The sequence below is a fragment of the Zingiber officinale genome, chromosome 9A (assembly GCF_018446385.1).
Source record: "Zingiber officinale cultivar Zhangliang chromosome 9A, Zo_v1.1, whole genome shotgun sequence".
In the NCBI taxonomy this organism is placed as follows: Eukaryota; Viridiplantae; Streptophyta; class Magnoliopsida; order Zingiberales; family Zingiberaceae; genus Zingiber; species Zingiber officinale.
Genome location: NC_056002.1, coordinates 99625565 through 99697653, shown reverse-complemented (window position 1 = coordinate 99697653; position 72089 = coordinate 99625565). Strand labels below are relative to the sequence as shown.

Here is a 72089-nt window from a genome sequence, read left to right as displayed (position 1 = left end):
TGTCTTTGTGAGTTCCAAACCTTTAGAAATCTACAAAACCCAACTTCCAGCTGAAATTTCAGACCAACAGCTGAAAATCAGAAACTGGCACGCTCTGATCGGTCCCCAGACCGATCAGAAACCCCATGGATCGGTCCCCAGACCGATCAGGCCTTCACCAGATCGCACCTGTGCTACTGGAACCTACTGGATCGGTCTGCAGACCGATCCATGCTTCACTGGATCGGTCCGCAGACCGATCAGGACTTACCTGGATCGGTCCCCAGACCGATCCAGACTCTGATAGGCAGATTTCTGAAATTTCCTTCCCGAAATTCAGAAACTCCTAGAAAATTTCAGAAAATTTGAAAAATTGTGAAATTTTGAGGATACATTCCTCATAACATATACTATCATGGAAAAATAGTTTTCTATGAAAATAACTTCCATTTTTCAATCTTGATACAAAGTTCAAAAACTTTGAAATAGTTCAAGTTTAACTCAACTTTGTATCACAATGTTCAATGATGAATGTTATCACTAGGAAAGCTTCATCAAGGTTTTTTAAATCAATTTTAAAATGCTTTTAAAACCATTTGAATTTGGGACCATAATCTTAGGGCTAGATGTACATGACTTGTACACAAGCTTTCCCTATGATCCTTAATTTCTTGAATTAGGGTCATCTAGGTACAAGGACAATGCACCTTGATCCTAACTCATGATCCTAATATCTCACACACATCTAAGGTGTATCAAACCACATTCAAGTCAATTTGATGTGAGATATGGGTTAAGATCAACTTAGGCTAAGTTCTCATGCATTTTCTAAACACCAATTTGATCTCAATATCAAATTATATGTTTGTCCTCAAATCAATTTCATTGATTATAATGCAAGAGATGATGACATGACATATAATGATATCATAAGTAAAAACATGTGCCAATGTCATGATGTCATGGCATAAAGTTTGAAAACTTAAATAAAGCATGACATATAAACTAGCCTAAGCATTATCATGACATTTCAAATGATAATAAAATAAATATGATGTCATGGCATGGAATATGGCAACCAATCATGGCAAGTTAGCACAAATAAAATACCTAAATTCCCTATCTAAGTATCCTTAGCCTTAGCTAACTTAAAATCTAACCCTAGATTGTCCATATATTCCTAAGAGAAAACCAAAATCCCAATTATGGTATTTCTCTTAAATTGTGCCAAATAATATTAAAATCGATATTTTTCAAATATGACACAATTTACTCTTCAAGGAATAAATAATAATTCTTTTTCATTTTCAAAGGTTATCAAAACCTTAAAAATGCTCCTTGAGTGTCAATTTCCTCAAAGTTGGGTTAACTACTCTTCTAATTGGAGTTGACACTCTCTAACCCATCTATGGGATAGAGAAGATGCTCCTAGGAACCCAATATCTATGTGAGCTCATTGGGTTCACTAAATATTCACTAGGGATGACTTCCCTAGCAACCCTCCTAATGACCCTCCTAGGCTTTGAAGCCTTGGTCATTTGGGACTCATCAAGATCAACTCTAGGGGTGACTCCCCTTGTGACCTTGGTGGTCTTCCTAGCCCTAGGTTTTGTTCCATAATCGAATGGAACATCATGATAGGTGGGCTTAACCACTTGGGACTTAGGTTTGTGACCCATACCTTTCTTGTCATTGGACATTGGTTTTTGACCCTTAAACCCTAGGGATGACTTCTCCATGTTCTTAAGAGTCTTTTCCAAAGTATCAAGTCTTGACTTCAAGACTTGATTCTCCTTCTCTAATACCTCAATTTTTGATTTATCACTCTTCCTTGAGGTATTCTTAGACATATGTCTAGTTGATTTAGGATTCCTACCTAGGTTATCCTTAGCCTTAGATGGGTTGATCCTAGGGTTAGCCTTTCTAGAATTATCCTTATCTAGACTCACATGTTTAGCTCCTAAGCACATGTATTGATTCCTAAGGTTATCATGCTTGTTATTATCGACAAGTGCAATAAAATTCCTAGCATGCATTTTATTAGAATTGCAAAAATGAACCTTAGAGGTTACCTTAGGGTTTGCCTTAGCTCCCCCTATCGATGTGCCCGGTCTCTTGCCCTTGTGAGGTTGCCTCCCCCTCGGACAATGACTCCTATAGTGTCCCCTTTGCTTGCATTGGAAGCACACGATGTGCTCCTTGCCCTTGCGTTTCGGGACTCCGGCTTCCTTGACCATTGGCGCCGGTGGAGTCTTTCTTACCCTCTTTGGACACTTACTCTTGTAATGTCCATGTTCCCTACACTCAAAGCACATAATGTGTAATTTAATTGAACTTAAATTGCTTGAGTTACCTAGGGTTGAGGGTGGATGCGAGCTCTCTTCTTCATCCCTTTCGGAGGTAGAAGCTTCTTCTTCTTGCTCCGAACTTGAAGAAGAACTCTCCTCCTCTTCGTCCTTAGATGTTGAGTAACCCTCAACTTCTAATTCCTATCCTCCATGATGTGAGCTACTTGATGACTCACTTATCTCCTCTTCATGATTTGAAGTGGAGCTCTCCTCATGGTACTTGGCCAAGTTATCCCATAATTCCTTGGCATTGTTGTAACCTATCTTACACAAGATGTTAGTAGGCAATGAAAATTCAATTATTCTCGTTACCTCTTCGTTGATTTCGGATTTGTGAATTTGTTCTCTGGTCCACTCCTTCTTCTCAAGAGGTTTTCCTTCCTTATCCACCGGAGGCTTGAAACCTAATTGTACACAACTCCAATTTTCAATGTTAGTCATAAGGAAATATTTCATCCTTACCTTCCAATACGCGAAGTCGTCGCGATCGTAGAAGGGTGGAATTGTGATGTCTTCTCCGAGTTGATCCATCCTCTAGCTCGTGCTCCCCGGGTGTTAATCCGATGAAGAGCAAACCTCGCTCTGATACCACTTGTTAGGATCTCTTCGTACGGCTAGAGAGGGGGGGGGTGTGAATAGCCGACCCCAATTGCTCGCGTTTCTTTCTACGATTAGGTTAGTGCAGCGGAAATACAACGTAGAAAGAAAACAGGAGAAAAGAGACAAACCATATAACGAGGTTCGGAGATGAACTCCTACTCCTCGGCGTGTCCGTGAGGTGGACGAAGCCTACCAATCCGTCGGTGGATGAGTCCCCGGAAACCCGGCTAATAGATACTCCTTGTGGGTGGAGAAACCTCGCCACAATAACTCGCAACAGCAAGATAGAATACAAGGAATACAAGAAGTAAATACAATGAATGTAACAATACAAGCTTGTCTTCTTGTCGTCGACTGAAGTCCTGGAAGCAACAACTTCACGGACGAATGCCAACAAGCAGCTCAGCCGAAAGAAGCTCACGCGGGGCTTCGGAAGTGAGCTCAACAAAGCTCAGTCGAAGCTGAAACTTCAGCAGCAGAACAGAAGTTCTAAAGAGGAAAAAGAAAGAGTAACACTGCACAGAAGATGCCCTCGTCTCCTTATACCTGCGAAGAAGAAACAGCGAAGAAACTAGCCGTTGCGTCACAACGGCTAGAACCCTGATCGGTCTGTGGACCGATCAGGCAACATCCTGATCGGTCTGCAGACCGATCAGGGAAGAAGCCTTCGCTTCTGTTCCGTCCCTGATCGGTCCATGGACCGATCAGGAAACATCCTGATCGGTCCACAGACCGATCAGGGAACCTTCTGATCGGTCCGTAGACCGATCAGGCTTCTCTTCTCTGCTCGTTTGCCACTGGTCTCCTTCTGATCGGTCTCCAGACCGATCAGATAACCATCAGTAGCATACTGATCGGTCACTGATCGGTCACCAGACCGATCAGATGAGCCATGTATCATTGGATCGGTCTGCAGCCCGATCCAAACTTCTCAGCCCTAAACCTAAGGCTTCCACACCAACATCCAGTCAACCTTGACTTGTTGGTACATCATGCCTAGCATCCGGTCACTCCCTTGACCTGCTAGCACTCCCCGCTAAGTGTCCGGTCAATCCCTTTGACCCACTTAGACTTTTCCACACCAAATGTCCGATCATCCCTGATCCATCTGGATTTTCCTCTTCGTGCCAAGTATCCGATCACTCCCTTGACCTACTTGGACTTTCCAGTGCCAAATCTCCATACTTGGACTTTTCCAGTGCCAAGTCTCCATACTTGGACTTTTCCCGTGCCAAGTCTCCATACTTGGACTTTTCGTGTGCCAAGCTCCCTGCTTGGACTTTTCCAGTGCCAAGTCTCCATACTTGGACTTTTCCAGTGCCAAGCTCCCTGCTTGGACTTTTCCGTTGCCAAGTCTCCATACTTGGACTTTTTCCCGAATCAGGTCAACCAGATCAACCTTGACCTACGGTTGCACCAATAATCTCCCAAACATCTATTCTTGTCCCATATCAAGAATACAACTCTTCCACGAGTGTCAAACATCAAAATACAACTCAACTAGGTCAACCTTAACCTAAGGTTGTACCAACAATCTTCCTAAGTCAAACATCAAAATACAACTCGAGTCAGGTCAACTCGAGTCAGGTCAACCAGGTCAACCTTGACCTAAGGTTGCACCAACAGTCCGCTTCCCTCGGCTCCACTCCATTGCTCCTCGTCCGGCGGTCCCTCGGATGTCTTTCCACACCATTCTTCACCGACTCATGGATCCGAACCCTTGGATGAGTTTCCCACACTTGGTCGCACCAAGTTCCACATGTATTTCTCCAAGTCCTGTAAGACTCAAAAACATATCAAATACATACGAAAGCCTAACTTAAACTCTTTGACACACACATCAAAACCTAGGTCGATTGCACCAACAATCTCCCCCTTTTTGATATGTGGCAATATGTTTAAGTTAGGTATAAATAACAACTTTGAAAATTTGAAGCAATATGTAAACATGAAGCATAAAACCCAAGCTCCCCCTTAACACATGCTCTCAACCTTAATTTTCAAAGATTTGCACACAAGTAAACCAAGTAGATTACTAACTTAACCTTCCCTTTTTCTCCCCCTTTGACACCATCAAAAATATTGTACCAGACACGTACACATACTATGATATCAATTCCATCCAATTTTAGACCAAAAACTTGATTTCAGAAACCCTCAGAGTGCTGAAAGGCTGGTACAAGTTGACTGGTATCTGTCACAGTCGACTAGTACATGCCGAACCCAAATTTCAGCCTTTTGAGGTCAACTTCAGAAATGCATAAAAAATTCCAAAAAATTCGAAAAATCATGAAATTTTGACAGTATATTTCTTAACATGTTCTTTAACAAGGAGAAATATATTTTCATGAAAAGTCAAAGTATTTTTGAAATGCTGACCAAATCTCAAAAATCTCAAAATCATGCAAGTTTGTATCAAGTTAAACCTTAGTTTTGCAATCATATGTTTCATCATAGCTATTCCATAGTAAATAAAACATATAATTGGTTTCAAAACATTTAAAATATCCTACAATGATCTTTGGGCAAGATGTCCATTAATTAATCATTTGCTTTCCCCATAGTTGGTATATGATTACTAACCATATGATACAATTCATAATTCATCAAAATGCCATAAGCATAAGTGAATTATTTATATCATCCTAATATCTCACATTCATGGTTAGAAAATAATGTAAATCATTGTGAGATAAAGGTAACCTCTACTTAGCCCTCTTGATCATGAATCTCTATCAAGGCTAAGTCCTCCCCCTTAAGGTTCCAAGTCAACCATTTTTCAAAAATTTGAGTTATGATTTCATTGGTTGACTAAACTCAAAATCCTCTAACCCTTGAGGATTGATTTTGGCACCCAATAGAAGTTCTTTCTAATTAGGTTAACCAAATATTCCTTGGGGATCCATTTTCTATTTATGGTCTTGGTTTTTGATTGCCCCCTAGAAAGTAAACAATGACAGGTCTTTTCATTATTTTGTTCATTGTATCATATCTCATTTTTCTTAAAACTTGCCCTTTGACTCCCAATGATCATGTTTAGGGTTTTAGAGCCAATTTCAAATTTCCTAAGGGCATTGGTAAGGTATTCTACCTTTTCCCTTAATTCCCTATTTTCTTCTTCTAAACATGAATCATTTGAAGAATTAGAAGAAGCATGCATATTGTTGCCCTTAGAGCACATAGATTCTAATTTCTCTTCAAGCATGCTAATATCATGTTTCAAAGACTTGTTTTTCCTTTTTGCCTTGAACAAGTCATCATTTGTGCTTGAAATAATTTTAATTAAAATATGAGGAGGAAGATTATGTACCTCACTTATCGAGAAGTCCGAATCCGAAGTTTGACCTCCCCCTTCACTTGAGCTCCCTTCTTCGTCTTCACTTGAGCTCCTTCCTTCTTCTTGTTCGAATGAGGTGGAAGCTACATCATCAATTCCCATTAGAGCAAAATTTACTACATGGTGTTCTTCTTCCTCCGATGATGATGATGGATCATCCCATGTCGCCTTTAGATTTTTGACTTTCTTCCCCTTTTCTTTTGTCTTTTTCTTTTCTTCCTTCTTCTTCAATAGGGTGCATTCATCTCTTATGTGTCCCTCTCCTTGGCAATTGTAGCAAATGATCTTCCTTATCCTACTTTTACTTCTTGAGCTTTTCCTAGCATGGGATTTGTTAAATGAAAATTTTTTAAAATCTCTTCTCATTTTTCTTACCATATACGCCTCTTGGTCGCTATTCATTGAGGCGCTTGATTCTTCGGAGTCGGATGATGGTGGGGATGAAGACTTCTTCTTCTTACCCTTTCCCTTGTTTGCCACAAGAGCTACTCCTCTTGATTTATCTGCTTCTCCTTCTAATCCTTCAACCCTTGTTTCGTAAAGCTCCATTGTTGAGAAGAATTTATCTAGAGAGCTCTTCTCTAGAACCTTTGAAATGTAGAATGAATCAACAATGGAGCTCCATGTTGAGGTTCTTGGGAAAGCATTGATGGCTTTCATTATGATGTCTCGGTTGGAGAGTTTCTCACCTACACTTGTTAGTCCACTTAAAATTTCTTTAATTTTAGCATGAAGTGTAGATACCTTATCTCCCTTCTCAAGCTTTACATTGTTGAGTTGAGTTCGGAGAAGATCTCTTCTTGCCAATTTAGCCTCCGATGTGCCTTCATGAAGCTCCACTAGCTTTTCCCATAACTCCTTGGCGCTTGAGTAGGTTCCCACCCGTGTTACTTCTTGTTGGGGAAGAACATTTAGTAGATGATGGATGGCTTTCGAATTCGCTAAATGTTCTTCCCTTTGCTTCTTGCTCCACCTTGTTTTCTCAAGTATCTTATTGTCTTGATCCTTAGACACTTCGAAACCATTTTCCATGATTAGCATAATATCAAAATCAATTTCGAAGAATATCTCCATTAAGAAGTCCCCTTCGAATTTGGGTGGATGAATGTTTGAGCCGGCCATTTGATGATGTGCTCTTCTCGGCGATTAGTCCATTGAAGGGCAACCTTACTCTGATACCACTTGTTGGATAATCGGTGGTCGGCTTGAAGGGGGGTTGGATAGCTAGGCCACCCCCAAATCGATTTCTTCTCTACAAAAGGTTAGTGCGTAGCGGAAATACAAAAACTAAAGCAATTAGAAACAACTAAGAATACAAACTCTAAGATGCTCGATGTAACGTGGTTCGGAGATGATATTCCTACTCCATGACGTGTCCTTGAGGTGGACGAGCCCTTGATCCTTCGGTGGATTAGTCCCCGGCAATCTCCGGCTAAAGTTTCTCCTTCTCGGTGGAGCAAACCTCTCACAAAATGGTCTCTTCCTCTTTACAAGATGGAGTTTAGATTGGGAGGAAGAGAATTGACTTGGGAGCTTTGGGCACAGAATAGGAGTTAATCTATATGCATCAGTAACCTCCTTAATGCCCCAAAGCTCCCCTTAAATAAGAGGAGAGAGTTAATCACAAATCAACTCAAACCCCGACACCAGTCGACTTGTACAAGCACCAGTCGACTGGTGTGCCGTTAGAGCCAGCCAATGGCTCTCTGCAGAAATTTAATTTCCGCCAACGGCTATATACCAGTAGACTGGTCTCAGGACCAGTCGACTGGTCCTCGTAGCCGACAAGCACAGAAGCATTCTGTGCATTCTGTGAATTTGGATCAGTCGACTGGTCCCAGTACATTCACTCCTCTCATCCTTTCCGGAGTTGCCTTTGAAGCCCTCTTCCTCGGCCTTCATCCCTCAGATGCACTCGAGCCCGCGGCTCCTCTCCGTGCCATCCTTCACGTTGCCTTGAAGTCCGCTTCCCTCGGCTCCACTCCATTTCTCCTCGTCCGACGGTCCCTCGGATGTCTTTCCACACCATCCTTCACTGACTCAAGGATCCGAGCCCATGGATGAGTTTCCCACACTTGGCCGCACCAAGTTCCACATGTATTTCTCCAAGTCCTGCAAGACTCAAAAACATATCAAATACATATGAAAGCCTAACTTAAACTCTTTGATACACACATCAAAACCTAGGTCGATTGCACCAATAATTTTTTTAATTTATCAATGGGTGAGATTTAGTTCGATAAATGAATAAGCCCGATAAGTTGGGAAATGATATTACTTATAGTGTGTGTTATTGATTATAGAAGGAAACTGTGTCCTAGTAATCTAGGTTGAGAATGACCCTAAGAGGAGCTCATAAGGATTGTCATGTTAAACCCTGCAGGTGGACTTAGTCCGACTTGATGATAAGGTTGAGTGGTACTACTCTTGGACTAAGATATTAATTAAGTGAGTTGTCAGTAACTCATTTAATTAGTGGTCATTCATTATCTTAAACACAGGGAGACTAACACACTCATAATAAGAATGAGCCCAAAATATAATTTGGGATTGGTGCGGTAGTTCAATAATAATTCTTTAGTGGTATGAATTATTATTGATGAAGTTAAGTTATATGTTCAGGGTGAACACGGGAAGCTTAATTTCATCGGGAGATCAAAATCAATTCCTCCTCTCGGTCCCTATTGTAGCCTCTTGTATATAGAGATTTATACCCACCTATACCCACCTTTCTATCCACCTTAAGGTGGTCGGTCAAGCTAGCTTGGAGCCCAAGCTAGGGCCACCAAAGCTATTGGTGGAGCCAATTATAGGTGACCGGCCAAAGCTTGGGTCCCAAGCTTAGGTGGTCGGCCACTAGAAAACAAAAAAGGATTTTTGTTAAAATTATTTCTTATGTGGATATCATGGTTTTAAAGAGAGTTTGAAATTTAAATCTTTCCTTTTATAGCTTTCTACAAATGTTTAAGAAAAGATTTGAAATCTTTCATTATTTATAGATTAAAAGGTGGATTTTAAATTTTAAGAAAACTTTCCTTTTTAACCATGTTCATGATTTAAAAGAGAGTTTAAAAAATTAAATATTCTCTTTTATAAGTTTCTACAAAAGATTAAGAAAAGATTTGATATCTTTCCTTATTTGTAGATTGAAAGAGATTTTAATTTTTAGAGATAACTTTCTTTTTATCCACATGTTTAAAAGAAAGTTTTAATTTATAAAATTTCCTTTTTATAATCCACCATGAAGGGAAAAATTATTGGAGAAATTTTTTATAAATTTCGGAGACAAATTAGGAAGTTTTAATTAATTAAAACTCTCCTTGTTTATAGCTTTAATGTGGTCGGATGTAATGTGAGAAGAGAAAATTATTTTTAATTAAATAAATTTTCCTTTTCATGGCAAAAGAATTAAGAAAGTTTTTTATTTAAATTTCCTTATTTGCCAAGACCCAAGATTATAAAAGAGCGGGTAGAGGTGCCTTCATGGCTAACGACTCTATTCTATTCTTCCTCTCTTTTCCTCCTTGGTGGTCAGCCCTAGCTTCTCCCTCTTCTCTTCTTCTTGTGGTCGGCGGCAACTTCTCTAGGAGCTTGGTTGGTGGCTGGATTTTACTTGAAGAAGAAGAAGAAGGTGGAGGCTTTGTTTCCTAGCATCCCTTGGAGCTTGGTGGTGGCCGAACCTCATCCTTTCATGGAGATATTGTGGTGGCCGAATATTGCTTGGAGAAGAAGGTGGCTTAGGTGGATTCTCATCTCGGTAGATCGTTGCCCACACAACGTTCGGGGTAAGAAGAGGAATATGATAGAAGATCAAGAGATTATTTGCTTACAAAGAAAGGTATAACTAGTAATTGTTTTCCGCATCATACTAGTTTTCTTTGTATAAGTTATTTTTGGAAATACCAAACACAAGAGGCATATGATTCTAGAGTTTTCGGATTTGTTTCGAAGTTATGTTTCTTTTCTTTTATTTTTTCGAATTTATGATTTGATTGTTCTTTTTGGTTAAACCTAGAGTTATTTAAGGAAATTAAATATTAGCTTTCCTTAAAAGGCTTTGTCTAGGCGGTGGTGCTTGCTCCCATATCCAAGAAGGCCATGTGCCTCGCCATGCAGTCCTGGAAGTCAATTTTGGAAATTAATATTTAATGGAATTAATAACATAGGTGGATTTGGATCAATAGTGTTAAGTTCCGCTTGCGATCCAAATCTAAACTATCAAGAACAGATAAGTTAAATTTGGAATCAATGATGTTAAGTTCCGTCTGCGATTCCTAATTTAACTTCTAAAGAACATAATAGTTTATTTAAGGAAAGGTTCGACACTTGTACAAAAATTTTTATACAGTGGAACTGGTACGTTTTCCTAGGACTAACCAACAGCTGGTACTACATAAAAGCGAGTAGATCAGGAAATGAAGCAAGTTTATTACAATGAGTTTTTGGTATGTAATTTTAATTATCATAATTTTTATATTTTTTATAATAATTTGTGAATATATTATTACAAAAAAGATATACTTGGGAGACAGGGCACGAGGTGAAATTTTATGCCACCTAGAACGCAGCTTATGTCAAACTCTACAAAGACATGCTATACAAAGCAAGACAAAAGGGATTAAAATCATCCTATGTACCTGAGGATATTTGGGATGCATGGCTAGCCATTTGGGCTATAGAAAGATGGCAGGAAAATGCAATGATAGCTTGAGCCAATAGAAAGAGTGAACTAGCTGGCGCTAGTATTGGATGCACAAAGCATAGCGCTGGATCCCAATCGATCGTCGAGCATGCCTTAGACTTAGTGAGTTTACAATTAATAAATTATATAAGAATTTTGTACTTGGATTATAAATAAATTCTAATATTTGGAAATAAATGTATTCTTTAATATTTAGGAACAAGAGTTAAACCACCTCATACTTGTTGGGAGATATTACCCAAGACACACAAGTCAAAAGATTACAACTTTATAGATCATCCATCGTCGGCATTAGACCTAAGAATATATACTTGAATATATTTAACTATTACCAATGATTACCTATCATTTTAATAAATATTTGATAAAAATATTTTTTTATGTAAATAGGAATAAATTGCTGCTTGGGTTACACAAGCGTCTCAGCTTAGTATAGAAGGAGGTGAGGAGCAGACTTTATCCACTGACCAAATACATGATATTTATTATGATGTGGTTGGTGGAAGGAAAAAAGACCTCCACCCTCTACGATCTTGGGCCTAGGCGAGAGTCGTATATGATCAGACGATGGCTCCTAGGGCCAGCGGTCGTCTTAGTACATCATTGAGTGCATCATGATCATCTGCTAGAGTAGATACCCTAAGCAAGAAAATGTAAATTTGAAGACCCAACTCTTAATCTTGGAGAGAGAATTTCGAGTGGAGCGACAATCCTAAATGGTTCTTGAGTGAATTAGGTCGAATATGCGAAACTTCTTGGCTCAGATGAGTGCAACATCGTATCATTTTGCCTCTCAGGAGACTCAGGACCCTAATAACCCCTTGATCAATAGATTGTCATAAGTGTCTTGACCTTTTTATTTTTTTTTTGTTCACTAATGAAACTATCTCTAACATTATATTATGTCTTTTCAGGAACTTTGATATCTATTCTATACAATATCATCATTAAATATCCAAACTAGCATTCAGATATGTAAAATAATTTCAGATTATTAAATTCAATATGTTATTCATAATTATATATTAATTTGTTCTTTGTTTTATTAATAATCTATTGTATTAAAATTTTTACAAGATTGATTACTACTCGCTAGTTTTGGATTAGATTTTCTTTGCTAGGAGGTGTTGTATTGTATTTTTAAAATTTAGATGTTATAGTACTATACATTTAGATGTTGTTGGAAATGTTTGGATATTTAATTTTAGTTTTGTGCTTGGATTATTGTTGTTGGAGATATTGTAGTATTATATTTAGTTTTATTTTGTATTGTATTTGTTTAATTATGAATGTATTGTGTTGTTTGAAAATCATAGTATGTGATGGTTTAGATTGATATGAAATATAAATAGGGATCCATGCATAAACATATTTTAGATGTCAAAATTTTCAGCATTTAGTGAGGGAAATTTTCGTCGCTAACCTTAGCACCAAAAATTGCCTGCAATGCGATATATTGCGATGGAAATTAAATATTCCTCGATAATTAGTGACGGAGTTCTAATATGCCGTCATTGTGTAGTGATAGAATATTAGAATTTCATCACTAATTATCGATGGATATTTAATTTATGTCGCTAAGTCCATCAGTGAATATATCTTGAATCACGATGCATTGCAACGGAATGTTAATATTTGTCATTATTTAGCGACAGAATATTAAAATTCCGTTGCTAAATAGCAACAGATATTAAAATTCCGTCTCTAATCTTAACACTAGAAAAACTTAGAATCGCCATAGTTTGCGACCAAATATTCGAAAGTCATCTCTAGTTAACGACGAAATTTTAATATTCTGTCACTAATGTCAACTAACACCGTTTACATATATAGCGACTGTTATAATATTCTGTCTTCAATTTTAGAGACAGAATTTATATTCTATAGATAATTAGCGACAAAAATTAAAATTCTGTCTCCAAATATATGTAGTGATAAAACACGTATCGATGTGATTTTTCTGTCTCTATTCCATCGCTAAGCTTGTCTAGCGACAAAATAGCGACGGGAAATTCTGTCTCTAATGCTATATTTTTTTGTAATGTATATCAACCATGTTGCTCCATGTGCTATGATATAAGTGTTATCCCACATGATGTTGGACCATATGAGACAGAGCTAAGTCATAGGGTTTAGAATATTAAGTGAAAGAGTGTCGGTTGAAAGGAGACTAATTGAAAATGAGCAGGGGCTCGGCTCGGCTCGGCTCGAACTAAAAGAGTGACGACTTAGCTCAATTGAAAAGAGATGATCTTCCTATTAACTTCCCTTAACTTTAATCCAACTCAGAGTGACATTCGCTGTATCCGTGGGTGCTTTTCATACTTCACAGGGTAATAAGTTCAGTAGTTTTTCTTAATAATCATTTAAAAATATAATTAACAACATCACATTCATGAAATAAAGACAAAAAAATGGCTTTACAAATGACATCACAAATTACTTTTCAATCATTAATCATTCATTTTAATTACTAATATCCTCAAGGAAAAAAATTACTAAAATTTTTATAGTTTTGGGTGAATAATTACTAATATTTTTATAGTTTTGTGGGTAGAATATCGATAATTTTTATTTTAAAACTTTCAAAAAATATATAAAAACTTTTTTAAAAAAATGCGCAGGATTTGTCAGTCAAGGTTCCACAGTTGAATCGAACCAAAAATATATCTGTCGTTATCGCCGCCGTCGCTCCAGTAATCCTGACCGGATGCGCTCCAGTGGGCGTCGTCCAATTCCAAAGGATCGCTGTAGATAAACTCCGGCGGCAACACCTCATCAATCCCCGAGCCGTCGTCTCCGCCTCCGTCCTTCTCCGCCACCGCTTCACCGCCGCCGTCGCCGCCGCAGCTGCCTCCCCTCTCCATCGACTCCGAAGACTGCCATCCCCTCAAGGCGTATCTCACTGCTTTGTCCTTTATCTCTGGCCGGCTCAGCCCCTCGGGCGCCGCTATATCAGGCAGCTTGTCCGGGAAGTTGAAGTAGTACAGCTCCGCGCGACCGCGGAGGCATAGCATGGCGGCATCGTATGCCCTAGCGGCCATCTCCGGCGACGGGAACGACCCCAGCCAAATGCGCTTCCGGCTATTGGGGTACCGCACCTCCGCCACCCACGTGCCCCACTTCCGTAGCCGTCCCCCTTATATTTCGCCTGAGCTTGCGCCTGCGCCTGCGCCTGAACCTGTCCAGACCTCTCGCTGGAAATCTCCCCCTCCCTGTCCATGTTTCACAATCTAACATGTTTGCGGTGGAGCTATAAAAAGGCTCATGGAGCTAGGAAATACACAACAATTGTAACTACAACTCTTGTACTCTTTGTTAGTCAATTTCTTGAGTTGTCAACGTCTGTAAGAGGCTTCTCCGCCCGCAACGAAGTAGATCTACTAGTGCTCTTCACTACCTCGGATTAACAACCATCTAGGTTGTAACCAAGATAATTTCTTAACCTCTTCTATTTTTAGTTATTCAATTTCTTTTGTTATAATTGTGCTACTAATCCAAATTAAAAGATCAAGATAGGTTAATCTTTTTTTTGTAGGTAATTCCCCCCCCCCCCCCCCCCTCCTATCGGCCCTGCTGCACTAACAGTTATAAGCATAGTAGTCACATGTCAGTGAAGAAAAAGAAAAATATTACATGGAAAGTTTTGTATTATTTCTCATTAACTTCTAGACTCCAACACTTGTATGCATCTACTGCAACAATAAGCTACATGAGGTGGTATCATAAGCATGTGCATGAAGGAGGTATAATCTATCATCCTTGTGACTCCCTTGCATGGAAACATCTTGATACAATATTTTTCTCATTTGCAATGGAACCATGTAATGTGAGACTGGAACTTTCTGTAGATGGGTTTCAACTATTTGGTCAGTCGGGACAGCAATATTCATCTTGGTTAGTTATAGTAACACCTTACAACTTACTGGATGTGTATAAAAGATGAATTCATGTTTTTTACTGTACTTTTTTCTAGGCCAACTAATCTAAAAGAGAAGATAAATATTTTCTTGCAACCTCAGATTATCGAGTTGAATGAATTATGGAATGTAGGGTCAGTGACTTATGATGTTGCAAGCAAAATTAATTTTAGATTGCTTATTGCAATATTATAGACAATTAGTGATTTTCCAACATACTTAATATTGTCAAGATGGAGAACGGTTGGCAAATTAGCATGCCCACACTGCATGATAGAGTTTGATGCATTTTCATTTCCCTACAATAGGAAGGCATCTTAGTTTGATAATCATCATAAATTTATACCAGTTGATCACCCTTTCGAGTGAAATAATAAAAATTTTCATTAAGAATGTTGTGTTGGGACCTTGACGCTCGCTAGAGGGGCGGTGAATAGTATCTCACCCAAATTGTCGCTTCCTATACTTGTTAGTGTAGGATTGAAAAGAATTTAGATATCTCCACAATGACATGATATTGTCCACTTTGGGCCTAGGCCCTCATGGCTTTGCTCTTGGGCTCTACCAAAAAGGCCTCATACCAATGGAGATATATTTCTCTTTATAAACCCATGATCTTTCCCATGTGTTTTCAATGTGGGACTATGTTTGCAACTTTGCAACCCCAACAGTTAGTGCACAGCGAAAATACAAAACAAATCTAACAAATAGAAAGATAAACCTAGAGGCAATAACCAAGACAATCAAACCTCTAACACGTTTATGTAACGTGGTTCGGAGATCACTTACTCCTACTCTACAGCTGTCCGTAAGGTGGATGATCCCGATCCGTCGGTGGATGACTCCCCAGAGAACTTCCAGCTAGCTCGCATAGCTCCTGTGGGTGGAGAAACCTCGCCACAACCTCGTACAAGCACTCTAGATCACTTGGGCATTTAGAGACTCTAATTAGGGTTAACCACCACTAATTTCGTCAACCATGCCTAAGCACCCTGAGCTCTATTAAATAGAGATCGAGAGGAAAACACTAAGTTGTTTTCTAGCTACCAGTCGACTAGTGTATGCACCAGTCAACTGGTCCTTAAAGTAAAGTCGACCGTTATCCAACGGTCGGCTACCAATCGACTGCTATAGTGTCTCGACAGTACTACTGCAGTGTCGCTACAGTGTAGCTACAGTACTACTGCAATAAATCCTAAACACATAGGATTTTTCTCTGAGTACAATCACTCATCACTCGTCCTTGCCCAACCAACCTACACCTAGCCTTCTAGCCTCCTCCATTAGCCTCGTGTCCCTCGGATGTCTCCCCATCCTTCACGTCTTGCCTTCTGGAGCTTCCTTCGGCCTTGTCCATATTGTCGGGTCTTCCTTTGCCAAGAGGCTCCTCACCTCCGAGACTTCATTCATTGCCAAGTCACACTTGGACTTACGTTGCCAAGACTACATGCTTGGACTTACACCACCAAGACTCATCCTTGGACTTCCCTCCTTTTCCAAGATCATACTTGGACTTTCCTTTTTGTACCTATATCCTGCACACTCATAATGCATATCAAATACAACAATAAATCTAACTTAAACCTTTGCTCAAAAATCAAAACCTAGGGTACTTAGATTGCTCTAACAATCTCCCCCTTTTTGATATTTGGCAACCTGTTTAAGTTAGGGAAACAATATAGCAATACATATGTAAATAAATATGCAAATCAACTCATGCATAAATAATGGAACCTAAATCCCTAGGCTCCCCCTTCACCTAAGCTCCCCCTTGAGCTAGGATTTCTTGCAAAGGTGTGTAGGTTTCCCACTTAAACCTAAACTTCTCCCCCTTTGTCATACATCAAAAAGAGCTCCAACAATCTCTTAATTATTGGACTCTTTGACCTCTAATGACCATAAACATCATGTATTAATCCCTCATAAAATTACATACATGTTTATCATCCTTTTAGTTACTTTCTAATGCTAAAAAACACTTCCAACCTAGTATCAATCGACTGCACTAGGTATCAGTCGACTGCACGACTGTCCCCTTCAATTTCAACTCACAGAACCCTCTATGTTCGAAATACACTATTACTAGTCGACTAGTATCGGAACAAGTCGATTGCCCTCATCAAAATGAGCTTACAGAGATATTCTATGCTCAAAACATTGTTACCAGTTGACTAATATCTGCACCAGTCGACTGGTACCCTATTTCTATAAAAATTAGTCTTTTCTGCCCAACTTCATAAATACACCAGAAATTCTACAAATCTCCAAAAATTCCCAAATTTTATGGATAAGTCTATTTTAACCTTGTTTACTTGGAAAAAATATATACAAAAATATATTTATCACAGATCCCAAGAATGACACAAAATTCAAAACTATTTAATGGTTCAATTGAACCATTGACCTAAAGTCCTAGTTATGACTTTCTCTTGATGTATCTGCCCATATTAAACCACAATACTTCCCTAGCATGTGTTTATATGGTATCTATACATCAAAAACTAATTTTTCATGCAATATGACCCCAATATCATATTTTCATGCATGAAACTTAACCCAATTGTGCCAACCAACTACAGTAGAGACTCAAATCCATCTCTAATCCCTTTGGCACATATTGGTTCACTTAAGATCATTTATCATATGTCCCAAATACTTTTTGAGCTCCTCCTTGAGCTCTTAATCTTATCCACCTTCCTAGGTGACTCATTTACTATGATTAGGCCACTTCTTTGCACCTCGGGTGACACTTGGCCTACAAAACTCACCTTCTTAACCTTAGATGTAACTCCCCACCCTCCTCACTACTAGTCTGCGAGGGAGGAGCACTACTAGACTACTAATTATACTTAACTAACATTACACACATGTAAAGATCAATACATAAACTCTTTAAACATGCAACTGATAGCAGCGGAAAACATAAACAACTTATCTCTACATTCTATTCTAACATGTGAACACAACTAAAACTATACATCAATCTAATCATGCTGAAATATAGTTATTAATCTGAACATGCATGCAACCATTATACAACTCCGATAATAGGTCTAATGTGCACAACAATTTAAATGAAAGAATTCTAAATACATGGCAATCTTAATAAATTCTTATGCTAAATCCCAAGGCTTCTATAGTCCAGGCATCACACATCCATCCGCACCTCCTTGTCGTCTTCCTTTGCTATAGCTTTTCCTTTCCTTTATCTGCAGTAAGAGGAAAATGCATCTATAAGCAAAATTGCTTAGTAAGCGCTATCTAACTCACAAAAACTCGAATATGCATGTGAATATACTGAAATCTAAAAACAACTGAATGCTCAAAAGAAGATACTACTCATGCTCATCTAATAGCAAAAGAAACTTACTGAAATGCTCAACATGTAAAGCTAACCAGAACAACATGCTAGCATAAAAGAAACTAAACTTGCTAAATTTTAACTTATGTGAAGCTTGTTTTACTTGTTTAAAATCTTATACTTTAATACTTTAAAATAATAAGTTTAACTGAAATGATACATAAGCTGAGCTAAACTGATGCTAGGCTAATGTTGAATCTGAACTGTATTCACGTAACTGATTTGTGAAGTTTTGAAAACTATTTTCATAATAGATAAAAATAATAATCATGCTGTTGATGGGCCTAGCAACTGTACTTGCTATGTGCGCACCCCTAACTAGACCCGAGGTAGCTAGTCTCGAATCTAGTAGGGTTTACTAGGTTATCTAAACCTAGGGACGACTATGGGAGCCCAACCCAAGGACAACTAAGAGTCCAGCACAGTGCCACTGATAAAAGTAAAATACTGATTCATAAGTTGATTTATCTTATCTCGCTCTTACTAGGTTATCTGAACCTATGGGCGACTATGGGAGCCCACCCATTGGACCGTAGTCCCATATAAGTTGAAGCAAGACTAAACATGCTTCACTATGATACTTAACAAAATCTGCACTATCAGCTTACAAAAATCTGCAAATCTAATTAAGCTACTAGAGATCTAATTGAATCTTCCAATGCTAAACCATCAAAACTGCAATGCTAAACAATTCAAAATCTATAATGCTAAACAAATCAAAATCTGTAATGCTACACATAGCTATTCCACACTAAAAATCTGTTAAAGCTTCATACCTATGTAAAGCTTATACTTTTATAGAGAAATAGAGATCTTTAAGCATGTTACAACATGATCTAAACTGGAATACTAAGCCAAAATCGCAACTGAAAACTAAATCTGCATACTATACTAATTAAGATTCTGCATTCTATGTTACACAATTTCTGCATACTATGCAGACATAAATTCTGCACTATAATACTTAACAAAACTGTACTATAATCTATTTTTAAAAAACTGCACTATAAGTTCCACCAAAAATCTGCACTACAAGTTCCACCAAAAATCTGCACTATAAATTCCACCAAAAATCTGCACTACAAGTTCCACCAAAAATATGCACTATAAACTTAATTAAAATCTGCACTATAAGCTTAATTAAAATCTACACTATAAGTTTACATAAAAATCTGCACTATAAGCTTAATTAAAATCTGCACTATAGGCTTAATTAAAATCTGCACTATAAGCTTAAATAAAAATCTGCACTATAAGCTTAATTAAAAATCTGCATAAAAATCTGAATTTCTAATTACAAGGGAAAAACAAATCTTGGATCTACTATAAATTCCCAAGCATCCACAATCCTTTACAGCATATTCCGAAAACTAAAAGAAACACTAATCAAAGCTCGAAACTACCCTTACCGCAAGTGAGTAGCACTTACCTTGGCGTTCTCGGACTCACGACCAAAGAAGAAGGCTCCTAGGGCTTCGGTAAAACTCAAGCTCTCGGCAACTTCTTCGCATCTACTTATTCTCCTCGCCAAGGTGATCACGATGGTGGAGGAAGCCCTCAGATTTGGTCCTTGGTTGGCTGCCGGAAATGATGTCCTAGCTCTGGCTTTGTTTCCTGCCCGAGCACCGCCGTCGCGAGCGAGAGGAGAGGATGGTTTAGGTCATGGGAAAAATAGAACATCAACTTATCCCTCTTTATAACTTAGTATTTCTGTTATAGCTTAAGACTAATTCGTTATTAATTTATTCATGAAATACCTAGTGAACGCTTGGTTATCGCGCTTCGCCTAAATCTCTGACTAGGTCAGAGGTCGCGGGTTCGAATCTCGGCTGCATCTCTTTTATACTTAATTATTTTCTGTTATTAACTACTACTTAAATAAATTTTGTTCTTTCTTTAATCAGCACTGCTCGCTTGGGCACTTGGCTATCACGCTTCGCTTAAGTTGTGGACTGGGTCGGAGGTTGCGGGTTCGAACCTCAGCCGAAACCTTTTTATTCCTAATTATTTTCTGTTTACTACTACTACTTAAAATATTTCCACTCCTTTTTTAATTAGCACCGCCTGATTGGGCACTTGGTCAGCCGAGACAACTAAAGGTTTTGCTTAACCAGAGGTGAACCTCTGCTTAACCTCTTTATTTTTTTACAACTTGTTTCTTTTGGTAAAAATACCAAACGAACTCCAAAAATTACATAAAAATACTCTAAAAATTTCTAAAAATCTCTAGAATATTTATAAAATATTTCTAAATATTTTTAAGCACTATTAGGACTCATAATGAGGAAATTTGGGTCGTTACAATTCCCCATACCTTATAAAAAGTTCATCCTCGAACTTAAAATAATTCTGGATATTTCTGCCTCATGTTGTCCTCACGCTCCCAAGTAATTTCCTCGTGCTTCTGGTTCTGCCAGATGACCTTTACTAGTGGTACTCCTTTGTTCCTTAGTCTCTTAACTTCTCTGTCCACTATCACCCATATCGTATCGTACCCCTTAGTGGTCCTTGGAAGACCTGTTATAAAGTCCCTAGAGACCGCAGGTGCATTAGTCACACCAAATGGCATGACTACAAATTTGTAGTGTTCATATCTGGTCCTGGAAACTGTTCTGGGTATATCACTTATTTTCACTTCCAACTGATGATACCCAGAGCGCAGGTCTATTTTAGAGAACGTTGTTGCCCCCCTTTAGCTGATCAAATAGATCATCTATTCTGGGAAGAGGGTACTTGTCCTTAACTATTACTTTGTTCAGCGCTCTAAAATCTATGCACATCCGCATAGATCCGTCTTTCTTCTTAACATCTAATTATGTAGAGAGAGAAAATCTGAAATTGTCTCTATACTCTCTAGACATATTAAAAAAAACATAGAAAGACAAACAAAAACTTTTATCTAGCTTAAGCACATATAAACAAATATTTCTAAGAATTTCTCTATACTACAAATAATAAGGAAAGCATACTAAATAAAAGAATTTTTAAATACTTTCTTACTTGAAGACGGCAAGGTTGGTGCTGATGTGTGATGCTGGAGAATAGGAACTGCTATGATACCAACTTGTAACTCCCCACCCTCCTCACTACTACTCTGCGAGGGCGGAGCGCTACTAGACTACTAATTATACTTAACTAACATTGCACACATGTAAAGATCAATACATAAACTCTCTAAACATGCAACTGATAGCATCAGAAAACATAAACAACTTATCTCTACATTCTACTCCAACATGTGAACACAACTAAAACTATACATCAATCTAATCATGCTGAAATATAGTTATTAATCTGAACATGCATGCAACCATTATACAACTCCGATAATAGGTCTAATGTGCACAATAATTTAAATAAAAAAAGTTCTAAATACATGGCAATCTTAATAAATTCTTATGCTAAATTCCAAGGATTCTATAGTCCAGGCATCACACATCCATCCGCACCTCCTTGTCGCATTCCTTTGCTATAGCTTTTCCTTTCCTTTATCTGCAGTAAGAGGAAAATGCATCTATAAGCAAAATTGCTTAGTAAGCGCTATCTAACTCACAAAAACTCAAATATGCATGTGAATATACTAAAATCTAAAAACAACTGAATGCTCAAAAGAAGATACTACTCATGCTCATCTAATAGCAAAAGAAACTTACTGAAATGCTCAACATGTAAAGCTAACTAGAACAACATGCTAGCATAAAAGAAACTAAACTTGCTGAATTTTAAACTTATGTGAAGCTTGTTTTACTTGTTTAAAAGCTTATACTTTAATACTTCAAAATAATAAGTTTAACTGAACTGATACATAAGCTGAGCTAAACTGATGCTAGGCTAATGCTGAATCTGAACTGTATTCATGTAACTGATTTGTGAAGTTTTGAAAACTATTTTCATAATAGATAAAAATAATAATCATGCTGTTGATGGGCCCGACAACTGTACTTGCTATGCGCGCATCCCTAACTAGACCCGAGGTAGCTAGTCCCGAATCTAGTAGGGTTTACTAGGTTATCTAAACCTAGGGACGACTATGGGAGCCCAACCCAAGGATAACTAAGAGTCCAGCACAGTGCCACTGATAAAAGTAAAATATTGATTCATAAGCTGATTTATCTTATCTCGTTCTTACTAGGTTATCTGAACCTAGAGCTAGGTTATCTGAACCTAGGGGAGACTATGGGAGTCCACCCATTGGACCGTAGTCCCATATAAACTGAAGCAAGACTAAGCATGCTTCTCTATGATACTTAACAAAATTTGCACTATTAGCTTACAAAAATTTACAAATCTAATTAAGCTACTAGAGATCTAATTGAATCTTCCAATGCTAAACCATCAAAACTGCAATGCTAAATAATTCAAAATCTGCAATGCTAAACAAATCAAAATCTGTAATGCTACACATAGCTATTCCACACTAAAAATCTGTTAAAGCTTCATACCTATGTAAAGCTTATACTTTTATAGAGCAATAGAGATCTTTAACCATGTTACAACATGATCTAAATTGGAATACTAAGCCAAAATCGCCAACTGAAAACTTATACTTTTATAGAGCAATAGAGATCTTTAACCATATTACAACATGATCTAAACTGGAATACTAAGCCAAAATCGCCAACTGAAAACTAAATCTGCATACTATACTAATTAAGATTCTGCATTCTATGCTACACAATTTCTGCATACTATGCAAATATAAATTCTGCACTATAATATTTAACCAAACTGCACTATAATCTTTTTTTAAAAAACTGCACTATAAGTTCCACCAAAAATCTGCACTACAAGTTCCACCAAAAATCTGCACTATAAATTTCACCAAAAATCTGCACTATAAATTCCACCAAAAATCTGCACTACAAGTTCCACCAAAAATCTGCACTATAAACTTAATTAAAATCTGCACTATAAGCTTAATTAAAATTTGCACTATAAGCTTACATAAAAATCTGCACTATAAGCTTAATTAAAATCTGCACTATAAGCTTAAATAAAAATCTGCACTATAAGCTTAATTAAAAATCTGCATAAAAATCCAAATTTCTAATTACAAGGGAAAAACAAATCTTGGATCTACTATAAATTCCCAAGCAACAACAATCCTTTACAGCATATTCCGAAAACTAAAAGAAACACTAAATCATAGCTCGAAACTACCCTTACCGCAGGTGAGTAGCACTTACCTTGGCGTTCGTGGACTCACTACCGAAGAAGAAGGCTCCTAGGGCTTCGGCAAAACTCAAGCTCTCGGCAACTTCTTCGCATCTACTTGTTCTCCTCGCCAAGGTGATCACGATGGTGGAGGAAGCCCTCGGATTTGGTCCTTGGCCGACCGCCGGAAATGATGCCCTAGCTCCGGCTTTGTTTCCCGCCCGAGCACCGCCGTTGCGAGCGAGAGGAGAGGAGAGGATGGTTTAGATCACGGGAAAAACAGAACATCAACTTATCCCTCTTTATAACTTAGTATTTTTGTTATGGCTTAAGACTAATTCGTTATTAATTTATTCACGAAATACTTGGTGAACGCTTGGTTATCGCGCTTCGCCTAAATCTCTGACCGGGTCAGAGGTCGCGGGTTCGAATCTCGGCTGCATCTCTTTTATACTTAATTATTTTCTGTTATTAACTACTACTTAAATAAATTTCGTTCTTTCTTTAATCAGCACTACCCGCTTGGGCACTTAGCTATCACGCTCCACTTAAGTTGTGGACTGGGTCGGAGGTTGCGGGTTCGAAACTCAGCCGAAACCTTTTTATTCCTAATTATTTTCTATTTACTACTACTACTTAAAATATTTCCACTCCTTTAATCAGCACTGCCCGCTTGGGCACTTGGTCAGCCGACACAACTAAAGGCTTTGCTTAACCAGAGGTCTCCGATTCGAACCTCGGCTTAGCCTTTTTATTTTTTTGCAACTTGTTTCTTTTGGTAAAAATACCAAACGAACTCCAAAAATTACATAAAAATACTCTAAAAATTTCTAAAAATCTCTAGAATATTTCTAAAGCATTTCTAAATATTTTTAAGCACTATTAGGACTCGTAATGAGGAAATTTGGGTCATTACATTAGACACCTTGTCTTTGGTTAGTTTCTTCCTATCATTCACCTTGGACACCTCATCATTGCCATAATTATATGTTACCCTAGCATATTCCTTCTTATTGGCCTTGGATGACTCTTCCTTGTCCTTGGTCACACCTCCCTTACCAATGTCATGTGCTACCTTAGCACTTGACCTCCTTTTGATCTTGGAGGGACCTAATTTGACATTTTTGGGTCTTTGACCACCCAAATACATGTCAAGTCTTTAGGTCCAATAATGAACCTCTCTAGGACTTTCTCCATTTCCTCAAGCTTTGCCTTCAAGGCTTGATTTTCCAACTCTAGGGTTCTAACCCTAAAGTCAACGCGTCCACCTTGGACATCCCTAGACCTACCCACCTTCCTAGGCATATGTCTCCCTTTCTTGGGATTAATGCTTAGGTTTTCATCTACTTTCCTTCCCTTTGGCAATGTGGTTTTGATCTTATTAGGTCTACTCTTACTAGATTTAGCATGAATAGGTCTCCTAGTGTTATCTCCTACATTAACCCTATTTCTATCATTATATCTAAATCCATGATTATGCTTGGGTAAATAATAAAAATTATTTCTAGAATGCATGGAAGAATTTAAATTTGAACTTAAATTCATGTTAGGGTTTACCTCCCTTACCATTGAAGCTCTCTTCTTCTCCCACTTCTTCAAGTGCGCCAAAATCTTGAGCTCTCCTCTCCTTGGGCGCTTTGTGTGGTAGTGTCTCCACTCACCACACGTGAAACACCTAATGTGCTTCTTCTCCTTCTTGTTCTTTCTACAACTCACATTAGTTTCTAAATTAACTTTAGTGAGTTTAGGGTTTACCTCCTTTACCTTCTTGAGCGAAGGACACCTACTCTTGTAATGCCCCATCTTACCACACTCAAAGCATTTGATGTGGTCCTTTATGCTCTTCTTGGTAGTTCAGGTGGAAGGTTGAGCTTCCAAGATCTCCTCTTCCTTGGATTGCTCTTCTTCCTCTTCACTTGAAGATATGGACGGTTCCACTTCTTCCTCCCTTGATGATGTGGATGATACCTCCTCATCATCCTTCTCCTCCTTGGATATTGAACCCGTGTCAACATCCGATTGGTCCTTCTCTTCTTGGACCAATGAGCCATTCTCCTTGGGCTCCTTCTCTTCTTGGATTTATCTAGGGCTCTCATGAAGCGCAATTACCTTTTTCCAAAGGTCACTTGTGTTCTCGTATTCACCTACATTCAATATCGCATTAGGAGGTAATAAATTAATTAAAATTCTAGTTACCTCCTTATCCATCTCTGATTGCTCCCTTTGCTTCTCGGTCCAATATCGATGTCGGAGACACTTTCCCTTCTTGTCTATTGGAGATTTAAATGGTTCCTCCAACACAATCCATTGGTTCCAATTCATTTAGAACCACATCTCCATGCTCTTCCTCCAATAGTCGAAGTCCTCGCGCTCGTATGGAGGTGGAATTCGGATGCCCCATCCGAGAGGTCCCTCCAACTCCATCTTCTTCCTCTAGCCGCTCTCTTGGTGATTAGTCCAACAAGAGCTCACCTAGCTCTGATATCACTTATTGGGACCTTGACACACTCTAGAGGGGTGGTGAATAGCGTCTCACCCAAATCGTCGCTTCCTATACTTGTTAGTGCACATCGGAAATACAAAACAAATCTAACAAATAGAAAGCTAAACCTAGAGGCAATAACCAAGACAATCAAACCTCTAACACGTTTACATAACGTGATTCGGATATCACTTACTCCTACTCCATGGTTGTCCGTAAGGTGGGCGATCCCGATCCGTCGGTGGATGACTCCCCAGAGAACTTCTGACTAGCTCGCATAGCTTCTTGTGGGTGGAGAAATCTCGCCACAACCTCGTACAAGCACGCTAGATCACTTGGGCACTTGGAGACTCTAATTAGGGTTAACCACCACTAATTTTGTCAACCATGTCCAAACACCCTGAGCTCTATTAAATAGAGCTCGAGAGGAAAACACTAAGATGTTTTCTCGCTACCAGTCGACTGGTGTATACACCAGTCGACTGGACCTTTAAGTGAAGTCGATCGTTACCCAACGGTCGGCTACCAATCAACTGCTACAGTGTACCAATCAACTACTACAGTGTACCAGTCGCCTGCTACACTAACCGGTCGACTGCTATAATGCTTCTATAGTGTCGCGACAGTACTACTATAGTGTAGCTACAGTACTACTGCAGTAAATCCTAACCACATAGGATTTTGCTCTGAGTACAATCACTCGTCCTCGCCCGACCAACCTACACCTAGCCTTCTAGCCTCCTCCATCAGCCTCGCGCCCCTAGGATGTCTCCCCATCCTTCACGTCTTGCCTTCTGGAGCTTCCTTCGGCCTTGTCCATATTGTCGGGTCTTTCTTTGCCAAGAGGCTCCTCACCTCCGGAACTTCATCCATTGCCAAGTCACACTTGGACTTACGTTGCCAAGACTACATGTTTGGACTTACACCGCTAAGACTCATCCTTGGACTTCCCTCCTTTGCCAAGATCATACTTGGACTTTCCTTGTTGTACCTATATCCTGCACACTCACAATGCATATCAAATACAACAATAAACCTAACTTAAACCTTTGCCCAAACATCAAAACCTAGGGCACCTAGATTGCTCCAACATGTTGTAGTCAGAAAACTTCCTTCAATAATCAAGTCAGGTGAAGAAATCCTTAACCAAATAGACAACTATGAATTTCTACTAGTATCTGAGACTAATTTTGATGAGATAAATAAATACATCATTAGGTAGTGCAAGTATGGTTGGAAGAAAAAGAATATTTTTGGGAGCTATCGTATTAAAAGTATTTACTCATTCACCATAATTTAGATGTGATGCACATTTAGAAAAATTGCTTTGATAATATTTTCAACACTGTGATAAATGTGCATGAAAGAACTAAAGAGACTATAAAATCACATGAGGAATTAAAAGAACTAGTCAACAGACCAGAGTTGCATCAAAATAAAATAACCAATAATTTCCCAAAGGCTTATTATGCATTGGACAAAGATGGTAAGCAAGCTCTATATAATTGATTAAAAGAAATCAAATTCCTAGATGGGTATGCCTCAAATATAGCTGGATACGTGGATATGAACAGGTTAAAGATGTTTAGAATGAAGAGTCATGACTATCATGTATTCATGCAAAGACTTATTCTAGTAGTTTTCGATGACTTACTTCCTCAAAATATTTGGCAAGAACTTACAGAATTGAGTCTATATTTTAGAGATTTAACAGCGAGGTGTATTATGATGAATGATATGCTTCAACTAGAAACAGACATTCCTATCATACTATGTAAGCTGGAGCATATTTTTCTACCAAGTTTTATTGATTCAATGAAACATCTACCAGTATATTTAGCATATAAAGCATAAATAGTTAGTCCTGTGCATGCAGATGGATGTATCCATTCGAATATTTTTTAAGAAAATTAAAGAATAATATTTGTAACAAAGCAAGAGTTGAGGGATCAATCTGTAATGCTTATCTAGTTGAAGAAGCATCCTCTTTCTGCTCCTATTATTTTACTGATAATATGAAAACCAAACATCATAAGTATCCTAGAAATTCTGATGATACTCAGCTGATAGACCAATCTATGCTTTCTATTTTCAAGTTTCCTAGTAAGCCAATGGGAGCATCAATTTCTAGATGATTAACTCAACAAGAAAGTCATACTGCAAGGACAAACATACTCTTAAACTGTGATGAAATCAAACCCCACATAAAGTAAGTTGACTTCCTTAATCAAACATTTATCCTTATCAAATATTTATCCAATTTAAGTTGTTTGCCAATATCCCAATTTCCTTAAAATTACCTTATTTTCTAGATTGTATGGACAACAACTACAAGTACAAAATTCATCAATTCGTGCAAATGAGATAGCTAAAAAGTTAGAGACAGAATTTGTATTATAATTTCATATCTATGTAAGTTAGAGAATAATTTTAATTTCTTATATCTATATTAAATTATTAGAGGCTTAATTTATATCATAACTATTGTTATAGGTGTCAGATCGGAGAATACCTAATGTACAAGATTCTAGGATGATCAATCTAGCATCCGGACCTCTCCGTCAGATAATAGTGTACTCTAGATATTATGTTAATAGTTTTAAATTTCACGTGATACAATGGGATTCATGTAGATGAACTTTCAATTCGAGTGTTTGTGTGAAAGGATCTATCAACAATAATAATTCTAAGTTTGATTATTATGAGAGACTTGAAGAAATCAGAGAGGTTGAATATCCTGCCTTATCTATCAAAAGGTGTGTGTTATTTAAATATTCTTGGTATAATCTGACTCTAAGAACAGGTACTAGAATATATCTAAACTATAATTTAGTTGAGGCAAATGAAAACAAAAGCTACAACAAGTATGAACCTTTCATTTTCGCAATGCAAGTGGGGTAGGTTTTCTATCTTGAATATCCCATGAAGAGGAGAATAGCTAGTGAATGGTTGGTAGTTTGCCGAACAAAACCTCGCTCTACCATAGAAATGTTGAACTCTATCACAACCTAAAACCATGATGCATTTTAAAATTATACAGTGGAGATACATTAAGTAGATTCTCAAATTCAATCAACATCTCAATTACTTGTAGATATTAATGTACCTTATAAGGGGATAGATAATAGAGAGATGTCCAACAGTGAGAAGCTTATTGAACTAACAAAATCTAGTGAGGAGGACCTACAAAATGTTAATGTTAATGATTAAGATTCTTATATCTCACTAGTTATACTCTATTATTCATTAATGTTAAGGTAAATTTCTATTTAGATATAAATATCCTAGTTATATTACTAGTCTTACTCTATTAGTCATTATTATTTTTATGATTAAAACTAGTGTACATGCGTATGTGTTATAATATAATTATGTTGATATAGACATGTCTAACGCTGGTGGTCAGACTATTTTGCGGATTATTGGAGATTGGTAAGTATTTGTGTTATTAGTATTATTCACTGTATTTATTTTTTAACATATTTCTAATATTTTTTATTTGTTTAATGAAGTTTTATCCCAGATGGTCATGGAATAGCTGCCTATATCACATCCAAATTTAAAGAGCGATTTAGTGCCCCCAGGGCGTAGTACAGACGGTGGGCACATGTCATCTCTAGCATAATGTCCAGGGGTTGATTCTCAGAAACTAATGATATGAGGTTTACCCCACCATACGTCTATGGCTTGTGTATCTGCATGTACCTCCCTCCATATCCGTGGAGTTAGTACTAGGGGGTCGCTAAGGTAGTGAATCTACCTTTAAAGAGTGATTTAGCCTTGCTAGTACTACATAGAAGCGGGTAGACCAGGAAAAGAAGCAAATTTATTACAATGAGTTTTGGTAAGGAATTTTAATTATCATAATTTTTTATGTTTTTTATAATAATTTATGAATATATTATTATAGAAATGATATATTTTGGAGACAAGGCACAAGCCGAAATTTTATGCCACCTAGAACGTAGCTTGTGTCAAACTCTATAAAGACATGCTATACAAAGCAAGACAAAGGGAAATAAACCATCCTATGTACCTGAGGATATTTGGGATGCATGGTGAGCCATCTGGGTTGTAGAAAGATGGCAGGAAAATGCAATGACAGCTCAAGCCAATAGAAAGAGTGAGCTAGCTAGCCCTAGTATTGGATCCACAAAGCATAACGCTGGATCCTGATCGATCATCGAGCATGCCTTAGACTTAGTGAGTTTACAATTAATAAATTATATAAGAATTTTGTACTTGGATTATAAATAAATTCTAATATTTGGAAATAAATGTATTCTTTAATATTTACGAACAAGAGCTAAAATCACCTCCTACCTGTTGGGAGATATTACACAAGATACACAAGTCAAAAGATTGCAACTTTATAGATCATCCATCGTCGGCATTAGACGTAAGAATATATACTTGAATATATTTAACTATTAACAATGATTACCTATCATTTTAATAAATATTTGATAAAAATATTTTTTTAATGTAAATAGGAATAAATTACTGCTAGGGTTGCACAAGCGTCTCAGTTTAGTATAGAAGGAGGTGAGGAGTAAACTTTATCCACTAACCAAATAAATGATATTTATTATGATATGGTTGGTGGAAGGAAAAAAGACCTCCACCCTCTACAGTCTTGGGCCCCAAACGAGAGTCATATATGATTAGACGATGGCTCCTAGGGCTAGGGGTCGTCTCAATATATCATTGAGCGCATCAGGATTATCTACTAGAGTAGATACCCTAAGCAAGAAAATACAGATTTGAAGAGCCAACTTTCAAGCTTGGAGAGAAAATTTCAAGTGGAGTGACAATCCTGAATGGATCTTGAGTGAATTAGGTAGGATACGTGGAACTTCTTGGCTCAGATGAGTGAAATGTCGCATCATTTTACCTCTCAGGAGACTCAGGACCCTAATAACCCCTTGATCAATAGATTGTCATAAGTGTCTTGACCTTTTACTTTTTTTTCACTAATGAAACTATCTTTAACACTGTATTATATTTTTTCAGGAGCTTTGATATCTATTTTATACAGCATCATCGTTAAATATCTAAACTAGCATTCAGGTATGTAAAATAATTTCATATTATTAAATTTAATATGTTATTCATAATTATATATTAATTTGTTCTTTGTTTTTTTTAATAATCTATTGTATTAAAATTTTTATAGGATTGATTACTACTCGCTAGTTTTGGATTGGATTTTCTTTGCTAGGAGGTGTTGTATTATGTTTTAAAATTCAGATGTTATAGTACTATACATTTAGATGTTGTTGGAAATATTTTGATATTTAATTTTATTTTTGTGCTTGGATTATTGTTGTTGGAGATGTTGTAGTATTATATTTAGTTTTATTTTGTATTGTGTTTCTTTAATTATATATGTATTGTGTTGTTTGAAAATCATAGTATGTGAAATATAAATAGGGATCCATGCAAAAACATATTTTAGATGTCAAAATTTTCTACATTTAGCGAGGGAAATTTCCGTCGCTAACCTTAGTACCAAAAATTGCCTGCAATGCGATATATTGCCACGGAAATTAAATATTCATCGATAATTAGTGACGGAGTTCTAATATTTTGTCGCTATGTAGCGATAGAATATTAAAATTCCGACACTAATTATCGACGAATATTTAATTTCTATCGCTAAGCTCGTCAACGAATAAGTCTTGAATCACAATACATTGCAATGGAATGTTAATATCCGTCACTATTTAGCGATGGAATATTAAAATTCCGTCGCTAAGTAGCAACAGATATTAAAATTCCGTCTCTTATCTTCACACTAGAAAAATTTGGAATCGTCATAGATTGCGACCAAATATTAAAAAGTCAACTCTAGTTAACGACGAAATTTTAATATTCCATCACTAATGCCAACTAACACCGTTTACATATATAGCGACGGTTATAATATTCTGTCTCTAATTTTAGAGACGGAATTTATATTATGTAGCTAATTAGTGACAGAAATTAAAATTCTGTCTCTAAATACATGTAGTGATAAAACCTGTATCGACGTGATTTTTTTGTCTCTATTCCATTGCTAAGCTCGTCTAGCGACAAAATAGCGATGGAAAATTCCGTCTATAACACTATATTTTTTGTAGTATATATCAATCATGTGCTCCATGTGTTTTGGTATCAAGTGTTATCCCACATGATGTTTGACCATATGAGACAGAGCTAGGTCATAGGGTTTAGAATATTAAGTGAAAGAGCGTCAGTTCAAAGGAGACTAATTGGAAATGAGTAGGGCCTCGTCTCGGCCGAAAAGAGTGACGACTTAGCTCAACTGAAAAGAGATGATCTTCCTTAACTTTAATCCAACTCAGAGTGACATTCGTTGTATCGGTGGGTGCTTTTCATACTTCACAGGGTAATAAGTTCGGTAGTTTTTCTTAAAAATCATTTAATAATATAATTAACAACATCACATTCATGAAAGAAAGACAAAAAAAAGGCTTTACAAATGACATCACAAATTACTTTTCAATCATTAATCATTCATTTTAATTACTAATATCTCCAAGGAAAAAAAATTACTAAAATTTTTATAGTTTTGGGTGAATAATTACTAATATTTTTATAGTTTTGTAGGTAGAATATCGATAATTTTTCTTTTAAAACTTTCAAAAAATATAAAAACTTTAACAAAATGCGCGGGATTTATCAGTCAAGGTTCCACAGTTGAATCGAACCAAAAATATCTCCGTCGTTATCGCCGCCGTCGCTCCAGTAATCCTGACCGGATGCGCTCCAGTGGGCGTCGTCCAATTCCAAAGGATCGCCGTAGATAAACTCCGGCGGCAACACCTCATCAATCCCCGAGCCGCCGTCTCCGCCTCCGTCCTTCTCCGGCACCGCTTCGCCGCCGCTGCCGCCGGCTCCACCGCCGCCGTCGCCGCCGCAGCTGCCTCCCCTCTCCGTCGCCGGCGGAGCCTGCCATCCCCTCAAGGCGTACCTCACTGCTTTGTCCTTTATCTCGGGCCGGCTCAGCCCCTCGGGCGCCGCTATGTCCGGCAGCTTGTCCGGGAAGTTGAAGTAGTGCAGCTCCGCGCGGCCGCGGAGGCAGAGCATGGCGGCGTCGTATGCCCTGGCGGCCATCTCTGGCGACGGGAACGACCCCAGCCAAATGCGCTTCCGGCTATTGGGGTACCGCACCTCAGCCACCCACTTGCCCCACTTCCGCAGCCGTACCCCCTTATATTTCGCCTGAGCCTGCGCCTGAACCTGCCCAGACCTCTCGTCGGAAATCTCCCCCTCCCTATCCATGTTTCGCAATCGAAAATACTTGAGGTGGTCCATATATATAAGGGGCACTGGAGCGTGCGTGCCATCCGATTGATCCCACCTGTCCCATGCACGTCACACGTACCATCGGCGAACTGAACCGTCAGTTTAACAGATCCGCTGCAACGTAATTGTATGCGTTCCGGAACATTCATAGGCTTTCGCATGGAATACCCCTTTTGGGACTGGACCAGATAAAAAAATAATAATAAATTAGAAAATAGATCATTTATAATTATGATGATCATGATTTAATTATAATTTTTTTTAGAATTGATCATCTCTAGATTATAATTAGGATGGCCGGAGGTCGTCAGAAGATCATCCCCTATTTGACGTCTGAAGTCTGACCGTTTATCCATCGACAACCTCCAGATGATTATCCATCTCAACCTAAAATATAATCTAGAGGACTCTAAATTTAAAGAAAAATTATAATTAATTATGATTAGATCATAGTATAAATTAATCATAATTATAAATAATTTATTTTCTAATTTTTTTTTTTTTTATAGACCATCGCATCTGACTTCTTTTGGGACGCCCAGCCGTCCGGTTAATAGGTTGCTAACAGTCGGGATCAATCCTACTCGGGAGGAGACAAGCCCCCACTGCCCCCCGCAGGAGACTCTATGGAGGGCCCACTCGTGTAAATTTTGACGGGAAGAGAGCGAGTCGGGGAAGCCAAGCGACAACGACTAGGCCGTTACGTCTAGGGTTCACGTCGACATGTGAACTGCGTCTAGTATCGGCTGATGGCTGCTGCCGAATTAATTATTCTTTTTTAATTACAAAAAAGGGAAAAGAGTAGGAAGTTTCCAAAAATCGCACCGATATTTCTCGTCGTTGTGTTTGTGCGCAATGAAAACATGCGGTTGGACGGTTTTAAAATAATTAAATTTTTTAAAACATAAATAGCACCGTCCTCATGTTAAATTACAGTCCGATTGATGGAACCGTGGGCCGGCTTGTTTGATTGGGAATCGGAACCCGGACAATTATAGAACATATTTGATAATTTTTTTCGGGCATGTTAGAGGCGAGTATTTATTTTTTATCATCATATTCGGTAATTTTTTTAAATTGTATTATAATTTATAATATTTTATTAGATTAGTAACCGTTCGTAAGTCAAATTCAAATTAAATTTTAATTATTTTTATATATTTTAAATTTAAATATATTTAAATTAAGATCCTAATAATTCGAATCGAATTTAAATTAAGTAATTTTGAATTATAATTTAATTTGATTCGAATCAAGATTGGAATAATTCAAATCGAATTCTCGAGTAAAACTTATTTATATTTTTAAAATTTGAATCGAATTGGAATACCATATATATTTTTTTAAGAATTTAAATTTAAATATTAATATTTTTCATTAGTTTGCACCTACGGTAGGCCTAAGAAGAAATTGATAAAGATTGGAGGCCCTTGTTGGTTTCTTATTGGACCAATCAAAATTGAGGTCGGAGCGATGGGTGAATTGGCATTCATTGATATTGATATTCATGCTTTTCCCTTGTTCTTTTCTTTACTATTTATTAGTACGTAACATAAATAAATAAAATAATATAAAGATGCAAGATTTAGAGATCTCTACTTCGCAATTTATGATGCAGTGACAGAGCCAAGGGGATGATGGCATTGCTCCTCTATGTAAATACACCTCTTTCATCTTTTCAATATGGAATTCCTGATTCCATTCCCTGCGTTCGTATTTTTCTCTATAATTTATTAGAATAAATGAATAAAGATTTTGTAATTTGTATGCTCACGCTATTCACTCTCCCCTAATTAGAATCCATCGATTCACCCATGATGCAACAATCACTTTTCAATTCACATATCAAACACGAGCTATAATGCATATTTATTTTTGCCATCATTCAAAAATTTAAATATATTATATAATTATTGTTATGCTGAAAATTCAGATAAATAAATAAGTAAATTGAAAAAAATCGATTGAGCTAATTTGATTTTGTTTTCCGGTTAAATAATTCACGCCCACAATAAGACCACTCGGTTCAGACTAATAATTTTAATAATTAATTTAAGAGGAGAAGACAAACAACTTAATTAATTAATTAATTAATAATCTCAGTTAGGTTCATTGATGATCTCTAGGGTATCAGCCTGACCCTACGAATGTTTTCCACTAACCATCAAGATAAATCGTAATGTGCATGCGGTGACCAATCTAGAAACTGCCAGGGTAAATCGTAAAACGCACAAGGTGGTCAGTCCACTATAAAAAAATCTCGGGTTTACCAACGGGAATATACGTCAGAATTCTATCGGTAAATCCTTATCCCGATGGATTTCCAACGGGAAACCATCGGTTGCGAGAATATACGTCGGAGCCTTATTTACTAACAGAAAATACAACTTCCGTCGGTAATTCACCGATGAAATGATAATTCCGTCGATAAACCTTACCAGAAATACTATGCAGCCGCCGCCAGCTTCTCCGACGAAATTATTTTTCCGTCGGTGATTTACCGACAGAAGTTATATTTCCGTCGGAGGTTAGGTTGGGATTAAGAGGAAGCTGGTCACTCGTATCGACAATTATCGACGGAATTCAGATTTCCATCGGTAATTACCGACGGAAATATAACTTCCATCGGTAATTTTGATTTCTATCAGTAAGTACCAATAGAAGTCATATTTCCGTCGGGAGTCAGGTTGGGATTACGGAGGAAACTGACCACTCGTATCGACAATTACCGACGGAAGTAGAAATTTCCTCAGTAATTACCGACGGAAATCAAAATTTCGTCGGTAATTACCAACGAAAATATAACTTCCGTCGGTAATTATCGACAGAATTTCGATTTATGTCAGTAATTGTTGATACACAACGTTGACGGAATAGATATTTCGTCAATTTTTTTTAAAAAAAACTGACAACAACCAATTGTATTCAGAATCAACCATATTTACAAATTACATATTCATATAAAACCATCACAATTGATAGTATTTTATATATATAAACATCATATTATACAATACATACATATAATCATATTTTATACATACTAACAATTCATACAAACATAGTTTACAAATCCTAACAATCCATACATACATATAAACAAACTGGCACAATTGAGATAATTCATATATAAAAAACAAACAAATAGTATTGTGAATAGAAAAATATATAGAAACAAACACAACATAAACAAAACATCCATATATAAATCTAAATATTACATGCTCAAATATATAAATCCATACCATGATAACAAATACTCCAAAAACAACTATTAGTGTAAAATCTTGCAGAAAGTAAAATACAATAGATTATGATCAGATTGATGTACAATTCAAAATATTACATATATGTATAATGAATTTTACATGTAAAAAATAAATACCTAGATAGAAAGATGATGATGATGATGATGATGATCGTGTTGAATATGTACACCCTGACACCTGAAACATATAATAATATAATATTTAGAAATAAACATATTAGAATAAAATAATCAAATATATTTTGCATGTAACTTGTATGATAATTAAATATTTAAATTATAGTTGAACAAACCTCAAAACATGCTAATCACCACGGTCTGATGGCTCTTGAGTCTCTTGTGACTCAAAACCATGTGGTGTCTGGGTGAGGGCGAAATTTGCCATGATCGCTTGCATACGAGCAAAGAGAGCATCATTATCCGCATCATGCTTAGCTCTGATCCGATCCTCCTCGGCTCTCCTCTACTCCTCAGCGGTCCTCCTTTTCTCCTCATCGGCCCTCCACTGGTCCATAGAAGTTATCCTCTCATCCATTGACTTCAGTTGAGTGTGTAGTTCTTCATTTTCGCGTCTTAAAGACTGCATCTCACAAGAAGAAGAGGAATTAGCATGACCCCTAGGAGTCCTCAAATGATCAAATGCCACTTTGGCCTGGGAGCCAAGGCCATAAAGGGTGGAGTTTTTTGTCCTTCCACCGAAAACATCATAATATATCTCATTTAGCGTGTCGATGGATAGAGATTGTGGCTCCTCCCCCTCTGATGGTGGCTGAGAGGCCTGAGTCACTCTTTTTGCCATTTGCTCCCATATAAAAAATTATAATATTGATCAATATTTAATTTGATAACAATTATTAAAGTTAATCAAAATAGAAATGAACAAATGTAATAAAGTTAATAATCTTATGTGTAGGGCCCGGGATCCAGAATCGACAAATTACCCATCTTTCTTCTTGTGAGTCTTCAGAAAGACCTCCATGCATGTGGGCTGTCGAGCAAGATCATGTTTCTGCATACACAAATAATTTGGGATATAATTATACATACTAGTGTGATAATAAAATTAAAATTTGTTAGAAAGTATAACTTTAAATTAAATTACCAAATCTATAGCATGCTGAATAATAGATTTCGATCCTAATGTATACCGAGCGATTTCGGTGCTCGAGCTACCTAGCTCTGTATTTCTATTAGATCGAGCCTTTCAACATTTTCTCGCCATCTTTCTGCAACCCAGGTGGCCATCCATGCACTCCATGTCGTCTTCGAAACATATGCCATCCTAGTGCCCATTTTCCTTATATAATACATGAGGTCTCTGTAAAGTTTAGCACAATAACTATTCCATGTAGCTTTGAATTGTTCTTCTTGCCCATCTTCCCATGTATATCTTTTCTGCAATTATAAGTTGAGATTTTAGTATATGAAAGGATAAATATATTATTGAATACCAAATATATTAATTTTACTTACTACGAATTCATTGTAATAAAATGTCTTCATCTCCTGGTCTACATGCCTCCATGTAGTACCAGAAGTACATACTCGCTCTTTAAACTTTGCAATGATATAAGAGGCTACCCGATGGCTATCAGGAACAAATCTGCAAGGAAAAAAAATAGGTATGAAAATTATTGAAGAAATAAATGAACTTGTATTACTAATAATAAAAAATATATACGTATCTCCGACAACTCTAATAACCATGTAACCACGGGGTGCTACTATCTGTTGCTCAGCCATAATAATATATCTACAAAATAACATAGCATGCATGTACTAGTAATAATATATCTACATAATATATCTACTCTAATAATATATCTACATAATAATATATATCTACAAACATGCATAACATTAACATTAGCATCACAATACAAAATTATATAGGAATTAACAGTTTCAACATCACAATAGCATCTGTTTAATCAACATTAATAGTTTCAAAGTTTTCATCGCTAGACTATGTTAGTACAAATTCATCTTCACTATTGGACATCTCTCCATCATCTATCTCCTCATAAGTGACATTAACATCTACAAGTAATTTAGATGTTGATTCAAGTTGTGTATCAATTGAATGTCTCTCCACTTCGTCATTCTAAAATACATCAGGAATTTGAGCAGTGATGGTATTTGGCATTTCTATAATCGAGCGACGCTTTATTCGACAAACAGACAATCATTCACTAGGTCTTCTTCTCTTTATAGGGTATTCAAGATAGAAAACCTAGGTCGCTTGTACCCGAAAATGAAAGTTCAAATTTGTTGAATCTTTTGTTTGCATTAACCTTAGCTAAATTATAATTTGGATATATTCTGAAATCTGTTCTTGGGGTAGGATCATACCATGAACATTTAAATAGCATACACATTTTTATAGGTAATGCAGGATATTCAACTTCTATGATTTTCTCAAGTCTACCATAGTAATCAAACTGAGTGTTATTGTTGTCCATAGATCTTTTGACGCAAATACCAGAATTATAGGTCAATATCCGTGAATCTCATTGGGTCACGTGGAATTTGAGGCCATTAACATAGTAACCAGAGTAGACTTTTATTTTACAAAGGGGGTCCTGATGTAAGATTCATTATCCTATCATCTGTCACATTTGATATTCTATGGTCTTTAACCTATACAATTAGTAGACATTAGAACACTACTTAATACACATGAACTTAAATATTTGATAAAATCTCCAACTTACATATATTTCAAACTATAATGCAAATTCAACCTCTAACTTTTCAACTACGCCATCTACATCCATTGATGGATTTTATAGATATAGTTATTGTTCATACAAGCTGGAAAAGAAGGTAATTTTAAGGTAATTGAGATATCAAGTAACAAATTAAACGGGGGATAATTTTTTAATTAGAGAAGTCAACTTACTTTATGTATGGTTTGACCTCATCACAATTTAAGAGTATATATGTTCTTGCAGCATGGTATTCTTCTGGAATTAAGAATCTAGAAATAGATGCACCCATTAGCTTGCCAGAAAATTTAAAAATAGAAAGCATCGAATGGTCTATTGCTTGAGTATCATCATAATTTCTAGGGCACTTACGATGTCTGATTTTCACATTATCAACAAAATAATAGGAGTAGAAAGAAGATGTTTCTTCAACCAGATAAGTATTATATATTGAGCCCTCAACTCTTACTTTGTTACGAACATTATTCTTTAATTTTCTCAAAAATCGTTCAAATGGATACATCGATTTATATTGCACAGGACTAGCTATTTGTGCCTCATATGGCAAATGTACTGGCAGATGTTCCATTGAATCAAAAAAATTAGGTGGAAATATGAGTTCTAACTTACATAATATGAGAGGAATGTTTATTTCTAGCCGAAGCATATCATCCATCGTAATACATCTCGCTGTCAAATCTCGAAAAAATAGACTTAATTCTGTGAGGGCTTGCCAAACATTATGAGGAAGTAATCATAGAAAGCTACTGGAATAAGTCTTTGCATGAATACATGATAGTCATGACTCTTCATCCCAAACATCTTTAACCTATTCATATCCACACATCGAGCCATATTTGAGGCATACCCAGCTAAGAATTTTACTTCCTTCAACCAACTACATAAAGCTTGCTTCCCGTCTTTGTCCAATGTATAACAAGCCTTTGGAAATCTATTGATTGTTTCATTTTGATGCAACTCTAGTCTGTTTACTAGTTCTTTTAATTCTTCACGAGATTTTGCAATTCCCTTAGTTCTTCCAGGCACATTCATCCAATGTTGAAGATATTATTGAAGCAATTTTTCTCAACATGCATGACATCTAAATTATGTCGAATGAGTAGATACTTTCAATAGGGGAGCTCCCAAAAAATACTCCTTTTTTCCAACCACACTTGCACATCCTAACAATGTATTTATTTATCTCATCAGAACCAGATTGAGATACTGGTAGAAATCCATAACTGTCTATTTGTTCAATAATTTCTTCACCTGAAGTATGGAATGTTAGAGGAGGTTTTCTGACTACAATATTTTTTTTCCATGCAGAGAATCACAAGGATGACACATAATTCCTCCTTCATGATTATGTTCATGATGCCACGTCATGTGACAAGCTGTAGTAGCAGATGCATACAAGCGTTGAAGTCTAACAGTTAAAGGAAAGTAATACATCACTTTCCAAGCAGTATTTTTCTTTTTCTTCCCTGGTATGCGAGTACGATGCTTATAACGAGGGTAAGTACAGATTTTGCATTCACTCAGTTCGTTATCTTCATTCCAAAATATCATGTAGTTGTTTACACAACAATCAATCTTCTCTATAGACAAACCTAAATCTCTAACCAATTTTTTTATACTGTAAAAACTATCTATCATTGTATTGTCAGCAAGAAGCAACTCTGACATCGATTGACATATATCATCGTAACATCTTTCAGAAAAATGATGTTCTACTTTCAAATTCAATAACATTACAGTAGATGATAATTGTGAGTGACTTGAGGGAATGTCTTCCCACACTTCTCTTTCACTAATCTTTAACATCTCATATAGTTGCTGATATTCAGGTGTTGGTCTTTCGTTGATATTGGAATAATCAACTACGACATTGATTACATCGTGAACCATTGATTGCATTCCAATATCATAAGTTGATGAGTCAGGCGGAGTAAAAGTTGTGTCAGATGATGAACCACCAAAAGGCCCAATTGGTTTATACAAATAAGGTTCTTTGTGACAATGCCAATTGTAGTAATTTGGCACAAAATCATTTATACATATATGTATTTTTACAGTATCTTCATCACAGAAAGCTTTATTTTGACATTTTTATGATTGCACAGACACTTTAACTTGACACCATTCATCCATTCTGGATGTCTTTTAGCAAAGTTGACGAACTCTTCAACTTCAGCAATAAAATCATCTCTACTAAATTCATTTTCTAATCAATTGTACATCCAAGTTTTGTTCATAGACATTATCACCTGATGATAATACAATTTAAAATATTATTAAACAAGCATCTCTTACACAAGCAATCTAAAACATGTCGATAACTATGTAAATCAATCAATTAACATGTTTAATACTCACATTATTAAAATCAAGATGTTTACTATCTAAAGCATAAATTTACACAAGTATAACAATTACCATAAAGCATAACAATCACCATAAAACATATATGCACTATTAACCTACAAATCGATTTCAACATGTCAACTATTTAATATAGCAAATATGTAAATATATTGTTTCAGAAAAAAATACTTGAAGAGAGTAGGCTAATAGGAAAAGAGCAGATGCAGTACACTATAAAAAAAATTAAAAATAGCTAAAATTAAACTGACACAATCATAACTAAAAATAGCCAAAATAAAAAATATAGCACGCGGCTGGCTGGTAGCACAGCTGCCAGCTGCTGGCTGTTAGCGGTCGATATAGCTGCCAGAACGCGGCTGGCCTCCGACACAACTGCTAGCACACGGTTGGCGGCTGGTACAACCGCCAGCTAGTGGCCGAACATGCTACTGGAGGCAGGACATAGTGCCAGCCGCATTCTAGCCTCCTGCACAGCTGCCATGCACGTGCTGGCGGCCAGAGATGTCGCCAGGCGCGTGCTAGCGGCCGGAGATGCCGCCAGGCATGTGCTGGTAGTCAGAGATGCTGCTAGGCACGTGTTGGCGGCCGGAGACGCCACCAGGCACGTGCTATCGGCCGGAGACGCCGCTAGGCATGTGTTGGCCGCCAGCCGCGTGTTAGCGGCCGGAGACGTCGCCAGGCACGTGCTGGCGGCCGGAGACACCGCCAGTCACTTGCTGGCCGCCAGCCGCGTGCTGGCCGCCAGCCGCGTGCTGGCCGCCAACTACGTGCTGACCGCCAGCCGCGTGCTGGCCGCCAACTACGTGCTGGCCGCCAGTTAAGTGCTAGGGGGCCAGAGACACCGCCAGCCGAGTGCTAGCGGTCGGAGACGCCGCCAGCCACGTGGTGGTGGACGGAAACACCACCGCGCTTGGCGGCATGTCGCTTGTCACTACTGGAAGAAGCTTACCTAGAGAAAACGGAGTGAAACGTTGCTTGTCGCCGCCACCACCAGAGATCGAGTAGATACACGTGCGCGAGAGAAAGAAAGGGTATCAGTGCTCTAATAGTTTTCGGGGTTGTCGACGAAATTTGTTTTCTGTCGGTGATTCCTGATGAAAAACAAATTCCGTCGGTAATTACCGATGGAATTTAATTTCCGTCAGTAATTACGGATGAAATTTAATTGCTATCAATAAACCCCATTTTTTTAGGGGAAAACAACGGGGGGTTACCGACGGAAACCTAATTCCGTCGGTAAACCCAGTTTTTTAAATTTTCCAACGGAAGTTTATTTCCGTCTACAATGTGTAATAAATAGCAATGGAATAATTTTCCATCGATATATTCCATTGGTAAACCAGGAAATTTTTGTAGTGGTCCAGAAACCCAACATTCTTTGATTATTCCCCCCCCCCCCCCCCCCCCATTTAGAGAAAATATTTCTACAAATACGCCATATCTGGGGATCAAACTGTGGGTGCCTGAGTGATAATCTGAATATCCTACCATGACACCATAACTCCGGAGACTTAAAATGATAATCTTAGTTAGTCTCATTGACTATCCCTAGAGTTACTGGCTCGGGAGAAATCAAACATGCACATGGAGTTAAATAATATAGATGAAAGGTTAAAAACATGGTTATACTGTATTGCATTAAGGTCAGATGACACATTATCTTCATCAATTTGGTTTGATGCAATACATAAACGTACCTATAAATATAGTATGATTTTCATCGATTGGATATAGATATATAGATTTGATATACTAAGCGACGCTTTGTGCATGACCATGAGCGAAATCCGACATGGGCTATCTGACATGATCAAAATCTATTTTTTTTTAATCTCTCTCTCATCTACATGCAACAACTTTTCTCTCTTTCTTTTTAAATTAAAAATGAAATTTTATCTTCTCTCTCCTATTATTACATGCAAAAAATTATTGTTGTAGTGATGATACAACATTGTAGCAGTTATTATGTAGTAGCTACTACATCTTGTAGCAGTTAGTAACTGCTACAACGGTGTAGTAGCTGCTACAATGGTGTAGTACCTGCTACAATGGTGCTACAACGGTACAATAGCTGCTACAACGGTGCAGAAACTAGTACAACGGTGCAGTATCTGCTACAATGGTGCAATAGTTGCTACAACGGTGCAGTAGCTGTTACAACATAGTAGCTACATAATAACACTGATACACGTTATAGCAGCTACTATACAAAAGCTGTTATAACATGTAACAGCTATTATGTAGTAGCTGCTACAACGTTATAGCAGCTACATCACCTTTAAAAATTAGCAGCACAATGATTGTTGCATGTAATCATATGAGAGAGAAACGAGAATTTTATAATTGTTACATATAAATGAGAGAGAAAAGTTGTTGCATGCAGATGAGAGAGAGATTAAAAAAAATAGATTTTGATCACGTGAGATAGTCCACGTCGGATTTCACTTATGGTCATATATATATATATATATATATATATATATATATATATTTGATATGGTAAGCGATGCTAGGCTACTAACTATCAAACCGCTCATATTTCAAGATTTACTTAGTTGACAAACTAGGGGGAATATCATCCGCCTCCTAGACTAGTCAGGTCGAAAGATGGATTCTTGGATTCTAAAAAAAAAATGACATTTTTAATAAATGATTGTTACAAGTAAATAATTGATAATAAGGGAAGGTCTATTTATAATTAATATTTTTTATTATATTTTAATTATTAAAATCATTTTGAAATAAAAACCTTGAAATTAGGGAATTGATTCCTTGGAATACATTGCGATCATAAAACTAATCCATTTATACTATATCAATTGGTATAGTTTTCAAAAGTTATTTAGATAGTAGTTGTTAAGTTAAGGGATACTTGTAAATGGATAATTTTTATGGACGCATTATATAGTTAATTAAAGTACGAATATATTTAAAAGCTTATATGTATTTGTTTATATAATAATATTAATATATCAAAAATATAATAATATTGAATTAATTAGATGAATCTACTTAATCACCATAACTATATTTGTTGGGAGATAATTGGTGCAATTGCTCTCGGGTCATGGTTGATCAGTTTAATTAAACTCAAGTGGATTCGAGTTTGAGTTTCAATGTTTGGATAATATATGAGAAGAGGTCAAGCAGGTTAAGGTTGACTAGATACTTGATAATATGTGAGAGAAGCCAAGTAGGCTAAGGAGGACTGGATACTTAACTCGAAAGTCCTAACGAGAAGTTAGGTAAAGGAAAGTTCTAACTAGATGTTAGGCAAGACAAAGTCTTAACTCAAGGGTTAGGTAAGGAAAAGTCCTAACTAAGGTTAGGTAGGGTGGGAGTCTACCGAGTAACTTTCCTAACTATTGTTAGGTAAAGAAAAGTCTAAGTAGGTTAAGGAGGATCACACGTTGGTAAAGGAAAATCTTAACTGAGGTTAGGCAGGGTGGAAATTTTTCGAATGACTAGTCCTAATTGCGGTTAGGCAAAGAGAAGTCCAAGTAGGTCAAAGAAGACCACATTTGGTGATCGGAAGTCTAACAAGAAGTTGGCAAAGAGAAAGTCCAAGTGGGTCAAAGGTTAACTTGATATTTAGCATGGGATGAAAAGTCTAAGTGGGTCAAGGGTTGACTGAACACTTGGTGGGGAAGATCCAATAGGTCGCGGTTGACCAGATGTTGAACAAGAAGAACTCTAGACTCGGATCAAATGAGTTAGAGTTGTTCAATCGATTAGGGCATCGATTGAGACATGCCTCTATCGATTAGGATGGATTTCTAATTGATTGGAAGCTTTGCGGAGACAAAAATAATGAGAGCTGCTGAATCGATTGGCCCAATTGATTGGGAAGGTTCTTAATCAATTGGGAGAGTGTTGTCGCGAAGAAGCAAAAAAGTTGGGGGATCAATTGGCTAATTAATTCAGCCTTCTTAATCAATTGGGCTAATTGATTAAGGATTTTTGTGAAAAAAACATAAAGGTTGAGAAATGATTAAGACCTGTTAGGACACTCCAAGAGCTTGTGGGGGTGAATAGCTTCTTTTGCTTCGTCTTGATAATTTGTAGTGGATACTCGAAGCAAAGATTCCACAATGCTAACACTTCTGATTTACTTGGTCTCCACCTCCTTGAGGTGATTAATCTAATGATCAACATGGTACACATTGCTTCACTATGAACACACTCATTCTTAGAAATAATCTGGAGGTGGAGAAGCCTCATACAAGTTCATAACAAGAAAATACAACAAGAAATACGAACTAGGTTACACAAGAAATTGAAAACGATTGCAACTATTATGGCAAAAGGCGAATACGCTCGCCCCCAGTGCCCCCGCCAACCCGTTCCAAGGTTAATACGAAGGAGGTAAATCACGGACGGCTACTAGCCTTTGGAATAGTGACTAGCACATAAGGGAGGTATTTACCTCGGCTTTGCCGAGATTCGAACCCCAGACCTCATTGTGGCAACACCTCATGTGCTAGCCACTAGACCCATCTGAGGGGACGAAAACGATTGCAACTATGAACCTTGCTTTGCTTGCTCTTTTCTTGCTTTGATTTAACCTCTTCTAGACTCAAAAATATAGTAGCACTTCACTCTGAATCATCCAATAATTGATAACAAAGAAATGTGTGAGCGTGTCTTTAAAATATCCATAAAAACCTTTTTTTAGGGTTCTTTGACGCCTCCCAATCAATTAAGCTTTTCCCTAATTGATTGTTACGTCATTCACCCATTTGAACACTTACAGAGCGACTCTTTTTTTTTACCCTAATTGATTGGTGAGTCATTCTAATCAATTTAGAATACTTTAATTGATAATCCAATCGATTCCACAACCTTCTGTTCTCTTACGAAAAATTATAATCGATTAGCCCAATTGATTAATAGAGTTTTAATTGTTGGGTTTTTCGGGCCGCAAAAACTGTTGGGTTCTTCGGGCCGCGAAAACCGCTTTTTCGCGTCGCGGAAACCCCGAGTCACCCAAAGCCGTAGATCCGTGCAAAGATTCGTAAACAAAAACTTTTCGAAAAACCTTTTCTTGTACGAGTTTGTAAAACCTTTAGATCTACACTAGATAAGGGTTATACCTTCGAAGCGTGCCTTTCGCATTCCCGCTCGTCCAAGGTGCCGGATCTCTAGACCGTCAAGTGTACGGTCCTCTAGAAGTATCCACACAAACAATCCTTGATGGAGAAGATCAAACAAAGGTGTGCTAGCACCTTGTCTTGTTCAGCCAAGAGAGGAGGAGAGGGAGAAGAGAGAGCTCTAGAGGAAGAAGATGACTTAATCACACTTGAATGAAAAATGAATATTTTCATTTCCCACTAGAGTGGCCGGCCACATCTTGGAGGTGTAACTCCCCACATTAATTCCAATTAATGTGGAGACCATTAAGAGTTGTAACCCCCATGAGGTGGCACTCTAGGATGATGTGGATCAACACTATTGGTCCACATCTTGCCACCTCACTCAATGACATGGCAACAAGTGTAACCTCCTCATTTAATGTGGGCCGGCCACATTAAATGCTATGGAGGCTTGTAACCTCCATGAGGTGGCACACATTGATGATGTGGAGCAATCCTATTGGTCCACATCTTGCCAACTCACTAGTGATGTGGCAAAAGTCAAGTCAAACATGACTTTTCTCTTCCTCTCAAATCAAGTCAAACTTGATCAAATCTTCTCATGGTTGATCTAATCCAACCATATAATTCAAGCCAACTTAATATAATGAATCTAATTCATTAAATTAAGTTGATTTAATGAGTCATAATCTAAATTAGACTCATTAAATACATGAATCAACTTGAGTCCAACTCAATTAGCCCAATTTGGATTACTCTTAATCCAATATGATTCATCAAATGAATCTAATCCTCTTGGTTCATCATATGAACCAAATCTCCATCTAATTATCCTTAGTGTGTGACCCTATAGGTTCTTGTAACGTTGGCAATGCCCTAAACCCATTTAGGAGCATAAGTAATGAGCGGTATCTAGCAACACATCATTACTACCCAAGTTACAAGAATGTCGAGATCCGACATCACCTTGTGACTACCAATTGTGACTCCTCACAAAATATATGACATTGTCCTTCTATCCTAAATATCTAGATTGATCAATGTGAGGCATAGACCGTGTCATCCTCTAATCAATCTAAATCTTGAACTCCAAGTAGACTCACTCGATCAAATGAGCTCAACATCTAATGTAGACTCATTTGGGCATGGGCATGCACTTAGTGGTCTCACTCTATCAAGAATACCGATGTCGCTCCCGTCATATGGGAGGGATAGATTCCATCTACGTCACTCACATCTCTCCGCATAATTTGTTACATAACCAGTAATCGCCTTTATAGTCCACCCAGTTACGGGTGACGTTTGACGAAACTAAAGTACATAACTCCTTATGTAGGGATCCATGGTGATTTCAGGTCTAAGGACTAATAGTCATACTAATAGCCACATGAGAAAGTATATGACACTCATATAACGATCCATGATACTTTCTCATGGCGGGTCATTCAGTATACATTCTCTAATGCATACCCATGTGTCAGCTTGATATCTCTATATCCATGACTTGTTAGATCAAGTCATCGAGTTGATCTACATGCTAGTCTTATTGTATTAACATTGTCCCTGAATGCTAATACTCGACTAGGAATGATTTAGAGTAGTGTTCCCTATATCATCTCACTATCGATTCAACTAATCGATTGATATAGGTATGAACCTTCTACTCAAGGACGCTATTATACTTAGTCTATTTGGCACTAATATAAATAAGTATAATAACCAAACAAATGCCTTTATTAATATACAAGAATATGATATACATGAGTCCATACAATCATCAAATGATTGGCTCTAGGGCTCTAACTAACAATCTCCCACTAGCACTAGAGCCAATCAGTATAGGCTCTAAGGCCTAAAGACCTAGTGTGACCATCATGCTTCCTCTGTGCTTAGCCTCTGTAGGTACTCTGCAAATCTTCACATCTCCTCTATCGATAATCTCTCGAATGAGATGGAAGCGCCGTAGTATATGCTTGGTCCGCTGATGTGAGCGAGGTTCCTTCGCCTGTGCTATAGCTCCATTGTTGTCACAATAGAGCTCAACTGGGTCAGCAATGCTAGGAACCACCCCAAGTTCAGTAATGAACCTGCGAATCCAAACCGCCTCCTTTGCTGCCTCTGAAGCAGCAATATACTCGGCTTCTGTTGTAGAATCAGCTATTGTATCTTGCTTCGAACTCTTCCAGCTGACAGCACCACCATTAATGCAAAATACGAACCCTGACTGCGATCGGTAATCATCCTGATAGGTCTGAAAGCTGGCATCACTGTAACCCTTTACAGTTAGCTCATCATTGCCTCCATATATCAAGAAATATTCTTTAGTCCTTCGTAAGTACTTAAGAATATTCTTGACCGCTATCCAGTGACTTTCACCTGGATCTGACTGGTATCTGCTCAAAGCATACGAGACATCAGGTCGAGTACACAGCATGGCGTACATGATCGATCCTATGGTTGAGGCATAAGGGATCTGATCCATGCGGTCTCTCTCCTCTCTAGAAGAGGGACCTTGAGTCTTCGAAAGACTCACGCCATGTGACATCGGCAGAATTCCCTTCTTGGAGTTCTGCATGGCAAACCGAAGGAGTACCTTGTCAATATATGTACTCTGACTTAGGCCAAGCAATCTCTTAGATCTATCTCTATAGATCTGTATCCCAAGAATGCGGGATGCCTCACCTAAGTCCTTCATTGAGAAGCAACTCCCAAGCCAGGTCTTGACAGACTGAAGCATAGGGATGTCCTTCCCAATGAGTAGTATGTCATCCACATACAATATGATGAAGACAACTATATCCCCTACAACCTTCTTGTAGACACAAGGCTCATCTTCGTTCTTGATGAAACCAAACTGTTTGATTGCATCATCAAAACGAAGATTCCAGCTCCGAGAAGCTTGCTTTAATCCATAAATGGACTTATGCAGCTTGCATACTCTGCTAGTATGCTCTGGATCTACAAAACCCTCAGGTTGTGTCATGTACACATCCTCGAGTAGGTTTCCATTCAGAAACACGGTTTTGACATCCATCTGCCATATCTCATAGTCATGGTAGGCTGCAATAGCAAGCATGATCGAATGGACTTAAACATCATTGGAGAAAAGTTTCATCATAGTCAATACCATGAATCTGCTTGAAACCTTTAGCTACTAGCGACCCTTATAAATAAGTCCATCCATGTCTCTTCTCTTAAAGACCCACTTACACCCAATGGGTTTTACCCTTGGTGGATCAACCAAAGTCCATACTTGGTTGGTGTACATGGATTCCATTCGGATCTCATGGCTTCTAGCCATTTCTGGAATCTGGTCTCATCACTGATGGTGGTAGGCTCATCCTCTATGAGCACAATGTCATCATGGTCGACAAGAGAAATGAGTATCTCTCGGTGACGACGTACCCTATCGGACATGCGAAGAGGTATGTCTACTTGAACGGTTGTTGTTCCTCAACTCCTTGTAGAACAACATCATCCATAACACTTTGTAGTTCGGTTCAATTTCCATCGAGGCATCACTATTGTTCGCATCTTGAACTTCTTCAAGATCGAGCGCTTCACTAGTCTTTCTAGAAACAAAGTCCCTTTCTAGAAAGACCCCAGTCTTTGCCACAACTATCTTGTGCTGACTGGGAATGTAGAAGTAATATCCCTTAGTTTCCTTGGGATATTCAATGAAATAACACTTGTCGGATTTGAGTCCTAATTTGTCTGAGACTTGACGTCGTACGTAAGCCTCACAACCCCAAATCCTCATGAAAGACACCTGGGCATCTCTCCCAGTCCATATCCTATATGGTGTCTTTATCACGGCCTTTAATGGAACTCGGTTGAGTATGAAAGCTGCCGTGTCTAGAGCATATCCCCATAGATATGTCGGAAGATCTGTGTGACTCATCATAGATCGTACCATATCTAATAAGGTACGATTCCTCCTTTCGGATACACTATTCCACTGTGGTGTTCCAGGAGGAGTGAGTTGAGATAAAATCCCACACTCAGCTAAGTAGTCACGAAACTCATGGCTAAGGTATTCTCCACCTCGATCAGATCGAAGTATCTTAATACTCTTGCCAAGCTGGTTCTGTACTTCATTCTTGAATTCTTTGAACTTTTCATAGGATTCAGACTTATGTGTCATCAAGTACACATAACCATATCTACTGAAGTCATCAGTAAATGTGATGAAGTAACTATAACCACCTCTAGCAGCAACATTGAAAGGGCCACATACATCACTATGTATGAGTCCTAACAAATCAGTTGCTCTCTCGCTATGCCCACTAAAGGGGGTCTTGGTCATCTTGCCTCGTAGGCATGAGTCGCATATCTCATATGATTCTAAATCAAATGAGTCCAGCAAACCATCCTTATGGAGCTGGGATAAGCGCTTGTCATTTATATGACCTAAGCGACAATGCCAGAGGTATGTTTGGTTCATGTCATTTGACTTGAACCTCTTGGTACTAATGTTATAGATAGGGCTCTCAAGGTCTAGAATATAGAGTCCGTTTATTATTGGTGCACTACAATAGAACATATCTTTCAAATAAACAGAACAACATTTGTCTTTTATTATAAAAGAGTATCCTCTCTTGTCTAAACAATAAACTGAAACTATGTTCTTAGTAAGAGCAGGCACATAACAACAATCATCTAAATCTAGTACAAGCCCAGAGGGCAGAGATAGCTGATAAGTTCCTACAGCAACAGCAGCAACCCGTGCTCCATTGCCTACTCGTAGGTCCACCTCGCCCTTTGCCAATGCTCTGCTATTTCTCAGCGCCTGCACATCAGTACAAATGTGAGAAGCACATCCAGTATCTAATACCCATGATGTAGAAATAGATAGATTGACTTCTATAACATATATACCTGAAGTGGAAGTCTCACTTCGCTTCTTCTTAAGATCCTCCAAGTATACCTTGCAGTTCCTCTTCCAGTGCCCGGTCTGACCGCAGTGGAAGCAGGTAGCATCCTTGGCGACCCCTCCTTTAGGCTTCAGTGCCTTGCCTTTGCCCTTGGCTTGGGACTTTCCCTTGCCTTTAGGCTTGCCCTTGCCCTTGTGTTTCTGAACCATCAGAATAGAGTTGGGCTTAACCTTCTTAAGGTTGAGCTCAACAGTTCGTAACATACTAAGTAGCTCGGGCAGTGGCTTGTCAATCTCGTTCATGTTATAGTTGAGAACGAATTGACTATAGCTATCCGGCAAGGACTGCAAGATCAAGTCAGTGGCCAGCTCTTGGCCAAGTGGGAACCCCAGTCTTTGTAGGTTCTCTACGTACCCAATCATCTTGAGTACATAAGGACCTACAGGAGCCCCGTCTGACATCTTGCACTGAAACAGTGCCTTCGAGATCAGAAATCTCTCATGCCTCGCTTGTCCCTGATATAGTCGGCGAAGATGCTCAACCATATCGAAAGCGCCCATCAACTCATGTTGCTTCTGAAGCTCTGAGTTCATGGTCGCGAGCATTAGACATGACACATCTAATGCGTCGTCTTGATGCTTCTTATAAGCATCTTTGTCTGCTTGCGGGGCATTGGCAGGAGGAGCCTCCGGAATGGGCTGCTCCAGAATGTACAGTTTACGTTCCTGGGTGAGAACTATTCTCAAATTCTTGTACCAGTCCAGGAAATTCGCTCCGTTGAGCTTGTTCTTCTCAAGGACAGATCGCAGGGAGAAGGAATTCGTGTTTGACGTCATGGTTATCTACAACAGGAAAATTTGCAGAAATAAATATCATATTCCTTTTAAAAATCATTTAATTAGGCCTTTAATTAAAAGATGCTCCCACTGAATACTATAATTCATGTGGGACAAGATCCACATCATACTACCCCTTGAGTTAGCTTTGGCTAATCGCCCAAGGCTTAGTATGATCGGTAGGTAACGATTACTAATTACATCTCTATGCAACTCTTGTTTATAGAATCAATATCCGCATTTATATTAAAACTCAAGTTAGCTTTGGCTAATACGCCCGAGTGTTAATATAGATGTGATTTTGACCTATCTTTTCCAACCTTTGGAATAATGTCTATAGTTGACTCGATCCAACCGAGTAACTAGGAATACTCAATCTAATTGAGTTTGTATTCACCCATGCGTTGATAGGCGGGACCAAGATTGTCCCTCCGTACCCTACCAAGATAATATGTATTGCTCTGCTTTGGCAGATTCAACAATACATGTGATCGAGGTAGTGATAGGTATCACGGCACGGTTAGGCATTTAGAGTTGGTTCGATCTAGATCTAATCTAATCGAGAAGGATGCATATTGTGCACGACTTAGATCTAATCTAATCGCAAGGGTGCATCATGTGCACGACTTAGATCTAATCTAATCGTTAAGTCACTAATTAATTAATTAATTATTAAACATGCATCAGATACATAACAATTAATTAATTAATCTATTTGTGATTTAGTCATGGCCCTACTACGATCTTCTCAAGCCAATGAGAAGATCGAATGGTCAACCTAGGGTCAACAGCTTCTCCAAGCTCCTCCCTTTGACCACCTTGTGTTGCTCGTGCCCGCCTTGGAACTCCGTCTCGTGTGGACCCTCCACCGCTCCAATTTGTACATTACAATTTGAAACTCGAGTTACATTCGAGTCTAAATCTAATTTACAACAAGAATATAAGAGAAGGCACGACGCGCAGGTCGCGAATAAATAAAAACATACAACACGCGCAAACACATAACGGCACGCAGGCCGTATTATGAATTACAACACAACCAATCATATTGGGTTTTTGGGCCATGACTATCACAAATTAATATATAATTCAAAATTATATATTTTTCATAATTTTCTATAATTTTAAAATTAATTTTTACAATTTTTATGAGTAAAATTTCCCGGCGGTCCCGTTTAGCGGTTTCGGGCGCAATCGCGGAACGGATCCCCTTGCGGGGCCCAGGGGCAGCGCCCCTACCCGCGATCTAACCATCGCGAGGGTTCCTTTATGATCCAACAGCGCCTAAACCCGCTGTCCCAAAATGATTTGGGTCGAGACATTGCCGTTTCGGAAAAATCTTCCCGGCGGGTTTGTTTTTAGCGATTTCGGGTGCAATCGCGGAGCAAATTCCCTTGCGGGGTTAGGGGCAATGCCCCTACCCACGATCTAACCATCGTGAGTTGCTCCTTTGTGATCTAATGGCACCCGACCCCGCTGTCCCAAACGGATTTGGGGCAAAACGAAGCCGTTTAAAAGAAAACTTTCCGGTAGCCGAAGCCTACAAGTGCCGAGACACTTGTGCTTCGCTTCTACGGAAAAATTAATCATAAAAACTCTAAAAACTCAATTTTTACAGAAAATCACAGAAGGTATATTTTTCATAAAAATACAAACGAACTCGTACAAGTCCTTGCACGTGGCTCTGATACCACTGTTGGGTTCTTTGGGCCGCGAAAACCGCTTGTTCGCGTCGCGGAAACCCCGAGTCACCCAAAGCCGTAGATCCGTGCAAAGATTCGTAAACAAAAACTTTTCGAAAAACTTTTTCTTGTACGAGTTTGTAAAACCTTTAGATCTACACTAGATAAGGGTTATACCTTCGAAGTGTACCTTTCGCGTTCTCGCTCGTCCAAGGTGCCGGATCTCTAGACCGTCAAGTGTACGGTCCTCTAGAAGTATCCACACGAACAATCCTTGATGGAGAAGACCAAACAAAGGTGTGCTAGCACCTTGTCTTGTTCAGCCAAGAGAGGAGGAGAGGGAGAAGAGAGAGCTCTAGAGGAAGAAGATGACTTAATCACACTTGAATGAAAAATGAATATTTTCATTTCCCACTAGAGTGGCCGGCCACATCTTGGAGGTGTAACTCCCCACATTAATTCCAATTAATGTGGAGACCATTAAGAGTTGTAACCCCCATGAGGTGGCACTCTAGGATGATGTGGATCAACACTATTGGTCCACATCTTGCCACCTCACTCAATGACATGGCAACAAGTGTAACCTCCTCATTTAATGTGGGCCGGCCACATTAAATGCTATGGAGGCTTGTAACCTCCATGAGGTGGCACACATTGATGATGTGGAGCAATCCTATTGGTCCACATCTTGCCAACTCACTAGTGATGTGGCAAAAAGTCAAGTCAAACATGACTTTTTCTCTTCCTCTCAAATCAAGTCAAACTTGATCAAATCTTCTCATGGTTGATCTAATCCAACCATATAATTCAAGCCAACTTAATATAATGAATCTAATTCATTAAATTAAGTTGATTTAATGAGTCATAATCTAAATTAGACTCATTAAATACATGAATCAACTTGAGTCCAACTCAATTAGCCCAATTTGGATTACTCTTAATCCAATATGATTCATCAAATGAATCTAATCCTCTTGGTTCATCATATGAACCAAATCTCCATCTAATTGTCCTTAGTGTGTGACCCTATAGGTTCTTGTAACGTTGGCAATGCCCTAAACCCATTTAGGAGCATAAGTAATGAGCGGTATCTAACAACACATCATTACTACCCAAGTTACAAGAATGTCGAGATCCGACATCACCTTGTGACTACCAATTGTGACTCCTCACAAAATATATGACATTGTCCTTCTATCCTAAACATCTAGATTGATCAATGTGAGGCATAGACCGTGTCATCCTCTAATCAATCTAAATCTTGAACTCCAAGTAGACTCACTCGATCAAATGAGCTCAACATCTAATGTAGACTCATTTGGGCATGGCCATGCACTTAGTGGTCTTACTCTATCAAGAATACCGATGTCGCTCCCGTCATATGGGAGGGATAGATTCCATCTACGTCACTCACATCCCTCCGCATAATTTGTTACATAACCAGTAATCGCCTTTATAATCCACCCAGTTACGGGTGACGTTTGACGAAATTAAAGTACATAACTCCTTATGTAGGGATCCATGGTGATTTCAGGTCTAAGGACTAATAGTCATACTAATAGCCACATGAGAAAGTATATGACACTCATATAACGATCCATGATACTTTCTCATGGCGGGTCATTCAGTATACATTCTCTAATGCATACCCATGTGTCAGCTTGATATCTCTATATCCATGACTTGTGAGATCAAGTCATCGAACTGACCTACATGCTAGTCTTATTGTATTAACATTGTCCCTGAATGCTAATACTCGACTAGGAATGATTTAGAGTAGTGTTCCCTATATTATCTCACTATCGATTCAACTAATCGATTGATATAGGTATGAACCTTCTACTGAAGGACGCTATTATACTTAGTCTATTTGGCACTAATATAAATAAGTATAATAACCAAACAAATGCCTTTATTAATATACAAGAATATGATATACATGAGTCCATACAATCATCAAATGATTGGCTCTAGGGCTCTAACTAACAAAAACTACTTTTTGCGTTGCGGAAACCCCGAAACCCCCATGCCACGGATCCGTGCGAAGAAATAAAATTACGTAAAACTTTCACGTATGAGTTTTCTATGCCTAGATCTACTTTAGATCTACAAGATTAAGAGGTTACCCTTGATGCGAAGCCCTTCGCGTAATCCCGCTCATCCAAGGTTCGCCGGATCTCGAAAGTATCAAAGTAGATACTTCTCTATGTGTATCCACACGAACGGAAGATGGAGAAAACAACTAAAAGGTGTGCTAGCACCCTTAGAAGTTTCGGCCAAGGAGGTGGAGGAGAGGGAGAAGAAGATGAGAGCTTGAGAGGAGGAAGAAGATGAAATCAATTAGCACACAAAATGCACTCAATTTCATCTTTAAGTGGTCGGCAACTTCAAGGCTTGTAACCCCCATGGAATATCAAGAGTCAAGTCTCTTGATCTCCTCCATGAGGTGGCATTTGGTCAAGTCAAACTTGACCAAATGAAGAAGCCTTGATGATGTGGTATTGGTCAAGTCAAAGTCAAGTCAAAACTTGACTCTTCATCTTCCTACTTAAGTCAAGTCAAACTTGACCACTTCTCTCCCTTGGTTGATTTAATCTTACCATTGGTTCAAGTCAATTTTAATTTTAATGAATCTCTATTCATTGAATTAAATTGATTCGATGAGTCTAAGTCCAAATTAGACTCATTTAATACATGAACCAAATTGAGTCCAACTCAATTAGCCTAATTTGGATTACTCTTAATCCAATTGGTTCATCACATGAACCTAATCCTTTAGGTTCATCAAATGAACCTAATCTCCATCTAATTGTTCTTTGTGTGTGACCCTATAGGTTCTTGTAACATTGGCAATGCTCCTAAACTCATTTAGGAGCATAAGTAATGAGTGGTATCTAGTAACACATCATTACTACCCAAGTTACAAGAATGTTGAGATCCAACATCAACTTGTGACTACTAATTGTGACTCTTTACAATATATGACATTGTCCTTCTATCCTAGACATCTAGATTGATCAATATGAGGCATAGATCGTGTCATCCTCTAATCAATCTAAATCTTGAACTCCAAGTAGATTCACTTGATCAAATGAGCTCAAGATCTTATGTTGACTCATTTGGGCATGACCATGCACTTAGTGGTCTCACTCTATCAAGAATATCGATGTCTCTCCCGTCATATAGGAGGGATAGATCTCATCTACATCACTCACATCCCTCCGCATAATTTGTTACATACCCAGTAATCGCCTTTATAGTCCACCCAGTTATGGGTGACGTTTGACGAAGCCAAAGTATGTAATTCCTTATGTAGGGAACCATGGTGACTTCAGGTCCAAGGACTAGTAGTCATACTAATAGCCACATGAGAAAGTATATGACACTCATATAACGATCCATGATACTTTCTCATGGTGGGTGATTCAGTATGCATTCTCCAATGCATACCCATGTGTCAACTTGATATCTCTATATCCATGACTTGTGAGATCAAGTCATCTAGTTGGCCTACATACTAGTCTCGTCGCATTAACATTGTCCCTGAATGTTAATACTCGACTAGGAATGATTAAGAGTAGTGTTCCCTATATCATCTCACTATCAATTCAACCAATCGATTAATATAGGTAAGAACCTTCTACTCAAGGATGCTATTATACTTAGTTATTTGGCACCAATACAAGTAAGTATAATAACCAAAAATAAATGCCTTTATTTATATACAAGAATATGATACAACGAGTCCATACAATAATCATCAAATGATTGGCTCTAGGGCTCTAACTAACAATCTCCCACTAGCACTAATGCCAATCAGTTTAGGTTCAAAGGCCCAATGACCTAGTGTGACCATCATGCTTTCTTTGTGCCAAAGCCTTGGTCAAGAGATCTGCGATGTTAGCCTCAGTGGGTACTCTACAAATCTTCACATCTCCTCTATCGATGATCTCTCGAATGAGATGGAAGCGCCATAGTATGTGTTTGGTCTGCTGGTGTGTGCGAGGTTCCTTAGCCTGCGCAATTGCTCCATTATTGTCACAATAGAGCTCAATAGGGTCAGCGATGCTAGGAACCACCCCAGGTTTAGTGATGAACTTGCGGATCAAAACTGCCTCCTTTGCTGCTTCTGATGCAGCAATATACTCGACCTCTGTTGTAGAATCAACAACTGTGTCCTGCTTCGAACTCTTCCAGCTCACTGCACCACCATTTATGCAAAACACGAACCCTGACTGTGATCGATAATCATCCTGGTCGGTCTGGAAGCTGGCATCACTGTAACCCTTTACAGCTAGCTCGTCATCGCCTCCATATATCAAGAAATATTCTTTAGTCCTTCTTAAGTACTTTAGAATATTCTTGACTGCTATCCAGTGACTTTCACCTGGATCTGACTGGTATCTGTTCGTCATGCTCAAAGCATACGAGACATCTGGACGAGTACATAGCATGACGTACATGATAGATCCTATGGCTGAGGCATAAGGGATCTGATCCATGCGGTCTCTCTCCTCTCTAGAAGAGGGGCCTTGAGTCTTTGAAAGACTCACGCCATGTGACATCGGCAGAAATCCCTTCTTGGAGTTCTGCATGGAAAACCGTAGGAGTACCTTGTCAATATATGTACTCTGACTTAGGCCAAGCAATCTTTTAGATATATTTTTATAGATCTGTATGCCTAGAATGCGGGATGCTTCACCAAAGTCCTTCATTGAGAAACAAGTCCCTAGCCAAGTCTTGACAGACTGTAGCAAAGGGATGTCTTTCCTAATGAGTAGTATGTCATCCACATACAATATGAGGAAGACAACTGTGCTCCCAACAACCTTCTTGTAGACACAAGGTTCATCTTCATTCTTGATGAAACCAAACTGTTTGATTGCATCATCGAATCAAAGATTCCAGCTCCGAGAAGCTTGCTTTAGTCCATAAATGGACCTATGCAGCTTGCATACTCTGCTAGTATGCTGTGGATCTACAAAACCCTCAGGTTGTGTCATGTACACATCCTCGAGAAGGTTTCCATTCAGAAACGTGATTTTGACATCCATCTGTCATATCTCATAGTCATGGTATGCTGCAATAGCAAGCATGATCCGAATGGACTTAAACATCGCTACTGGAGAAAAATGTTTCATCATAGTCAATACCATGAATCTGCTTGAAACCTTTAGCTACCAAGCGACCCTTATAGATAAGTCCATCCATGTCAGTCTTTCTCTTAAAGACCCACTTACACCCTATGGGTTTTACCCCTTTAGGTGGATCAACCAAAGTCCAGACTTGGTTAGTGTACATGGATTTCATCTCGGATCTCATGGCTTCTAGCCATTTCTCGGAATCTGGTCTCATCACAGCTTCCTGATAGGAGGTGGGCTCATCCTCTATGAGAACAACGTCATCATGGTCAGATAAGAGAAATGAGTATCTCTCAGGCTGACGACGTACCCTATCAGACCTGCGAAGAGGTATGTCTACTTGAACTGGTTGTTGTTCCTCAAGTTCTTGTGGAACAACATCATCCACAACACTTTGTGGTTCCAGTTCAACTTCCATCGAGGCTTTAGTGCTATTGTTTGCATCTTGAACTTCTTTAAGATCAAACGTACTCCCACTAGTCTTTCTAGAAACAAAATCCCTTTCTAGAAATACCCTAGTCTTAGCCACAACCACCTTATGTTGACTGGGAACGTAGAAGTAATATCCCTTCGTTTCCTTGGGATATCCAATGAAATAGCACTTGTCGAATTTGAGTCCCAATTTGTCCGAGACTTGACGTCGAACATAAGCCTCACAACCCCAAATCCTCATAAAAGACACCTGGGCATCTCTCCCAGTCCATATCCTATATGGTGTCTTTATTACAGCCTTAGATGGAACTCGGTTGAGAATGAAAGCTACTGTGTCTAGAGCATAGCCCCAAAGAGTTGTAGGAAGATCTGTGTGACTCATCATAGACCGTACCATATCTAATAGGGTGTGATTCCTCCTTTCGGATACACCATCCACTGTGGTGTTCCAGGAGGAGTGAGTTGGGATAGAATCCCACACTCAGCTAGATGGTCACGAAACTCATGGCTAAGGTATTCTCCACCTCGATCTGATCGAAGTATCTTAATACTCTTGCCAAGCTGGTTTTGTACTTCATTCTTGAATTCTTTGAACTTTTCAAAGGATTCAGACTTATGTGTCATCAAGTACACATAACCATATCTACTGAAGTCATCAGTAAATGTAATGAAGTACCTATAACCACCTCTAGCAGCGACATTGAAAGGGTCATATATATCACTATGTATAAGACCTAACAAGTCAGTCGCTCTCTCACTGTGTCTACTAAAGGGAGTCTTAGTCATCTTGCCTAGAAGACATGACTCGCATGTCTCATATGATTCAAAATCAAATGAGTCCAGCAAACCATCTCGATGGAGCTGGGATAAGAGTTTGTCATTTATATGACCTAAGCAACAGTGCCAGAGATAGGTTGGGTTCATGTCATTTGACTTGAACCTCTTGGTACTTATGTTATAGATAGGACTCCCAAGGTCTAGAATATAGAGTCCGTTCATCAGAGGTGCACTACAATAGAACATGTCATTTAAATAAACTGAACAACATTTGTTCTTTATTATAAATGAAAAACCTTTCTTGTCCAAACAAGAAACTGAAATTATGTTCTTAGTCAAAGCAGACACATAACAACAATCATCCAACACTAGTACAAACCCAGAGGGGAAAGATAGAAAATAAGTCCCTACAGCAACAGCAGCAACCCGTGCTCCATTGCCTACTCGTAGGTCCACCTCGCCCTTTGTCAATGCCCTGCTATTTCTCAGTGCCTACACATTAGTACAAATGTGAGAAGCACATCCGGTATCTAATACCCATGATGAAGAAATAGATAGATGGACTTCTATAACATATATACCTAAAGTGGAAGTCTCACTTCTTTTCTTCTTAAGATCTTCCAGGTACACTTTGCAGTTCCTCTTCCAGTGCCCGGTCTGACCGCAGTGGAAGCAGGTAGCATCCTTGGTGACCCCTCCTTTAGGCTTCAGTACCTTGCCTTTGCCCTTGGCTTGGGACTTTCCCTTGCCTTTAGGCTTGCCCTTGCCCTTGTGTTTCTGAACCATCAGAATAGAGTTGGGCTTAACCTTCTTAAGGTTGAGCTCAACAGTTCGTAACATACTAAGCAGTTCGGGCAGTGGCTTGTCAATTTCATTTATGTTGTAGTTCATGACAAATTGACTGTAGCTCTCTGGTAAAGACTGCAAGATCAGGTCAGTGGCCAGCTCTTGGCCAAGTGGGAATCCCAACCTCTGTAGATTCTCTGTGTACCCAATCATCTTGAGTACATATGGACCTACGGGAGCCCCATCTGACATCTTGCACTGAAATAGTTGACGAAGATGTTCAACCATATCATAAGCACCCATTAACTCATGTTGCTTCTGAAGCTCAGAGTTCATGGTCACGAGCATTAGACATGATACATCTAATGCGTCATCTTGATGCTTCTTGTAAGCATCTTTGTCTGCTCGCGTGGCATTGGCAGGAGGAGCCTCCAGAATGGGCTACTCTAGAATGTACAGTTTATGTTCCTGTGTGAGAACTATTCTCAGGTTCCTGTACCAGTCCAGGAAGTTTGCTCCGTTGAGCTTGTCCTTATCGAGGACAGAACGCAGGGAGAAGGAGTTCATGTTTGACGACATGGTAATCTACAACAGAAAAATGCAGAAAATAAATATCATATTTTATTAATCATTTAATTAGGCATTTAACTAAATGATGATCCCACTGAATTATATAATTCATGTGGGATAAGATCCACATCATACTATGCCCTGAGTTAGCTTTGGCTAAATCGCCCAAGACTTAGTATGATCGGTAGGTAACTAATTACCAATTACATCTCTATGCAACTCTTGTTTATAGGATCAAGATCCGCATTAATATTAAAACTCGAGTTAGCTTTGGCTAATACGCCCAAGAGTTAATATAAACGTGATTTTGTCCTATCTACCAACAATTGAAAAAATGCCTATAGTTTAACTCGATCCAATTGAGTTAACTAGTTACTCAATCTAATTGAGTTGTACTCACCTATGCGTTGATAAGTGGGACCAAGATTGTCCCTTCGCACCCTACCAAGATAGTATGTGTTGCTTTGCTTTGGCAGATTCAACAACAACATGCGATCGAGGTAGTGATGGGTATCACGGCATGATAGGCATTTTGAGTTGACGCAATTGAGATCTAATCTAATCGACGAGGTGTATCATATACGCGATTTAGATCTAATCTAATCGTTAGGGTGCATCATGTACGCGATTTAGATCTAATCTAATCATCAAGGCACTAATTAATTACTATTCTAGCATGCATCACATATACACATACACAAGCAATTAATTAAATATTTTGTGATTAGTCATGACCCTACTACGATCTTCTCAAGTCAATGAGAAGATCGGATGGTCAACCTAAGGTCAACAACTTCTCAAGCTCCTTCCTTTGACCACCTTGTGTTGCTCGCGCCCTCCTCATAACTCCATCTCGAGTGGACCTTCCACCACTCCATTTTGTACATTACAAAAGTGAAACTCGAGTTACATTCGAGTCTAAACTAATTTACAACAGGAAATAAAAATAGGAAAGGCACGACGCGCAGGTCGCGTATCACATACAACACGCACATCACAGAAAATGGCACGCAGGCCATAATATGAATTACAACACAGAATTTCCAATCTAATTGGGTCTTTTGGGTCATGCCCATTACAAAATAATACATAATTCTAAATTATGTAATTTCTATAAATTTCTGTAATTTTTCTTACAAGTTTTATAATTTTTATGAGTAAAAATTCCCGGCGGTCCCGTTTAGCGATTTTCAGGCGCAATCGCGGAACGAAGCCCCTTGCGGGGTCAGGGGCAGCGCCCCTACCCACGATATTGTTAGGATCTTGGATGGCTAGAGGGGGGTGAATAGCCTCTTCAAAAGCTAAAACTTAAAGATAAAACTCACACGAGTGGTTAGCGCAGCGGAAAACAAGTTAAGAACAGAATAAGAATAAGAGAAGAAACAAAGCAAATCACAGTGACTCAAGTGTTTACGAGGTTCGGGGATAACTTGCCCCTACTCCTCGGTGTCCGTAAGGTGGACAAGCCGATCTTCGGTAGATCAACCCCGGTGAACACCCGGCTATGAACTTTCTCCTTCTCGGTGGAGTGACCTCTCAACAAAATCTCAACAGGTATGTAGAATATAGCACAAGACTTACTGAGCTTGGTGACTTAGGAGAATGAAAATTAAGCTTACAGTCACGCGAAGGTCAGTGAAACAGAGAGCAAGTCGAGACAGCCCCGAGCGTCAAAGCTTTTTCACCGATCGGCAGAGAGTTTTTTTTTTCTTCCCAAAGAAACTTCTTATTAACCCTCTCTTCAACCAGCCTTTTATGTCTCTGCCATCTCTGCCTTTCGCCCGCAACGGATCCCTGCCAAACTGCAGCAAATCTCTGCATCCAGCCATAGCATCGCCAATCACGCTTCTTTCTCATCTGATCATCTGAGCTCACACCAATGGAATTCTGGTCTTCACTGGTGTCTCTGAGCTCCACCCAATCACCATGAGTTGAGCTGATCGATGCCAGATCACCGCCAGATCGCAGCCACGACTTTGCTGCTTTAATAGGTTTACAGTGGAACATAGCAAAAGTCTCTCTGGTATCCTCTACTAATGAAGCTCAATTTGAAATCAACCAATTGTAAATTACCAGTAACCTGCACCTCAAAATCTTGCAGCAGATGGTTAGAAATATTTAGGCAAAAGCAACTTTGAATCAGAAAGAATCAGAGAAAGTGCATGCAAAACAGACTATAGTATGGATCGGTCTGCAGACCGATCCATACGTTCAAATCTCTTTTTCGATCGTTACTGATCGGTCTGCGGACCGATCAGGAACTAACCTGATCGGTCCTCAGACCGATCAGGTGTCGCGCGCACAAGCCTGATCGGTCTCCGGACCGATCAGGCATCAATCTGACCGGTCCCGAGACCGGTCAGTATCGATACAGTAGCGCAGTATGCTACTGAGTTCTCACTGATCGGTCGGCGGACCGATCAGTAACAACACAGTATGCTACTGAGTGTTTACTGATCGGTCCGTAGACCGATCAGGACACACTTAGTGTCACTGGATCGGTCTGCCGACCGATCACCCGTGCCACTTGTGCCACTGGATCGGTCATCAGACCGATCCAAGGCTGTGATTTAAGAGGCAAGCTTCCAAGCTTGCTACCCTTAATCCTGACAGTCCAGAGACCGAGCTACCGAGCTCTTCTCCGACTATACATGCCAAGTTTCCATACTTGGACTTCCCAATACCAGATGTCCGATCACCCTTGATCCATCTGGATTTTCCCTTGCCTGGCTTCACTCACCAGGACTTTCCAATTGCCTGGCTTCACTCACCAGGACTTTCCAATTGCCTGGCTTCACTCACCAGGACTTTTCCAATTGCCTGGCTTCACTCACCAGGACTTCTCCCGTGCCAAGCTCCTTGCTCGGACTTTTCCCAATCAGATTAATCAGGTCAACCAAGTCAACCCTGATTTGTCTGAGTTAATTCAATATCTGATTGAAACTTAAATCAGTGTCAACATCAAAACAACATCCAGGTCAGACTGTATCAACAATCTCCCCCTTTTTGTTGTTTGACAACACGATTTAAGTTTAGATCAGAAATGCTTTCATATCCATAATTTTAGGGAAATCGGGATCCTCCCCCTAAGACGGATATATCTCAAATATCTTCTCCCCCTTTTTCATATTGAGTTTGCAATTCGTCTCTAAACTTCAAATACTCTCTCCCCCTTTGTCAAACACCGAAAAGGTATATATATAAAAACAAATGTGAGGACTGACAAACACCTCCCCCTTAAACCCATATCATAATCCACAAAAAAAAAGTAAGATATGATAGAACTCAAGCAATGTCATATACATAGCATGAAAAAGATATCATAGGAGTACAAAACGCATGAAAATAAACATAATGTCTAAAATAGCAACCATCCAGGACAGGCAATCAACATCGTATCTAGAATAAAGTAGCACAATCAACAATCAATCACATAATCAAAATCAACTCGCATCCTCATCATGAGGAGCAGTGTCATCAGCAACAGGATAAGAGAATCCCTGAGGGGGTACGCCGCTGCCTGAAGATGGATCGTCTGTAGAAGGCTGAGGTGGTGGGTGGCTGGCCATCCATCCTAGAAATGCCTGATGTGTCGCCAACTGCTGTCTCTGTAGAGTATCGAAGCGCTGATCAATCTGGAGGCGCAGGCCATCGAACTCTGCGATCTGCCAGCGCAGATCTGGATCCTCCTCGCCATATGCAGCAGCAGCAGGAGGACGAGCAACCTGTCGTGGAAGTGGTAGCTCACCCAGTGCCCTCCCATCCTTCCACCTAACCGTCCCATCCTGACTTAGGATTCCGGACTTGGAAAACGCACGTTTCCCAAGTCGACAATCCTGCCTGACCATCTTCACTATCCTCCCCCTAGAGACGTCAATACCCATGGACTCGAGCCAATCAGTAATTATATGCCCAAAAGGCATATAGATGTTGTCGCCGCTCGGTTCGCTATGGGAAATGATAGACATATAGACACTCGACATAATATCAAAATCTAGACGTCGACGTAACCCATAAAGCATCAGACAGTGATATGGTCGAATTTCTGCCAACGGTTTAGAGGTGATAGGTAGAAGACATTGTGTGACAATTTTGAAAAGAATGTAGTCAGGAGCAGAAAGTCTAAGGGCTGCAAATGTAGGAAAGTCGTCATCTAACTCATCTAAACCATCCAGTCTCGGATGACCAAAGAAGTACTCATAGATTGAGTCAGAAGAGACATTAAGAGGATGAGGTACGGGTTCAGGCAAAACAGGATAGATGGAGAACACCGTCCCCGAACACAAACGACAACCTAAATACCCAAAGAAGGCAATTATGTCGAGATCAATGTTTTGCTTAGCCACTCTTGTTCTATAACTACCATCAGGAGTCGGATGAAGGTTGTTATAGAATTCAGATACTAGATCAAAGTTGATGTCCCTTTCTAGAAAAACCAAAGAATCGAGCTTGTAGTAGGCAATGGTTTCTAAAATAGAGGGACAAGATTCCTGCATGAACTTCTTATCAACAGATCGACAAGGGAGTAATTTGAAAGTCCTGTCCTTAAAGTTTTTCTCAAACTGTTGGTTCGGGAATCTCCCCGAACTGGATGGTTGAGGTCGGGAAGAGGTAGGAACCTTAGATTTGGACTTATCCGACTTAGAGGTACCCTCCCCTGTAGATTTCTTCCTAAGGATGGGAAATGGGACATGACCGGGGTACACATGGGAGCACAAGACCACAACAGATGAGTACCGACCCAAAAACGCAAATGCAGTGAGAACTAAATTAAAAAAAAAAAAAAAATGCTCAGGATGAATAGAATGGGAAGAGGAAGTTACCTTGGAGGCATTACTTCGTTCGTCGGAGAAAGAAACGAGGGTCGGCCGGCGCTGGGAAGAAGAAACGAGAGAAGCGGAGAGGTAGGGTTCGCGTGAGACGCCAAAGAATGGGAGGTTTTAAGAGGGTAGGTGACCAACCCGATCGGACGGCCGTCCGATCAGGAGAAGGATTGAACGATCAGATCCTTGGATCGGAGATAGCGGATCGGTCCCTGGACCGATCAGGCATCCTTCAGATCGGTCCCGGGACCGTTCAAAACGCGAACAGAACCTATCGAAATTTCCTGATCGGTCGGCAAACTCTCTGTTCGATATCTGAACGGTCTGCAGACCGTTCAGATATGATTGTCGCAAGAGAGCCCCTGACCGGACTGTGGACCGATCAGGGAGTCTCCTGACCGGTCCAGCGACCGATCAGTGTCTGATACTTCAGACTTCTGATATCTGAAACTCGTATCAAAAGTCCTAAATTTTGTTCCAACAACTTCCTAGGATCCTAGAAGCCCATAGATTATAGTTAGTGATATCAGATGGATAATTCCTAATGATTTGCTCTCAAGAATTGAACTCATTCAAGGCTTAGAAATTCAAAATTTAAACCTTCTCGATTCTTAGCTTCAAAATCAGTGAATCTCCACAAACTTAGGAAATTGCTGAAACTACAATCTGTAGTGAAGCAAAGTCCCAAAACTGACATAGGCTACCTATAACCTATTCCAAAATTCGTCCTCTCTATGATTAGTTTCAAGTTTGTCAAAATAAGTCTTAGTTCCTAATACTTCTTTATCAACTTGTCCTAACATCAATCAAAGTCATGAAATGTATCAAGCAAAAAGTATCAACCAAACACATTAACTATGTTAGACAATTTCTAGACAAAAGTCCAACCAAGATTCCTTGGTTGGAATGTATGAGTAAGATCTAGGAACCAAATACACATGAATTGTGTAATGGTGTTCCCCAAACTCAATTAATGTCTCTTCAACCTAATTATTCAAGGGATGCATGATACATTTTGAATAATTTGGTTGATCCTAGCATCTCACCCCATTTCTAGCAAACAAAAACATTTTGTTAAACCTTATAGTGTATGTGAGATGTTCCCAAGTTGCCCAAATTTTTGTCCCAATTACTCTTGTCATCTTAATAGTCCTTATTGATCATGGTGAAACTCTAATGACCTAAGGAGCCAAACACATTCCCAACTCCCTCCTTAAATGACTAAATTCATTTTCCGGAAGGGGTTTGGTGAAAATATCGACTAGGTTTGACTTTGACTCAACATATGTGAGTGCAATGTCTCCCTAGCTACATGATCTCTAATGAAGTGATGACGCACTTCAATGTGTTTTGTCCTTGAATGATGGACTGGATTTTTAGTTAGGTTAATCGTGCTAATGTTATCACATAGCACTTGTACACCCTTGTAAGAAAATCCATAATCCTCTAAGGTGTGTATCATCCACAACAATTGTGATACACTCTCTCCCATGGCAATATATTCAGCCTCGGTCGTGGAGAGAGCAACACAATGTTGCTTCCGACTTGACCAACTAACTAAAGATGACCCTAAAAATTGGCAACCCCCACTCGTACTTTTCCGATCCAATTTGCACCCAGCATAATCGGAATCGGTGTAACCTATCAAGTCAAAAGACTCGGTACGAGGATACCAAAGACCTACTCTTATTGTGCCCTTAAGATATCTCAAAATTCTTTTAACTGCAATTAAATGAGATTCCTTTGCACAGACTTGATACCTAGCGCACATGCCCACAGCAAAAAGTATATCGGGTCTACTGGCTGTGAGATATAGAAGACTACCGATCATGCTTCTATATTGCGTTAGATCAACTGGTTTTCCACTCTCATCATTGTCAAGGCGAGTGTTTGTCGCCATTGGAGTGGACACTTCCTTAGAGTCACTCATATTGAATTTTCTGAGCATCTCTTGAGTGTATTTTGCTTGATGGACATAAATACCATCTCTAGTTTGTTTGATTTCGAGTCCAAGGAAGAAAGTCAATTCTCCCACTAGACTCATCTCAAACTCACTCTCCATGTGAGTGATGAACTCATTTAAATAGCCCTTGTTGTTTGAGCCACAAATTATGTCATCGACATATACTTGGGCTACAAAAATATTTTCACCATCTCTACGTAGAAATAGTGTTGGGTCTATTTGTCCTCTAACAAAGCCCTTCTCTAGTAGATATGTTGACAACCTTTCGTACCAAGCTCGTGGTGCTTGTTTAAGCCCATAAAGTGCTTTCTTGAGCTTGTACACGTGATTTGGAGATTCGGTATTCACAAATCCCGGTGGTTGTTCAACATAAACTTCTTCCTTAATGAGACCATTTAAGAAGGCCGATTTTACATCCATTTGATAGAGCTTGAAACCTCTATGTGCAGCAAAAGCTAGCATTAAGCGAATGGACTCTAATCGGGCCACTGGAGCATATGTCTCATCATAATCAAGGCCTTCAACTTGACTATAGCCCTTGGCTACAAGTCTTGCCTTGTTTCTAACTACCTCTCCCTTTTGGTTCAATTTGTTCTTGAAGACCCATTTGGTTCCAATAATGGTGGTCTTCTTAGGTCTGGGAACCAAGTCCCATACTTGGCTCCTTTCAAATTGACCTAATTCGTCTTGCATAGCTATGATCCACTCAGGATCATGCAATGCCTCATCAATTAATCTAGGTTCAATTTCTGAGATCAAGGCGACCTCATTGGACTCATTTCTAAAGAATGACCTAGTCCTAACCCCTTGATGGATGTCTCCCACAATCTGGTCTTGGGGGTGACTAGTGTCTAACCTAGACTGCCTTGGTGCTGATGGTGCCTCATGAGTGGTCTCACTTGGCACAGACAAGGACTCAATATCAGGCAATGGATCCACCTGAGTTCTTTGTTGTCCTTGCTCATCATTATCAGAGTCAATTTCGACTCTTTCGATGTTTTGGTCATTCAAACTTCGCCTTCTAAGTTCGAATTGAATTTGTTCTACATCCCTTGATTGATCATTTAAATTAGGGATTTCTTCAAAAGCTACATCAGAGGACTCTTCAATCAATTTAGTCCTACTGTTGTAGACTCGATAGGCTTTGTTGGTGAGTGAATACCGACCAGTATCCCTTCATCGACCTTAGCTGTGAACTTCCCAAGATGATCCTTTGTGTTCAAGATAAACACCTTACAACCAAACACCCTAAGATGTTTAATTGTAGGTGGTTTCCCAAACCAAAGTTCATGAGGGGTCTTTCCTAAAAATCTGTGTATTAGGACTCGATTTTGCACATAGCAAGCTGTACTCACAGCTTCGGCCCATAAGTAGCTCGGCAAAGAGTACTCATTGAGCATGCTTCGTGCAGCCTCCTGTAGGACTCGGTTCTTTCTCTCCACAACCCCATTTTGCTGTGGGGTCCTTGGAGTAGAGAACTCATGTCTATAACCCTTCTCTTGACAAAACTCTAAAAACCTATGGTTTTGGAATTCACCACCATGATCACTCCTAATGGTTTTAATTGTGGTTGATTTTTCATTTTCCGTTCTTCTACAAAAAGAAATGAAAATATCTATGGTTTGGTCCTTATGTTTCAAAAAGAAGGTCCAAGTATATCTAGTGAAATCATCAATAATCACAAGACAATATCTACTTCCATTCAAAGATATTACACTACTGCAATCAAATAGGTCCATGTGCAATAAGTCTAACGGAGTAGAAGTACTTACAATGCTTTTACCTTTATGAACCGCTTTTGTTTGCTTACCCTTTTGACATGCATCACATAGTTTGTTCTTTTGATATTTGATGCTTGGTAAGCCTCGCACTAATCCTTTGTTTGCTAGCTTCCGGATGTTCTTCATGTTTACATGTGCCAACCTTCTATGCCATAGCCAAGACTCTTCTTCTTTTGACATGAAACACTTAATCAAAGCATTAGTAGCACTTTTAAATGATACTTGATAAATATTGTCTACCCTTGTGCCTACTAGTACTGTGTCAAGTGTGTCAATGTTTTTAACCAAACATTGACTTGAATGAAATTCAATTGTGTAACCCGTATCACACAATTGGTTGACACTTAGGAGATTAAAAGTCATTCCCTTGACTAGAAGGACATTCTTGATATGAAGGCATTCGGATATATGAATGTCTCCAACTCCTATTACCTTAAGACTACCATTGTTACCAAAGGACACATTACCTCTACTTTTGTTTTGAAGAGAAGCAAATAGAGATTTGTCCCCGGTCATGTGCTTGGAGCATCCACTATCAACAAACCAAGTTGATAGGTGCTCCCCCTCGATCAATGCCTACAAGATACGAAAGATAGATGTTTTAGGTACCCAAATCTTGGGACCTAATGCATCTACAAGAAGTGACCTAGGAACCCATGCTTTGGTCATACCCTTCCTAGTTCCATGAACCCTAGAATCATTTGATCTATGGTATTGGGTCCTAGACACTAATGAGATAAAACTCGATTCTTTGGGTTGATAACCTATCCCGGCTTTGTTGTAGACTGCCCTTTGGGCATTTAAGATCATGTCTAATGTCTTAGAGCTAGTTGAGAATTTCTCAAGCATTTTCTTGAGCTTCTCAACCTCACTCTTCAAAGCCTTGTTCTCATCTTCAAGAAGCTCTAGATGAAGGTCATCAACCTCATCTTCCCTAAGAGCCTTTAGCATTTCTACTTCTTCTTTTAACAATTTATTTTCTGTTTTCGACTTTTTAAGCAATGTAGATAAATGAGTAATAGTCTTATAACATTTTTCTACATGAGAAGAGGTTACCTCTTCATCATCCGAGGATGATGAGGCCGCGTTTGAAGCATCACTTGAGTTGCCATCGCTTCCGGAGTCCTCCCTTGCCATGAGTGCTAAATGGCGAGTGCTCTTCTCCTTCTTCTCTTCTTCCTCGGATGAGCTTGAAGATGACTCATCCCAAGTGGCCTTAAGGGCCTTCTTCTTTTTGCTTCTTTCTTCTTTCTTCTTGGCTCGTTCTTCCTTCTTCTTGGCTCGTTCTTCCTTCTTGAGCTTAGGACACTCACTTCGGTAGTGCCCTTTCTTACTACATTCATAGCACGTAACGTTAGATTTATCTATGTTCGGATCATTAGGTTTACCTTTGTATCTTCGGCTTCTTCTCATGATCCTCCTCACGAAATTCGCCATTTCGCTTGATGACGATGATTCGCCTTCGTCATCGGACTCGGAGGAAGAGGTGGATGAGGAGATCTCCTTTTCTTTCTTCTTTTCCTTCTTCCTTCTCCCATCCTTGCTCCTTTCTCCTGCAACAAGAGCAATACCTTTCTCCTTTTGGCCTTTGTTAGCAAGTTCATGTAATTCCATTTCACAGAAAAATTCATCTAACTTGACAATTGAAAGATCCTTGGATACCTTGTAGGCATCTACCATAGATGACCACAAGGCATTCCTAGGAAAAGCTTTAAGTGCATACCTTACAAGATCGCGGTTTTCTACATGTTCATCTATGGAATGGAGACCGTT

The 72089-nt window shown here is 38.9% G+C and overlaps 1 protein-coding gene across 1 annotated transcript; it reads right to left on the bottom strand.

Moving 5' to 3' along the window:
- Positions 1-32497: 32497 nt before the first annotated feature.
- Positions 32498-33170, bottom strand: LOC122019379 (ethylene-responsive transcription factor ERF016-like). The gene has a single exon (XM_042576852.1). The coding sequence runs from the start codon at positions 33168-33170 to the stop codon at positions 32568-32570; it is 603 nt and encodes a 200-aa protein (XP_042432786.1). The 3' UTR covers positions 32498-32567.
- Between the last annotated feature and the right edge of the window lie 38919 nt (positions 33171-72089).

What these genes read in the sequence shown, in the direction of transcription:
- LOC122019379 (XM_042576852.1), bottom strand. Translation starts at nt 33,170, where the DNA reads ATGGATAGGGAGGGGGAGATTTCCGACGAGAGGTCTGGGCAGGTTCAG.